The sequence below is a fragment of the Neomonachus schauinslandi genome, chromosome 5 (assembly GCF_002201575.2).
Source record: "Neomonachus schauinslandi chromosome 5, ASM220157v2, whole genome shotgun sequence".
Taxonomy (NCBI): Eukaryota; Metazoa; Chordata; class Mammalia; order Carnivora; family Phocidae; genus Neomonachus; species Neomonachus schauinslandi.
The window spans coordinates 169,086,960-169,153,711 of record NC_058407.1 but is presented as its reverse complement, the minus strand read 5'-3'; the positions used below and the strand labels follow the sequence as shown (position 1 = coordinate 169,153,711).

Genomic DNA, 66,752 nt, shown 5'->3' with positions numbered 1-66,752 from the left:
CCTGACAGGATATGAGGCCAAGCCCCCCCCTCCATGCCAGCATCCCCCCACCCACTGGATGTGGCCCTTCCCTTACCATTGTGTCCTTGACAGGAATGGGGGCAGGGGCCTTGGCTCTAGGAGGGAATATAAGGACTATTCGTGGCTGGGGGCTAGACTACCAGGGTCCAGAAAGGACCAGAAGACCCCGGGGGGCTGGTCCATGGGGTTTAGCAGAAAAAGCTTTGTGCCTCCGGAGGAGCAGGAAGCCAGACCTGGGTGGGGCCAGCACAGAGGGTAGCAGGTCGGGCCAGGGGGAGGTAGGCTGGGCCCCAGAGGAGATGACGCAGGGCTTCAGGCTTTTCCCAGCCCCCACCATTCCAGCCTGTGGGCCTGAGAGCTCACCTGAACTCCAGTGTCACCCCCCCCACCCCACCCCCTCCATTCCCAAAAGTTGACATCAACCCCACCAGGGCAGTCGGGATCTGGCAGAGCCCAGCAAACTCATATGTCCTGCCTGGGCCCTCCACATCCACTTCGCTGGAATCCCTCCCTCCGCGGGATCCAAGAGTCTGGCCTCCCACTCTGGTCCTCCAGGAATCCTGGAATTTCATCCCTCCCCTCCGCTCCCTCCTGGACCATTTTGCTCCATCAGCTGTTCCTGCAGGAAGGGCGCCCAGCTCAGCCTCGCCTCTCTTCCCGAGCCTTTTGTTTGCTGGGTCTGCAGGAAATTGCAGGGGCGGTGGCCAAGGCTCATCTGCCCCTGGGGCCTGGGGGAGGGGGTCCGGATTCACCAGACTTAATACCGGGGAGCTCACGGCGGGGGTGGGGAGGGTGGGTCGCCCGGGAATTCCCATTTGGGGCCTGAAATCGGAGTGGGGCACCTGCGGGCTGGATTGGACGTCCTTGTCCCCAAGGGGCGGTTCGGGTGTGTTCGGAGGTGCCCAGAACTGGAGGCTGGACTGACACTCTGATGTCACTTAATAGGTTGATCCAGGAGGCAGTACCAGGGGAGAAAAACCCATATATTGAATCCCAGAATCTCGTCCAACACGCCTCGGATGCCGGGGATCCCATGCGGCGGGCAAGCAGCAGGCAGCTCACACCAAGCGTCTCAGAGAAGGAGCTAACTCCTTTCTCCTTAAAAAATGGTGGGGAGGAGGACCAGCACGTAGCCCCAGAATTCGCGCCTTCCCAGGACGCAACCGCAGACCTAGGCGAGGCGTGGACGCTCTAGCGGGCAGGCGCCCTCTCGTTGGTTGCCCTCTCTGTCTGAGGCCACCCCGGGCGCAGCCATCTTCCCTTCCCAGCAGGCTGGTCGGGGGCCGCTGCAGTCACGTGAGGAGCACCCCCAACCACCCCGCGCCCCCCGCCCGAGCCCGGGTCTGTTAGAAGCAGCGGAGCTAAGGCTGCAGAGCTATAGCAGAAGTTCCTGTTTCGTGGAGCTTAACTTTCTATTGGGACTAGGCAGTTAGGGAACGAGATAAACAAGTGCGTGACATAGATGGTGTTAGTGCTATAGAGAAAAAAGAATAGGAAAGGGGCATGGGGTGGAGGCTGTGGTCCAATTTAAATGGGCTTGGTGGAGGAGATTTCACTATGAAGTCAGTATCTGCGTCCAGAACACAAAGGGAGCTCATGCTTTCTGGGCCACAGCGCGTTTTTGGAGGCTGGGGCAAGGAAATGAGAGGTGAGGGTGGGTTGCCTATTGGGTAGGGCTTGTGTGTTGGGGGGAGGGTAGAGTGGCCATGTAATGTATAGACCACTCTGGGTCACTTCTGAGCAAAGGGATTTGTTAACAGTTGAACTCAGGCAACAGGCGTAAGCTGTCTACTGTAGTGGGACCGTAGTTGAGGAATCATGAGGTAAGTGTGGTTATCCTAATTATTAAGGCGTTTCGGCTTTTACATTGAGGAAAATGGGAAACTATTGGAGAGTTTTGAAAAGAGAAGCATCATGAACTGATTCTTGCTTTAATAGCATCATTTAAAAAAAAGATTTTATTTTGTTATTTTTTAGAGAGGGAGAGGTGGGGAGGGCTAGAGAGAGAATCCCAAGCAGGCTCCATACCCACTGCGGAGTCCCAATGCGGGGCTCGATCCCACAATCCTGAGATCATGACCTGAGCTGAAATCAAGAGTCTGATGCTTAACCGACTGAGCCACCCAGGTGCCCCAAGGTTTTATTTTTAAGTAATGTCACACCTAAGTTGGGGCTCAAACTTACAACCCTGAGATCGAGTCACATGCTTTACTGACTGAGCCAGCCAGGCGCCCCTTAATAGCATCCTTCTAACTGCCCTGTTGAGAAGAGACTGCAGGGGCAAGAGCAGAAGCAGGAAACCAGTTAGGGGGTTGTTGCCATATTGCAGGTAAGAGCTGATGGTGGCTTGGACTAAGGTGATAAGATGTGGTTGGATACTGGTTATATTTTAAAAGGAGGGGCAAAAGGAATTGCTAATGGGTGGATGTGGGCTGTGAGAGAGGGTATTTCAAGCATAACTCCAAGGTTTTTTTTACCTAAGGAAATGGAAAGGTGGGAAGACCACAAAAGGAGTAGGTTGTGGGAGTAAGTTTAGGCGATTGATTTTGGACATACCAAGCTTGAGCTGCCTGTTTGAAGTCCAAGCAGAGGTGTTAATATGTTGTTGGACATACAGTGTGGAGCTCAGATCTGGGCTGGAGATACACCCTTGGGGCGCCATCACAGAGATGGTGTTTAAGACTATGAGATTGGGGCGCCTGGGTGGCTCAGTTGGTTAAGTGACTGCCTTCGGCTCAGGTCATGATCTTGGAGTCCCTGGGTCAAGTCCCGCATCGGGCTCCCTGCTCGGCAGGGAGCCTGCTTCCGCCTCTGACCCTTCCCCCTCTCATGTGCTCTCTCTCTCTCATTCTCTCTGTCTCAAAAAAAAAAAAAAAAATCTTTAAAAAAAAGACTATGAGATTGGGAGAGATCACCGAGGGAGTGGGTGTAAATGGTGAAAAGAAGTCTGAGGACTGAGCTCTCAGTCTTCCGTGGAGCCTCCAGTCCACAGTGGCATCTTGGCTGTTTCTCTGACACCTAGGAGTGTTTCAGAGTTAAGATGAGGAAGCAAAAGAGAATGAGCAGGAGGAAATCCAGGAGTGTGGTCTAGAAGACAAGTGAGGAAAGTGGTGGAGGAGAAGGTAGGAATCAAGCGCAGGCATACCTCAGAGATATTACAGGTTTGGTTCCAGATCACTGCAATAAAGTGAATATTGCAATAAAGCCTTTCAAATGAATTTTTTGGTTCCCAGTGCACATAAAAGTCATGTGTATGCTGCACTGTAGTCTATTGTATACGATACCATTATGTCTAAAGCCATGTACATACTTTCATCAAAAAATACTTTATGGGCGCCTGGGTGGCTCAGTCGTTGGGCGTCTGCCTTCGGCTCGGGTCGTGGTCCCGGGGTCCTGGGATCGAGTCCTGCATCGGGCTCCCTGCTCGGCAGGAAGCCTGCTTCTCCCTCTCCCACTCCCCCTGCTTGTGTTCCTTCTCTCTCTGTCAATAAATGGCTGTTGCAGATAACCTGCAGTCAAAGACCAGTGGCAAAAAAAAAAAAACTTTATTGGGCGCCTGGCTGGCTCGGTTGGTTAAGCGACTGCCTTCGGCTCAGGTCATGATCCTGGAGTCCCTGGATCAAGTCCTGCATCGGGCTCCCTGCTTGGCAGGGAGTCTGCTTTGCCCTCTGACCCTCCCCCGTCTCATGTGCTCTCTCTCTCTCATTCTCTCTCTCTTAAATAAATTTAAAAAAATACTTTATTGTTTAGGGGTGCCTGGGTGGCTCAGTCGTTAAGCGTCTGCCTTCAGCTCAGGTCATGATCCCAGGGTCCTGGGATCGAGCCCCGCATCAGGCTCCCTGCTCCGTGGGAAGCCTGCTTCTCCCTCTCCCACTCCCCCTGCTCTCGCTATCTCTCTGTCTGTCAAATAAATAAATAAGATCTTAAAAAATATATATTGTTTAAAAATGCTAATCATCTGGGGCGCCTGGGTGGCTCAGTTGGTTAGGCATCTGACTTCAGCTCAGGTCGTGATTTCAGGGTCCTGGGATGGAGCCCCGCTCAGCTGGGAGTCTGTTCTCCCTCTGCTCCCCCCGCCCCCCGCTCGTGCTCTCTCTCACTCACTCTCTCTCTCAAATAAATAAATGAAATCTTAAAAAAAAAAAAAGTTTTGCTATAAAGAACCACAAAGAGGGGCACCTGGGTGGCTCAGTTGGTTAAGCATCCAACTCTTGAATTCAGCTCAGGTTATGATCTCAGGGTTGTGAGATCGAGCCCGGCAGCTCCACATGGAGCCCACGCAAGATTCTTTCTCTCTCCCTCCCTCTCTCCCTCTGCCCGGCCCTTACTTATGCACGCGCACGTGCTGTCTCTCTCAAAAACAAAGAAGTGAAGCAATAATGGGAGGAGTATAGTGTATTCAAAAGATCTTTTTTTTCCCTTTTTAAGACAAGAAGGGGAAAAAGCATATTTATATACTAATGGTAGTGATCCAACCAAAAAGAAAACAAGATGATGAAATGGGAAGTAGTGGCAGGTTGACCTTAGCTGGGAGCATGGTTAGTTCAGCTCTAATAAAAAGAGGAAGGCACAGCAAAGTGTGGCGGGAAGATAGGAGCTTTTAGTCTCTTCTGATGGCTTCTCTTTTCTCACTGAATTGGGAAGCACAATTCTCACTGAATTGGGAGATGCTGAGCTGAGAGTGAGAGCAGTATAGGAAGCACAGAGGGTTGAACAGAGGGGTGAGGATTTAGGTCATCTAGAAGTGCAGAAGAGTGAACAGACTAGAGAAATCTTGTCGGAATGCTGGGCAGCGTTAGGGCCCACGTGAGGTTCATGGTCATGAATTTGAGAGGAGCTCCCATAGTTGGGTATTTTCTTCAGCCATATTCAGCTGCTTTGGGCAGGCTTGTGGTAGACGGGGAGTTGCATCTAGCAGGGCTGTGATTTTGCCAGGAGGTTAATAAAGTGAGAGAGGGACAAGGGAGTGCTTTTCACTGACCATGAACTTTAAGCTGGGTAAGATGGGAAGTGAGTGGGGGACAGCGGAACGAGGGCAGGATAAATGGATTGGACTCCAGTGAGGTGGAGGGTTGTTGGGGTCAGGGCACCTTTCCTTGACCAAACTTCAGTCAGCCTTCTCTGAGCCCTCTTTGGACTTGGCCTCTACCTTGGCCCGCATCTTTGCTGGGCCTGCCTAGCCCAGTTTAGGGAGCATCTTCCCCACCCTTGATATCTGATCACCCTGGCCTGCCTTCAGCAAGAATCCTAAGTTAGAATCCCCCTAGTCTTGGTGTTTCCTCTTGGTAATCACTTATCACTGACTCCCTCATTCTACTGTTGGCTATAAATCTCCAGCTGCATTTGCTGTATTTGGAGAAGAGCCCCATCTCTCTCCCCTATTGTGATAGTTTGGACACCTATTACAAGAGTCCTGAATAAAGTCTTCCTTACCATTTTAACCAGTGTCAGATTAATTTTTTCCTTGGCAGGCATACCAGAAAAGGGAAACAGAAAGGAGGAGGGGCTGCAGTTATTTTGGCAAGGACAAAGTCTGGGCATAACCATTGGGGATTGTGGAGGGTGAGATCTGTGCTGATCTATGGAGTTCAAGCAACTGCCACACCAGGGTGTTGAAAGTCTCATCAGTATGGATATTGAAATCATCAAAAACCATGACAGGATGGTGTGGGAAAGATCCATGAACCAAACTCCGTCGTGGGCAGCACAGATGACCACTGAAAATGCCACAGTTCACCTGTTCATGAGACCTCTCCCCGGCAAAGCCACATTTGGGCTGCTTTGAGCCCGTTCCTCTCTTAGGGCAATGTTGCAGATAATCTACAGCCAAAGACCAGTGGCAGTAACAGCAGGGTTACTGAGGCTCAAGTGATAGTGTAGCCACAAAGGACTTTATCAAGATTAGAAACTGATTAAGGAAGCCCTCCTAGCTTCAGTTTCCTAATGAAGCATCTACCTCACAGAGTGCTTATGCATATATAGTGTATGCAAATGACTTACTGTACGTTTAGGCAGTGTTTTCAAGCGCGCGTTAGTTCATGGAACCCTCTCGTAGCAACCTTATGCAGGGTTCTAGTTAATCCCCATTTTACAGATGAGGAAACCGTGCCAGGTGGTGTTCATGTTGATGGTACCTGTAAAGAGTGAGGAGGGGGGAAATCCCATCTTCCGGAAGCTCACAAGTCCTGTCATCTCTGCTCGAGGGGACAACACCGCGCAGGGAGGCATGAAAGCCGCAGGAGGACGTTGCGGACTGACGGTGGCCTGTGCAGCCGGGGCTCGCCGGGGATCAGCGGCCGATGGCTCCCTCCGATGGCGGACGCGGAGAGCGCAGCCGGTGGGAAGAACCGGCCGTGAGGGGCGGACCTCCGCGGGGGTGAGGGCTGAGGCCGGTACCCTAGAGACATTCCCGGGATTCGTGAGGCTGGAGGAAGAGGACCCCGGAAGGCGCCGAGCGACGCGGCCCTGCGTTCTCGACGACGCACCTGGGCCAGGTGTCACGGCCCCGCCCACCTGCAGTGGCCTTCCGCAGTCACCGCACGCCCCTTTCAGTGGTGGCTCCTCCGGGCGCCTCCGCGAGCTCGGATTGGGGCCCACCCGCACAGCTGGCGCTTGTTTGCATCGGGGTGATGGGCGCCTTAGGAGCCGTGGCCTACACCGTGGCCTCAGGGGCGACCTACGGAAGCACCCCGGGCGCACGTGGAGTGGGAGCCGGAGCCTCGCCGGCCCCCAGAGCCCGAAGGGGGCGGGGCTTCATGGGCGCGCCCACGGGGCGGGGCTGGGCCCGGGGACCAATGGGGCGCGTGGGCTGGGGGGGGGCGGGCTCCGGGCCTGGCATCCCGGTAGCTGCAGCTGGCTTTTCCGGCACCCGCGCCCCCTCGACCCGTAGCGGACCCCCTCCGGCTCTCGGGGATCGCCCCCGGGCGGCTGCGTCCTCCGGGTGGGTGAGTGAGCGCCCTGCCGCACCCGGGCTGTGGGGATGCGCCTGGCCGGAGAGAAGCGGATCTCGGCCCCCTCCAACCCTCCCGGGGAGAAAGTGGGCAGGAACCGGGGTTGGGGGGAGGAGGACCCACCTTATGTTGCTGGCCTGAGTCTTTGTTTTGGTAGTCGAGGGGTTGGTCGAGATTGCAGGGCGCCTCGTGTGGAATCTGGTGAGGCTGGGGGAAGAGGAGCTGGTTTGAAATGGGTTGAGAGAGAGGATTGATGGAGGGCGGGGCTTTGGAAGATTTGGAAATTTCTCGTTGCCATGGGTGAGGTGATTGCTTGGGGGAGTTGGGAGGGGGACAGCTCAGGACACCGGAGGAGGGGGTGAGGAGGGCCTCCTGCCCAGAACTCACTTCCCTTTTTAGGGGATTTGTTTCCTCTTGCACTGCTAGTTGAAAAGGGAGAGTAGCTTAGACTCTTCTCAGAGCCATTGCCATCTTTAGTCTCAGGGATATGGGGGGGTGGTGGTCCCCAGGAGCTGGGAGGGGACTTGGTACCCAAATGCTAAGGGTGTGGAGTCTGCCATTGTCCTGGGAAGTGGCAAGGACCAGTGTGCCCCTCACGAACTTTCTGAGTTGCTGGTGAGTTCTTGCAGCTCTCCCTTTTGGGGAAGTTTCCAGGTGTTTGGTTAGAGATGTTTTTGAGGGCCTCCATGGAGCTGCTTTCCATTAAGCAAACTGTCTTTTGCAGGCCTCATAACCCACCGGTGGCTTCTGCCTGCTCTCTGCCATGGCCAGTGAGAACTCTCCTCTGCTGGCCTACCGGCTCCTGGGGGATGAGGGGGTTGCCTTCTCTGCCAGTGGGGCCGGGGGTCCTGGAGGGGCATCTGCCCGGAAGCTCTCCACTTTCCTGGGTGTGGTGGTGCCCACGGTCCTGTCCATGTTCAGTATAGTTGTCTTTTTGAGAATTGGTGAGTGGCGTGTGGGGCTTCCTCAGGGGTGCAGTGGGGTGAGGGAGGGGTGGGACTGGGATGAGGTGGGGGAAGGATCCTGGGAGAAGTGGGTAGATGAAGAGCTCGGGGAGAGGGCTCCCCATGACCTTGTGTTTAGCTCTGCCCTGCAGGTAACTGATGCTGATGACCAGTTTGGTGGTGGGATGCATGAGCCACCCTCTGACCTGCTTTGCCACTCCTGTCCCAGGGTTCGTGGTGGGCCATGCTGGGCTGCTACAGGCTTTGGCCATGCTCCTGGTCGCCTACTTCATCCTGGCGCTCACCGTCCTCTCTGTCTGTGCCATCGCCACCAACGGAGCTGTGCGGGGGGGTGGCGCCTACTGTATCCTCCAACATTGATGGACTGGGGTCTGGGCTTTTCTGTCTTGTAGGGAGGAGATGGGGCCGGGGCAGGGCAAGAGGGAGGCAAGTTCTAATGAATGTTCAGCAGGCAGGCCGATATGGGGAAGGTGACCAACATGGCCTTACATGTATATTAGTGCTAGTCTCCTTTCCACCAGGTGCTTCCCAGCTGTCACTGTGGTTCTCCCAACAGTCTTGTCAATTCGGTCGTTCATTTTACAGATGAGGAACTTGGAGCTCAAGAGTATTAGTGGCTTGCGTAAAGCCACGTGGCTTGGGAGTGGCTGCGCTGGGCCAACTTGACACTGGGGACGGTCCTGGTGTGTGCAAGGAGACAGGGCTGCAGAGTGCTTTGTGCCCAGACCCTTCTTCCTGCTCCATTTCGCTCTCTTTTCCCTTAACGCTCACCCCCTCCTTCCACTTTTAGTTATGATCAGCCGGACGCTGGGGCCTGAGGTTGGGGGCAGCATTGGCCTCATGTTCTACCTGGCTAACGTCTGTGGCTGTGCCGTCTCCCTCCTGGGGCTGGTGGAGGCCGTGCTCGATGTCTTCGGGGCCGGTCTGTGCTCCAGGCGCCTCTCCGGGTTTGCGGGGTCTGGGATTCTGGGGTCACGAGGGAGAGAGCCCTCTCTAGAAGAAGGGCTGCGTGGTCCATTAGCTTGGCTTTCTGGAGCGCCTCCTGTGTTTCCCGCCTCATGGGGACATCTGAAAGATAGTCCTGGCCCATAGGCAGCTTACCCTCTGGTTGGGGAAGCCCAGGCTAGCACCCCTAAAATCAACAGAGCAAGATTGGTGCTATCCAGCAGGGAGGGGTAGGATGCTGGAGGACAGCTGAGTAGGGGAGTGGGTAAGATAGCCTTTGAGGACAGTGGGGCCAAAGAGGGGGTTTGTTCCTGCTTTGATTCATGGTTGGGATCCCTCCTGGGGGTCTGGTCTTCTAACTCTCTTCCTTCCTCTTTCTAGACTCCACTCGGTCCAGTGGGCTTCAGGTCCTGCCCCAGGGCTATGGCTGGAGCCTGCTCTACGGCTCCCTGCTGCTGGGCCTTGTGGGTGGGGTCTGCACACTGGGTGCTGGCCTCTATGCCCGCGCCTCCTTCCTCACATTCCTGCTGGTCTCTGGATCCCTGGCCTCGGTGCTGGTCAGCTTTGTGGCTGTGGGGCCCAGGAGCATCACCTTGGCCCCTCGGCCCGGCCCCAATGGCTCCTCCCTGCCGCCCCAGGTCGGCCACTTCACTGGCTTCAACAGCAGCACTCTGAAGGCCAACTTGGGTGGTGAGCTGGGCACAGGGGTGACAGGGTTCTCAGGGCAAGGGGCAAGCCCGTGAGGGAGCCAGGCCCTTGGAATCCCTGGATAAGAACAGACGTCAGAGAGAATTAGGGTCAGGAGGTCAGATCTCTGAACAGTGCAGGTCATTTAGGATCTGGCCAGTGTGTCTGGCCCAGTGGGGCATCAGCATGACCACGAGACCGATCCTGCCTTAGAGGAATTTTTTTAGTCACAGAGATAAAAAGGGCATTCAGAAAACAATTAAATCGCACAATAAGACCAAGAATGATTCAAGTGGATGAGAGTCAGGCCAGGGGTTGTCTGGGGATGGTCCTGGTGTGTGTAGGGAGACAGGGAGGAGGGAGGCCTGAGTGTGGGCTGGGGGCGGGGGGAGCAGGTAGAGCTGGAGGTGGCCTGAGGTGGGTTGGGGATTTCAGGTAGGAGCCAGCGGGAAGGTGTCTCAGGAAGGAGCAAGGACGAAGGCCTGGAGGGAGGAATGAGGAGAATGGGGGCGGGGGTAGGGAGAAGGAGGGGATGAGGCCAGCTGAGCCAGGGGCCTGTGGCCGGTCAGGGCTGGGGTCTTGGGGAGGGTAGTGGGGGAGGCGTGGGAGTTTGGGGCATGTGATGAGAGGGTGACAGGGCCAAGATGCCTGGATCCCTGTGAGGGATACCGATGCCCTCTCCTCCCTGGGAACCATCCCTCAGCTGGCTACGCCAAGGACTACACCACGGGGGCCATGATGACCTTTGCCAGCGTCTTTGCCGTCCTTTTTAACGGCTGCACGGGCATCATGGCGGGGGCCAACATGTCAGGTGAGAGCCTCTGCCCGCCGCCCCCTGGGGTGTGGGACGGCCACCCTGTGCCCCTGTGGGAGTGCTGAGGGCTCTGGGATGTAGGGGATGGTGGAGGGCTGACCTCTGCCCTTCTGCTCCTCTCCCTCCAGGGGAGCTGAAGGACCCCAGCCGGGCCATTCCTCTGGGCACCATTGTCGCTGTCACCTACACCTTCTTCATCTACACCCTGCTTTTCTTCCTCTCCAGCTTCACCTGTGACAGGTGCCGGGGGCGGGGGGGGGGGGCGGGCAGCCTGGCCCTTGAGGGGGTGGAGCAGGGTCATGGAACAAGGCTGCCACACCTGATCACCCAGTGCGTTCAGGCTGGCGGGGCAGGTACCCCTGTTGTCGGGGTGCAGGGAACACGAAGACTGTTTATCCCACTGGGAGAGAGAAGGAAGTGCCGCCGTCACCAGTGGGGATAGCTGGCTAAATGCCGGTCGCCAGCCTGTAGCCAGTATTTGCTGTGTTCCTGGGACTGTTGTAGCGCTTGGTTTGGGGGTGGTGGGGGATGGCTTTCTAATCAATTTGTATTTCTGTAAATATTTGGATTCTTGTGCAGATACTGTTAGGAATGTCTACCATGTGATTAAACCCAAAGCAGCCCGTTGAGAACCAGCGAATACCATGTCTTACCCCTCCGGGCACACATGATGTATTACAATGGGCTTTGAGATCAGGGCTGGGTCGGTTGAGAATACCCAGGACTACCCAGCTCCTCACCCTCACGTAGAGTCAGAGCACTTTTCTCACGGCGGCCCTGGGAAGGATGCACGTGTGTTATCTGCGTCCTCCTCTCCCTCCCCCCAGGACCCTGCTGCAGGAGGACTACGGGTTCTTTCGTGCCATCAGCCTGTGGCCCCCACTGGTGCTGATTGGTATCTACGCCACGGCGCTCTCAGCCTCCATGAGCTCACTCATCGGGGCCTCCCGCATCCTCCATGCTCTGGCTCAGGATGACCTCTTTGGTGCGCCATCCCCTGCTCCTTGCCCGGTTCTGAGCACACACCTTCCCTGCTCCCCCATGTCTGTCTCGGTCTCCACTTGGCCCAGGCTGATGTGTCCGTCGCGTTTCTGTTTGCACAGGAATGATCTTGGCGCCGGCCAAGGTTGTGTCCCGAACAGGGAACCCCTGGGGAGCTGTGCTCTATTCTTGGGGCCTAGTGCAGGTAAGCCTTCCTTTCAAGCTGTCCTTCCCCTTCCCCTAAGCCCCGCCTGGTTCTCCTCCCAGGACCAGGAGGGGCTTGAGCTTGGGCTGGGTGAATGAACCACAAAGGCAGGATGTGTTGGCATTTAGCGGGGGATGCATGAACACCCAGCCTCTGGGTCCTTGTCTAGCTGGTGCTCTTGGCTGGGAAGCTGAATACATTGGCCGCTGTGGTCACTGTCTTCTACTTGGTGGCCTATGCTGCAGTGGACCTGTCCTGCCTGAGCCTGGAGTGGGCCTCGGCCCCCAACTTCCGGTGAGAGAAGATGCCTGTGTCCCCAGAGACAAAGAGGGAGGAGTCGGAATGACTCAGTCTGGGGGGCTGAGGCTGGAGACGGAGTGGAGTGGCTGGCCCTGAGTGCCCTTCCTTCTCTCCCTACCCCAGCCCCACCTTCAGCCTGTTCTCCTGGCATACCTGCTTGCTGGGGGTGGCCTCCTGCCTGCTCATGATGTTCCTCATCAGCCCCGGGGCCGCCGGCGGCTCCCTGCTTCTCATGGGCCTGCTTTCCGCCCTGCTCACGGCTCGAGGAGGCCCCAGCAGCTGGGGCTACGTCAGCCAGGCCTTGCTTTTCCACCAGGTTGGGGGGCTCGGAGGAGGGGGGGCGGGGGGGAGGCAGTCTGGGAACCCCCGCCCCCCACCAAATAGGCCTCCTTGTGCCATGGCTGGAGTCGGGGTTCTTGTTTGAGAGGTGGTGAGTGGGGGCTGCCCGCTTGAGCCCTTCCTCTCCACACCTTACCCCTGGTCCCAGGTGCGAAAGTACCTGCTCCGGCTGGATGTCCGGAAGGATCACGTGAAGTTCTGGCGGCCCCAGCTGCTGCTCCTGGTGGGGAACCCCCGGGGAGCCCTGCCTCTGCTGCGGCTGGCCAACCAGCTCAAGAAGGGGGGCCTCTATGTACTGGGCCACGTCACCCTGGGAGACCTTGGTGAGTCGCCCCCGCCATATCCCCCCTGCCCCCCACCCCCCCTCGTTCCCTCCCCAGCTTCCTTCTCCCTCTCGCCTCAGATGCTCTTTGTGTTCTTTGGGTCCAGAGGCCTCATGCATCTTCCCCGATGACGCTTCCAACCAGCCAGAACCCTGCCCAGACCTTTTTCTTTGGCCCACTGGGGATTTGGATTCTAGGAGAAAAGTACATGGGTTTGGCCCACATCTGCTGCCTCCCTCCTCTGCAGACTGCCTGCCCTCTGACCCTGTGCAGCCCCAGTATGGGGCATGGCTGAGCCTGGTGGACAGAGCCCAAGTGAAGGCCTTTGTGGACCTTACCCTCTCGCCCTCTGTGCGCCAGGGGGCTCAGCATCTGCTGCGGATCTCTGGCCTTGGTAAGCTACTCCTCCCTGGGTCCCCTCAGCCCCCTCTGTGGCCCCTTTCAATCTCTGCTACCGTCCCCCAGCGAGTAAACCACAAACTGCAAACTCCGAAAGGAACTCAGGGTCCAGTTCAGATAAGATGCAGCGCTCAGGTTCAAAGATAACAGATGGTGTGAAAGTCCTGAGGAGATGTTTAAGGACTGGAGATGGGTGCCACTGACACTGTTTTTTTTTTCCTGACCCCAAAATTAGGGCACAGGTTCTGAAGACCATGTTGTGTGTCTGGGGACAACGGGAGAATTATTTGAGGCTGGGGGGCTGCTCCATCAAATCTAGGGCAGATGGTTTCCAGCCATCCAACTTCAAGACCACTATGCACTGATGTGGCCGGTGACAAGATGGTATCTCAGCTGGGGCTTGGAAGGGGCAGAGAAGGAAGGGGTGGTGTGACATTGGCCTCCAGAGACCGCAGAGGATGCAGAGGGTGTGTGGGGTGATGCTTTCTGAGCGAGTGTTTGATTCCCTGCTTTGTTACCCTGCCTTAGTGCCGTGGCCTCCAGCCTTGCACCCCAGCTTCCTGCAAACCCATCCTGAGCTGCCACCTTCTTTCTCAATCCCAGGCGGGTGTCAGCCCCCTCCCTGAGTGCATACTCCCTTCTCCACTTAGCTCTGGCTAAGGTTCAAGTGTTGGACAATATCCTGTTCGGTGTAAATCAGAACTCTGGACAATGCTCAGGAAGGGGTGACTAGTTTCATTTGCAAGATCGGCTGGAGTTCACAGCCGCACAGGTGTTTTGGGCTGTTGTCCAGCGTTGTTGGAGAGCCTGGTGTCTCCTCAGCCCCACCCTCTGTGGGGGAAACCATGCCGGGAGACCACTATTTTCTGCCACATTTGTCCTGGGAAAAATGATTCAAATGAAGGGAAAGGATTTCCTCTAAATAGTAAGTCCCCCTGGAGTGTAGAACTTGATTTACTGCTGGATTTTGAGCAACCCGTCTGTTTCAGGAGAAATAAGCCTTAGACATGATCTCAGAGTCTTTCTGTAAATTCAGCCTTGTTAAAGTGGGTGTTGGTGGGGGGGCTATCCAATTTCACATTGGTTGTTCAAAAATTTAAAAACCAGGAACTGTCAGCAGGGACCTGGGGCATTGTGTTTGCTACACACACGCGCGCACACACAGGGGTCAGAGGCTCAGAGAATAGGCTCTGGTGCTGGGTACCTTGTGTTTACCTGCGGACCCCAGTATCTTCTGGCCGTGAGCCTTGGGGCAAGTGACTTCACTGCTCTGTGCCTCAGGTTGCTTATCTGTGAAAGGGATGAGTAAAGAGTCCCTACCTCATAGGGTTGCTCCAAGAATCAGATGAGTTAAAACACAAAGTGTTTTCAATAGGACCTCGCCCTTGGTTAGTATGTGCAGATGGTAGCTGTTTCTTCCCCGGGGACCAGGCTTTGGAGGCCCTGCGGTGGTAGGAACAGATCAGGCCAGTTCTCATCCTCCCTCAGCAGAGGCTGGAGTGCTCTTTCCCTGGGGATTGAGGCCATGAGCTTGACTGTTGTCTACTCAGGGGGTCTGGTCTGCCAGTGGAGTCAGACCCTCATCTCCATCACCAAAAAGGTGTGCAGCTAGGAGCTTGGAGCAGAGGCATCCTACTGCCGTGGACCGGAAATGCTCGTTAGTTAAGAAGAATTGCTCCTGAGGCGAACTTTCGCCTTGTATTTAAGTGGGGGAGATTAGTCATGCAGATGCAACAAATAAATGCATGCAAAAGCATTTGGGAAAACTAAAAGTCATTATGCAAACGTGCGAAACGTTGCTGGGAGAGCCCAAGCATGGTGCGAAGGCCATACCTGATGGCTGACGTGTGTCGCTGTCAGCGTGTCCAAGTGGGTGCATATTAGCGTGGGGTAAACTTGGCCTGCAAGTCTGATTCCTGTCGGTTCCTTCCCACCTCCCCCTCTCTGCCCCCAGGTGGCATGAAGCCCAACACGTTGGTCCTGGGTTTCTACGATGATTCTGCACCCCAGGACCACTTCCTGACAGACCCGGCTTTCTCCGAGGCTGCTGATGGCATCCAGGAGGGTGGGTCCCCAGCCCTGAGCTCCCTGTTTCCTCCACCCCGGGCTCCTGGGAGCCCCCGGGCTCTGAGTCCCCAGGACTATGTGGCCACAGTGGCAGATGCCCTCAAGATGAACAAGAATGTGGTCCTCGCCCGGGCCTGTGGGGCGTTGCCCCCTGAGCGGCTGAGCCGGGGGTCGGGGGGCACCTCTCCGCCACATCACGTGGACGTGTGGCCCCTCAACCTGCTGCGGCCCCGGGGTGGGCCCGGCTACGTGGACGTGTGTGGCCTTTTCCTGCTGCAGATGGCAACCATCTTGGGCATGGTGCCTGCTTGGCATAGCGCCCGGCTCCGGATCTTCTTGTGCCTGGGGCCTCGAGAGGCCCCCGGGGCGGCTGAGGGGCGGCTCCGGGCATTGCTGAGCCAGCTGAGGATCAGGGCCGAAGTGCAGGAGGTGGTGTGGGGCGAGGGGGCTGGGTCTGGGGAGCCCGAGGAGGAGGAGGAGGAAGGGGACTTTGTGAATGGCAGGCGGGGAGACGCCGAGGCAGAGGCCCTGGCGAGCAGTGCCAATGCCCTGGTTCGGGCCCAGCAGGGGCGCAGCCGAGGAGAAGGGCCCGGGGGGCCTGAGGGTGGGGATGGCGAGGGTGGGCCTGCCACGGCCCTCACTTTCCTGTATCTGCCTCGGCCGCCGGCCGATGCTGCCCGCTATACTCGCTACCTGGCGCTGCTGGAGACTCTGACCCGTGATCTGGGCCCCACGCTGCTCATTCATGGCGTCACCCCCGTCACTTGCACTGATCTCTGATGCCCGGGGCCTGAAGGAGAGGGTGCTCGGGTCTAGGGACCCACCTTGATTAGTGGATGTGGAAGGGAAGGGCAGCCTCCCGCCTGCGCCGCATGTGGGGTGTGGAGCCCGGTGGAAGGACTAGAGGATCCTGGGCTGGGCATCCATCTGTCCCTGGGAGAGGGGCTTCAGGGCACTCACGCAGGGCAGCGGTCCCGTCCCCACCACGCTGGGGGAGGAAGCCAGCAGCCCTCCCCACTGGCCTCCCTCCCTTCACCGGTGCCTTGATGGAGGCTGGGTCTCTGCTTTGACTGTCAGCTACCTCAGTCTCCCCTCGCCCAACAGATTCGCAGACCCCTGAGGTTGTGCTGTTTTTGTTGTTTTATTTTTCTAACCGCTGAACGTGAATAAAAGACCGAAACACTACGGGCTGGCTGAGCACTGCTGGGGGGGGGAGGGGTAGGTGGGGCAGGAAGAGGGAGAGATCTTGTATGGGGGAGTGTGGGAAGGAGCGGTGCTGGAGCGTCCCAGCGGCGAGGTGGCCATGTGCAGGACTTGGGGCGCCAGTCTGGGGGGGCGGATAGAAACAGAGGCGGCTGTGGAAAGCCCTCCCTGCTCGGCAGGAGGGGGCTGACTGGGGGAGGGACGGCAGTTTAGGGCCTAGGGGGCCACGTGACCCTCCCCCAGGAATGCGGTGACGTCACCGGGGGCGTGGCTGTCCCCAAAATTGGGGAGGAAGGGGAAAAAAAAAGCCAGAAAAAGTTTCTTTCCCGGAGTTCCAAACGAGGTGTGGGACGGGAGAAAGGGTCAAGACTACAGGCTTGGGGCTACACGGGGCCTGACCGCTGTCTGGAGTCCCCTGTTCCAGGCCATGTCGGGGCCCACCTGGCTCCCCCCAAGGCAGTTGGAGCCTGCAAGAGCCCCTCAGGGGAGAGCACTCCCTCGAGGCGCCCCGGGGCCGCCGCCAGCCCATGGAGCAGGTAAGGCAGCCCCAATGCCGCCAAGGAGGCCACTGGCCATTCCGCGCTCACCTCTGCCTTCTGGCTCCTGCCTCCCGCCTGTCCCTGCCACCCCTTCCCTGAAGCCCTTCTGGCTTCCTGCCCCTCCTGCTCTGTTCTCGGACCCCAGGTGCGTGGGGGGGGGGAGAAGAGGGACCCAAGAGGGCAGCCTCCACATGTGCCACCCTCCTCTCCTTCCCCATCCCCACCTTGGCTCTCTCTTCCCTCACCTCAGCACTTCAGCCCCACCCCAGGGTCAATTTTTGCCCCCTCCCATCTGAGCAGTGTTACCAGGCCCCCGGGGGACCGGATGATCGGGGGCTCGCCTGGGTGGGGTGCCATGGCGCACCCCAGCGCTCACAGGTGAGAACTGGAATTGGGGGGGTGGGAGGTGGGGGCACCCGGGGCAAGTGATTTGAATTCTCCCTGTTTTTGCTTCATCCCCAGGGGCTCCCCCCAGATAGGGGGGCCTTGCGTCCAGGGAGCCTGGATGCCGAGATAGACTCGCTGACCAGCATGCTGGCTGAGCTGGATGGAGGTCGTGGGCATGCCCCACGGCGGTCAGACCGGCAGGTGACCCCCCCGTCCCGCTGCTGCTCCTTGTCTCCTGCTCTCCTCCCTACTCCCCAGCCTGGTCCCTTCTCTAGATTCTCAAACTAGCCCCCCCACCCTCACCCCCAGTGTGAGTGATACACACAGGAGCATGGAAGGAGCTGGGCCACCAGAGCTTACTAGGTTGTCAGCCTCTTGAGTGTGAGCCCTTGTCAAAGACCAGCGCTTACCTTGGGGTCACACACACGGGGGGTTCCCCCAGGTGTGTGTCCTGGAATGGGCCTGCTCACTCCTGGTCTGTGTTTCTCCCCAGGCTTATGAGCCCCCTCAGCCCCATGCCTACCGCACGGGCTCAGGCTCCCTGAAGCCGAATGGAGGGGGTCTTCCTATTCCTCCCCAACAGCTCTCAGCATCCCCCTATGGGGGCCCCACTCCGGCCTCCTATGCTACAGCCAGCACCCCTGCTGGCCCTGCCTTCCCTGTGCAAGTGAAGGTGGCACAACCAGTGAGAGGCTGCGGCCCTCCCAGGCGGGGGGCCTCTCAGGCCTCCGGGGCCCTCCCGGGCGCCCACTTCCCTCTGCCAGGCCGAGGTGACGTCTGGGGGGCTGGCTATAGGAGCCACCGTGAGCCAGGGCCAGGGGGTAAAGAGGAGGCTGCAGGAGGAGGAAGAGGACGCGGGTACGGGCCCCAGGTAAGCCTGGGTACTGGGATTTGGGGGTCCTCACAGACACTGATTGGTGGGGCAGGGGTGGTGTTCAGTGTCCTGGTTGTCAGAGGCCTGGGGTGTTGGAGCTCTGGATCCCCTAGGGATGTGTCAGGAGATACAAGAGGGAGGTGCTGGAGCTGTATGTCGGCTCCTGGGGGTGCGCCCCTGGGCCCTGGGCTGAGACCTCCTCAAGTGAACTTTCCGGGTGGAACTGCCTGGTCCCCTTCAGGAAGTTTGACAGCATAGGGAGCTAGAGGTAGGACCGACCCCCTGAATCCCCCCTCACAGGTCCCCCTGAGCCAGCCTCCTGAGGAGGAGCTTGAGAGGCTGACCAAGAAGCTGGTGCATGACATGAACCACCCTCCCACCGGGGAGTACTTCGGTGAGCTGACCTGAGGTGGGAAGAGGTGGCGGGGACAGGGGACTGGAGAGTCAGTGGGACCGTGAATCCACCTTCCTGATCTGCGCAGATTGACCCTGTCCCTCCCTGTCCCCAGGGCGCTGTGGGGGCTGCGGAGAAGACGTGGTTGGGGACGGGGCTGGCGTTGTGGCCCTGGACCGCGTCTTTCACGTTGGCTGCTTTGTGTGCTCTACGTGCCGGGCCCAGCTTCGGGGCCAGCATTTCTACGCCGTGGAGAGGAGAGCGTACTGTGAGAGCTGTTACGTGGTGAGCGGACGTGCTGGGGGGGGGGGGGAGCTGGAGTCAGCAGCCGGAGGCAGGGGGCTTCCAGCTGAGGTGGGGACTAGATGTCCAAGCCGAAGAGAGGAACAGAGCTCAAAGCCGGGGGACTAAACTGATAGGAAAGAAGGGAGGAAAGTAGCTAAATGACTGGCTGCGGGAGGGAAAGGACAATAGTCCCTTACAAACGTGAGATGTTTATTTCAGAGTTAAGGGGATATATGTTAAATTCCCACACCGCCACCCCTGTGAAGCAGCTATTCCTACTGAAGGAAACCGAAGCTCAGACACTAAATCACTTCCCTAGGAAGCTGCGGTGCTGGGACTCGTACTCAGATCTGTTCAAGGCCACTTTTCACTGAATCCCTTGCAGGGAGCTACAAAAACAGACAGGTGGGCCGGCAGGGTGCCTGCCTGGCCTGGGCCGCCTCAGCCCCGGACTTCCCACCCTCCTTCCTAATAGGCCACCCTGGAGAAGTGCTCCACATGCTCCCAACCCATCCTGGACCGGATCCTGCGGGCCATGGGGAAGGCCTACCATCCTAGCTGCTTCACCTGTGTGGTGTGTCACCGTGGCCTCGATGGTATCCCTTTCACAGTGGATGCCACCAGCCAGATCCACTGCATCGAGGACTTCCACAGGTCGGGCCGAGTCTCCCATCTTTGTCTCAGGGTGTCTGACCCTCCCCATTTTCCTCATTTCTCCTTCATGCCCCAGTACCAACCTCTCCAGTTTCCCACCCCTGGCTTTGTCTTTTTGTTACCCATCACTCTCCCTTCTAAGATCCAAGACCATACCTCTGGCCTCTCCCGTTCCCTCGGATATCCCACCTTCTCTGGGCTCCATTGTTAGTTTCCTCCAACTCAGGGGTTTGACAACCTCCTTGGTTCCCTCCCCCGCCCCCCCCCAGGAAGTTTGCCCCACGATGCTCAGTGTGTGGTGGGGCCATCATGCCTGAGCCAGGTCAGGAGGAGACTGTACGAATCGTTGCTCTGGATCGCAGTTTTCACATTGGCTGTTATAAGTGCGAGGTCAGGGGGCCTGGGCAAGGGGAAGGGGAGGTTCTTGGGGTCTGGGGTGCTGGGTATGGTAGAACCCAGGGCTCCGGGCCTGATAGAAAGCTGTTGCTTCCGTCTTAACAGGAGTGTGGGCTGCTGCTGTCCTCTGAGGGCGAGTGTCAGGGCTGCTACCCGTTGGATGGGCACATCTTGTGCAAGGCGTGCAGTGCCTGGCGCATCCAGGAGCTCTCAGCCACCGTCACCACCGACTGCTGAGTCTTCCCAGAAGCACCTGTTACATTCCCCCTTCCCATCAGCTACCCTCCCTGACAGCCACCTTTACAACTTTGTCACCAAATGCTGTCTCCTCTTCCTCCAATCATGAAATAATAACCCCTCAGGAGTTTACAAAAACACTTTCAAGTGTATTGTCTCATCTGATTCTCACAGCAGCCTCACGCAAGCACAACTGTTGCGCCCGTCTGCGTTTTTGTAGAAGTGATCTCCTCAGATTGCATGCTTCCCAAACGGCAGTACCAAGATCAGAACCTGGCTGGGTCTTCTGAGACCTAGTTTTTTGCAACTCCACGATATACTCCTGCAAACGCAGTTTAGTGTAAAGACACCCCTCCTCTCCGTGCTTGGAGTAAGGCTGCAGCATGCTCCAAGGAGGCAGCGTTTCCTATTAAGCCTTCACACCCCACTCCCTGAACAAGGACTTGGGTGTTATCTCCGGGGTGGTGGTGCATTTAATCCGGCACAAGCCAGACTCCGCCTGTTGATCAAGACCTCAACCTGTAACTTAGCCCGACCAAGTACTGGTTGGGGATAAGACAGATTCGCCGGTTTCGCCTACAAGACGGGGCGCCTCTGTTGAAGAACAGCAGTAACGGGTTTGCAGGTGGTGGTAAATACTGAGGCGGCAATAAAGCCTCTCTGGTGCAGCACAAAATGGTGGGAGATGCTTTAAAATGGTTGCTCTATCCTGCTAAAGGCCTGCACTCCCCAACTCCGTGCCCTGCGCCAGCAGGGGAAAACAGCCCTGGATGAGGGCAGGAGGCTCCCCGAGCAGGGTGGTGGGGGTCAACAACTGGACACGAACTGGTTCAGGCCCCGGACACATCCGAGGGACCGCGACCTTCGACCTCAGCCAGAAGAAGCTCTCCTTCAAGCCCAGAAGGCCCGACCGCCCTCCTGTGGCCTGGCTTGGTCCACCTCGGCTCCCGTAATTCCTCTCGTCCGCTCAGTTCTCGTCCCGGAAAGCGCGCGAGACTTCCGGGTCCCCGCCCCTTCCCATCATCCCCGGGGGCTCCCAGCCTCTCGCTCTGTGCTTTTAAGTTCCAGTTCAGGCCGCGGGGGAGTACTTTGCGGTCGGGGCCCCGTTCCGTCGGTGACGCAGGCGCAGCGCGAGTGGCGCGCGCCGACCGCCCATCCCCGGCTGTTCCACTTTCTCTTCGTTTCCTTAGCCCCCTCGCTGAGAGCCCTGAGTCTCCCTCTCATCGTCCGCGCCGTCCTCGTCGCGCGCCCGAAGCAAGAGGCGGGCCCAGGTCTCCCGGAAAACTAGCCCGCCGGAGCGCGAGGCTAACGGCCGCGACCGCTCCCAGGTGGGGGAGGGGCGGGGCCTGGAGAGCCGGGGCCGCGGCGGGCGGGAGCGGGTTCGGACGGCCGGTGGGCGTGGGCAGGGAGACCCGCGGGGGCCCGTAGAGTGTCGGAGCCGGCCACCTGCGCGGGGAGCGGGCTTAGGATGGCGGGGACGGCGGAAGGCTGGCCTTTGCGGCGGGAGGCGGGCGTGCTGCTCCGAAGCAGCTCTGGAGCCTTTCCTCTCCTCGTCATTGTTCTGCACCCTGACCACCCCTGTCCGGGCTCCAGGCTCCCTCAGACCGCGCCATGGGTGACAGCGATGACGAGTATGACCGAAGGCGCAGGGACAAGTTCAGAAGGGAGCGCAGCGACTATGACCGTTCCCGGGAAAGAGATGAAAGGCGTCGAGGGGACGATTGGAATGACCGGTAAGACTTCTTTTCCTCAGTTTTGTCCCCCTGCCTCATTCTGTGGCACTCCGCCCTCATTGCATTGCCTTTATTAGTTTTATAGGGTGAACCACAGGAAGTCGCTTATACTTGACCGTTTTTGGTCGGGCAACCTATTCGCTGTTGGCCAGAGATTTTTTCGCTATGGCTCGATTTTTGAAATGTCTACATCGTCAAAGCAATAGACCTAAGAGTTTTGAGTAGGAAGAAGCAATATTTATGCATGTACTTTAAGATGCATGAATTTTATTATTTGTAAGTTATTTCTGAAAAAGGTTGATTCAAAGAAAGTAATGTTTTAGAATTGACTCGACTGGAGAGCTTGTCAGACCAGACCTGTTCTCTGGGAGAATATGGTTAAATTTCTTGTAGTTGTCTTCCCTAAAATCAGAAAGAGTTCTTTGGACAGCGAGGGTTAGGTTAATTGATTAGGTTTGACTCAGCTAGTCATTAGCTTTTTGGGATGTCCTTGAGTTAAATACCATTAAGGTGTTTCCATTCAGAGAAATATGATGTCGTTTCCAATAAACTAATCAAGAGAAACGATTTTTTTAAATCTAAAAGACATCACAAAACATTACGGGGGGGAGTTTGAGGTGACTTACTGTAATAGTATTTATTCATTCACTGTTATTTTGAAAAATGAGCTTAGTAAAGCCTTCAGTCTGTAGTCTGTGTATTTCTTCAGTGGGGAGACCATATGGTGCTTTTTTCCCCAAGTGTTTTGTAAGAAAGAAGAAAATCAAAGGTGTTCTGAATTCTGGAAATGGGTAAGAAGTAGTTACTGTGATTAAGTAATTTATAGTCTGGGGCTTGGAGTGGAGGGCAAAATGGCCTTGGGTGTGCTGCAGTTGAGTATATATGAGAATCATCATAAAGATGGTGAAGTGTTGAAGGAGCTGATCTAAGGTAGGGTAGTAGTGGTGGAGGTGATAATGTTGGAGAAGAGCACAGGAAAGTGACACATAGCAGGACTTGGAAAGATGAATGGGAATTCCTGACGCACAGATGGAGTCAACAGTTTGGACTTGGGGACATAAAATTGTGTGCAGAAAAGAGCCCATATTCTAGTTGTTGTTTTGTTTTGTTTTGTTTTTAAGTGGTGGTTCTCAGGGTGCCTCAGTGGCTCAGTTGGTTAAGCGTCAGACTATTGATTTCGGCTCAGGTCACGATCTCACGGTGTCGAGATCTGTCCTGCGCTGGGCTCCTTGCTGGACATGGAGCCTGCTTAAGATTCTCTCTCCCTCCCCCGCTGCCCCTCCCCTCCTCTAAAAGAACAATAATAAAGTAGCGGTTCTCAAAATGGGGTCCACATACCCTAGGGATCTAGGGATCTGTGGTGTTAGTATTTTTATAGCAACTTTAAGGTAGGATTGTCCTTTTCACTGTATTGATGTTTGCATTGTTGGTGCTATAGCGTTGGTGGGAAAACTGCTGGTGTCTTAGTGCAAATCAAGGCAGTGGCACCAAGTAGTTTAAAAAAAAAAAAAGCCAATTTCATTTAACGTCCTTAATGAAGCAGCAAAATTTTTTAAATTTTATTAAGTTGGATTCTTGTCTATACATCTTTGTAATACGCATGATGAGTGGGAAGTATGCATAAAGCACTTAACATTGCATATAGGAGTACAGTGGTTATCTTAAAGAAGAGTGTGGGATTGAGTTTTGAGTTGAGCTAACAGGTTTTTTTTTTTTTTTTTTGGTGGGATGCCATTATTACCTGAATGAAAGATTGTCAAACCGTAGTTAATCCTCCTTGGGTATTTGATATTTTCTTGAAAACAGACTAAGACTCTATTACAAGGAAAGTTGTTAGCTTTGTTGGTAGTGAGGAAGTGGAACTTTCCAGTAAAAACTAAAATTTTGGAAAACTTGTACTACTAGTGTGAGTTTGACAGTTTCCCATCTAAGACTTCTCTGACGAGATAGGTAGTGATGCTAATGAATGTGATATTTTGATATTGTATAATGAGATATGTCAAGATCCACTCAAACAGCAAGGTAGAACAATGGATTTAAATGTAGCAGAGTATAAAATGTTTATTGATATGGTTTCAGATTCAATGCTGCAACTTGCCTTTAAGAAACTCTCTCTCGTCGAGTTTTGGGTAGTATCAAAGAATATCCCCAGTTACCTGAAAAGACTATTTATTAAAGTATTTCCTTTTCCAGCTACGTATCTGTGAGGCTAGATTTTCTTCATATTTTTCAACCAAACAACATACACAACAGATTGAATGTAGCAGTAAATATGAGGCCGTGCCTGGGTGGCTCAGTCAGTTAAGTGTCTGTCTTCATCTCAGGTCATGATCCCAGGGTGCTGGGATCTGGCCCTGCCAGGCTCCCTGCTCAGTTGGGAGTCTGCTTCTCCCTCTTCCTCTGCTCGTCCCCCCTTCCTCGCCCCACCCCTGCCTCGCGTGTGCTTTCTCTTTCTCAAAAAAATAATAAATAAATAATAAAATAAATAAATAAATATATATATATATAAATATGAGACTCTAGCTGTCTGGATTAGCCTGGCCTTGAAAAGATTTGTTAGGGGCACCTGGGTGGCTCAGTCATTAAGCGTCTGCCTTCAGCTCGGGTCATGATCCCAGGCTCCTGGGATCAAGACCCACATCGGGCTCCCTGCTCAGCGGAAAGCCTGCTTCTCCCTTCCCACTCCCCTTGCTTGTGTTCCCTCTCTCGCTGTGTCTCTCTCTGTCAAATAAATAAAAAAAATCTTAAAAAAAAAAAAGAAAGATCTGTTACATGCAAAAACAAAGGCACTTTTGTTTTTTTTTAAGATTTTATTTATTTATTTGTCAGAGAGAGAGCATGCGCACAAGCAGGGGGAATGGCAAGCAGAGGGAGAAGCAGGTTTCCCTGCTAAGCAGGGAGCCTGATGTGGGGCTTGATCCCAGGACCCTGAGATCACGACCTGAACCGAAAGCAGACACTTAACTGACTGAGCCACCCAGGCACCCCAATGGCACTTTTCTCATTAAAAAAGATTTTTTTTGAAAATAGCTATTTTTTTTAAAAGATTTTATTTATTTATTTGAGAGAGAGAATGAGAGGGGGGAGGGTCAGAGGGAGAAGCAGACTCCTGGCTGAGCAGGGAGCCTGATGCGGGGACTCGATCTTGGGACTCCAGGATCATGACCTGAGCCAAAGGCAGTCGCTGAGCCAACTGAGCCACCCAGGTGCCCAAAAATAGCTGTTTTTCATAAAAATGCAATTTATGTTGATGTATAACTTCAAAATTAATAGATAATTGTTTCTGTTTTGAGTATAGTATGTATGTCATCCACATAAGCAAAAAGTCTTTAATCTGCCATAATTTTATTTATTTTTAAAAAAATTCACTTATTTAATTTAATTAATTTATTTATTTACTTTTTTTTTTTAAGATTTTATTTATTTATTTGACAGAGAGATAGCGAGAACAGGAACACAAGCAGGGGTAGTGGGAGAGGGAGAAGCAGTCTTCCTGCCAAGCAGGGAGCCCGATGCGGGGCTCGATCCCAGCACTCTGGGATCATGACCTGAGCCGAAGGCAGACGCTTAACGACTGAGCCACCCAGGCGCCCAAAAAAATTCACTTATTTTAAAGATTTTATTTATTTGAGAGAGAGAGGGTACACACTTGCGTGTTTCGAATGAGCAGGGCGGGGGGGTGGGACACAGAGGGAGAAGCAGACTCCCCACTGAACAGGGAGCCAGATCCCAGCTCCCAGGGATCATGACCTGAGCTGAAGGCAGATGCTTAACTGACTGAGCCACCCAGGCGCCCTGCAGTAATTTTAGATTGTGAGGTGGGGGTGGCGGTTCCAAGACCAAAAGTTTGAAAACCACTGGGCTAGAGCAAAGGATGTTGTTACTTGGTTAAGGTTGGGTTGGAGGTGGCTGGTAACTGGTGGAGAGACTGGAATGACAGCAGGAACCAAGGTTTTGAACAGTGTTGTGTACTGGCATTTAGTAAGGAGGGGCATGGCATGATCGCATTTGTGTTTGAGAAAGATCACTTTGGGCGCCTGGGTGGCTCAGTTGGTTAAGCGACTGCCTTCGGCTCAGGTCATGATCCTGGAGTCCCGGGATCGAGTCCCGCATCGGGCTCCCTGCTCGGCAGGGAGTCTGCTTCTCCCTCTGACCCTCCTCCCTCTCATGCTCTCTGTCTGTCATTCTCTCTGTCTCAAATAAATAAATAAAATCTTTAAAAAAAAAAAAAGAGAAAGATCACTTTGACAGGAGAGAAGTGGGAGGGACCAGAGATCGGTACACCGGATGCTGCAGTTACAGGGGAAATGATCAGGGTCAGGGCACACGGACAGGGGCAAGGAAGAGGACAGCTTTGATAGGCTCTGAGGCAGAGGATTAGCAAGCCAGTAGCTTGAGTGAGCAGTGAGGGTGACACTTGATAAGTTGGATATCTGGTGATGGTTGATATCCCTGCTCTCAGGGAAACAGGAGGAGGGAAGCAAGCATGGCCTTGAAGTGGTAGAAATAACAGCTTAGTTCTGACACGTCAAATTTGAGGTGGCCATGGCCATCTAGTCGGGGATTGTTAATGCTGGCCTGGAGGAACAGTTGGAGAGCCATCTGCTTGAGGGTGATGGCTGAAGTGATGGCAGTAGGCAAAGTCTTTTTCTGTTTAGAGAATAATTTTATAATTGTGGGCTTTTAGTCTGCTGTCTCAGGATAGGAAGGGCCTGTCTAGGAGCATGCCCGGCTGTGTCCCATTACTGTTACTCATTCTTATCGCCAGAGAGTGGGACCGGGGCCGGGAGCGCCGCAGTCGGGGTGAATATCGGGACTATGACCGGAATCGGCGAGAGCGCTTCTCTCCTCCCAGGCACGAGCTCAGCCCCCCACAGAAGCGCATGAGGCGAGACTGGTGAGGTGGCAACAGTTTCTCTGGCTTCTCTCCTTAGCCTCAATTCCACCTGGCCTCGGCTGTGTTCTTCGTTTTCGCTGAGGACTTTGTCATTTCCTTTTCTCAGACTTGTTACAAACCCATCTTTTTTTATCCTCTTAAACCCTTGGGTGAGAGACCACATTCCATATGCCCCTTCCTCTGTCCCATCCTCCTTTGTGCTCTGGAGACATGATTCCCTTCTCTGTCTGACTTTTGTGTCCCCCACCCTCAGGGATGAGCACAGCTCTGACCCATACCACAGTGGCTATGAGATGCCCTATGCTGGGGGGGGTGGGGGCCCTACTTATGGCCCCCCTCAGCCCTGGGGCCACCCAGACGTCCACATCATGCAGCACCATGTTCTGCCTATCCAGGCCAGGTAAAGACCTGGGGTTCTGGGGTTCTTGGGAAAAGGGAGATGTTAGGTTTGGGGGATGGATTGGGATTGCCAAAGACCGTGGCTGGAGTCAGGAAGTGGGTTAGGTACAGAGAGGAGTGCCTGTGGGGGTGGTAGCCGTTGGTGCCTGGGGCGGTGTCCATGGTGGGCAAAGGAAGGGGGCAGCTGGCTACCTTGGCCCCCCCATCCCCCCCACCCTCTTCCCCCCACAACCAAGACTTCCTGACCGGGCCCCCCCCCAGGCTGGGCAGCATCGCAGAGATTGACTTGGGTGTGCCACCACCGGTGATGAAAACCTTCAAGGAGTTTCTCCTGTCATTGGATGACTCTGTGGATGAGACAGAGGCTGTAAAGCGCTATAATGACTATAAGCTGGATTTTCGAAGGCAGCAGATGCAAGATTTCTTTTTGGCTCATAAAGATGAGGAGTGGTGAGTGCCCCTGTTTTCCTGCTCTCTGTTCCCTAGCATGTTTCCCCTGGCCCTGCCAGTGGAGCCTGCAGCCCTGTCCTCTTCCCATTTTCCCCAATCCGGAACTTCCTGGGGGTGGGGGATGGGAAACACAACAGCATTGGCTGATGGGTTCTCCTCCTCACTTCAGCATCTGCCACAGCCTCCCACCCCACCTCGCTTCCCCTCTGTCCTCAGTGAGTGGGACACCTCCAGGCAGCTGGCCAGAGCCACCTGTTCCCTTGGGGCAGCAGACAGACTGCTTCCCACTTGCTGGTATTGGGTCATTGTCATCCCTGATCGCCGGGACCCTGTGTGGCTGTGGTGTTCTCCCAAAAGCAACGAGTGAATCCAGACAAGAAAAAGCAAAGATCTCAGGGTCGTTTGACAGAAAAAGAATTTTAATTTTTTTCCTTTTGTGGATGTTTTAATTTTAATCAACCATCTTTTCCCCCCTTCCTGCTCCTCCTCCTCCTCATCCTCTTTCTGCTCCTCCTCCTTGAAAAGAGCCAGAACTGGGAACTACACCCGCTCATCGACGGAGCTCGGAGCAAACCCACCTCCACCCCCACCATACCCAGCCCATACATGAGCCCCCTGGGCTGAGCTGCGCTGCCCCGGCCAGGCAGACAGGCAGGGCACTGCTGTGCACAATGCAGCGGTTTAGCTGAATGTGATTGCTCAGGCAGCTAGTCAGTCAGGGCCCCCACCGCGGAGTCCCGCGGGGGTGGGGCATCTGGGCCGGGACGCCCCAGCCAGGAGCCAGCCGGTGGCCCACCTGCCAGCATGGGCCCTGGGCGCGGCTAGTTAAATCTTGAGCTCTGTTTGACCAAGCGGCCAAGGTAAAGATCCTGGAGGTGATGCCTGCGGCTTTCCTTTCCTCTCACGCTCAACTTGTGGTTCTGTTTTGTCTGTCGCTGTCCCCTCCTTCTTTATCCGTGTCTTGGTCTCATTCTCTCATGTACTTTTCATTCTTTCTCGGTCCCTGTCCTTGCTCCTTGCCTAACCACTTGTTTCCTGTGGTTTTTTTCAGTTTCTCTGGTCTTTAGTTTTTCCCTTTGTTTTCGATTTCTGGGACTTTCTCACTTTCCCTTTCTGCTTTTTCTCATACTCCTCATTTCTTCTGTTCTGCACCCCCTCCTCCCAAGGTCCTATTTTAAATGTTTCCTTTCCATGTTCCACCCCACCCTAATCCTCCACCCCCTCTCCTCTCTCTCTTTTTCCCTGTGGGCAGTACCTGAGGTTATAAGGGCACTTCAGTTTCTCCCTTTGGTCTTTCCCTGTCCCTCCACCATCTGCTTTTCTTCCCAAGGGGGGAGAAAGCTTTTCTGCCTTTTTTGGCTTTTCCTATCTGGTGCATTTCAGGTTTCCCTCTGTCTTCCACCTAGGGATGGAGGGAGTTGGTGGGAACAGTCCTTTTAATGACTCTAGTCTGGGGTTGGCAAGGAGAGGGAGGTTCTTTGGGGCCTACTATTTCCTTAGCCTTCCTCTTGGAAGCTTTGGGAAACTACACTTTTTTAAGTTAGTGTTTCCCAGAGACTCAGGGCCATCATTCTGCCTCTCTAACCCTGGCCTCCCCCTGTAGTCATTGCTTTTCCCAAATCCAGAGCTCTTAGTTCCTGGCTCTCCCCCAAATCTTCTCAGAGCATAACCTCTGGTTCCTTTTGGGGGTATTGGGTGGTTCTGGTGCACCCCTCTCCCCAGTCTTTCTGCTTTCGTGGTTTATTGTGGGTGTGAGAGGACTTGCCTGGGCCCCTCCCCATGTCCCGGTCCTGGCGCCCAGTGACTATTTTGTCTCTTCCCTTTCCCACTTCCTTCCCAGGTTTCGGTCTAAGTACCACCCAGATGAGGTGGGGAAGCGGCGGCAGGAGGCCCGGGGGGCCCTGCAAAACCGACTGAGGGTATTCCTGTCCCTCATGGAGAGTGGCTGGTTTGATAATCTTCTCCTGGACATAGACAAAGCTGATGCCATTGTCAAGATGCTGGATGCAGGTGTGTGGATTGGGAGGGGAAGAGGGTGTCTGGTGACCAAGGTCTTGATTGGGAAATAGATATCAGTTGATCATCCAGAGGCTGAAGGCCAGGGCCATAGTGACCTCTGCCCTGTCTGTTGGTAGCTGTGATTAAGATGGAAGGAGGGACAGAGAACGATCTGCGCATCCTGGAGCAGGAGGAGGAGGAGGAGCAGGCCGGAAAGCCTGGGGAGCCCAGCAAGAAAGACGAGGGCCGGGCTGGACCAGGCCTGGGGGATGGAGAGCGCAAGGCCAATGATAAGGACGACAAGAAAGAAGATGGCAAACAGGTCAGAGTGCTGGGCTCGCTGGGTGCTGCCCGCTGGCTGCTGCCCATGAGCCCCTGGGGAGGAGGATGGAGCAGCTTCAGTGGTCGGGGTGGGGCTGGAGGGTTGTGTGTTGGGTCTAGGAGAGGTGGAGGGCTAGGGAGGGCCAGGCCCTCTGATAAAGGTTGAAGGGGAGATGGATGTGCTGGGGATTATCTCTGCCTGCAGGCTGAAAACGACAGTTCTAACGATGACAAAACTAAGAAGTCTGAGGGTGATGGGGACAAGGAAGAGAAGAAAGACGACTCTGAGAAAGATGCCAAAAAGGTAGGGTATCTCTTGCCAGGGGATCAGTGTCCGGTCCAGTGGCCTGGTTAGCTGACTCCCTTCCTCTTGCTGTGGCTCTCACAGAGTAGCAAGAAGCGGAATAGAAAGCACAGTGGCGACGACAGCTTTGACGAAGGCAGTGTGTCCGAGTCGGAGTCGGAGTCGGAGAGTGGCCAAGCTGAGGAAGAGAAGGAGGAGGCTGGTAGGTTTTATTTTCTGCTTCTAGTCCATTCTCTTCCTACTGAATAGGGGTAGGGGAGGTGGGAGTGGGTGAAATTGTTAAGGGTGGGCCTTTTGGGAGATGAGGGTGGGGAGGTGGGAGTGTGACTGCTTCTCTGTCTTCCCTTCCAAAATCAACAATAAAAAATCACCGACTCCCACCACTTTCTGCATAGAAGAGGCACTCAAGGAAAAGGAGAAGCCCAAAGAAGAAGAAAGGGAGAAGCCTAAGGACACTCCTGGGTTGGAATGTAAACCTCGGCCCCTTCATAAGACTTGCTCCCTCTTCATGCGCAACATCGCACCCAACATCTCGCGGGCAGAGATCATTTCTGTGAGTGGGGAAAAGTATTGGGGGCAGGAATGGCACCCAGGCTCCATCTTTGGTGGCAGGGAGGGGGAGCTGGTGAGGCGGGGAGAGGATAATGTGACTCTGCTTCTAACATATACCACTCTTTCTCTAACAGGGAGACCCCTTCCCATGGGCCCATGCCTTTTGTGGGCTGGCTCCAATCGCACCATTTGCTTTTAAGTGCTCTTATTCTTAAGCCCTTTATTGGTTTTTCCTTATTTGAGTAAAGATTCAAAGGCAATTCCTACGGTTCTGAGGACATGGGGATTGGAGGAAGAAGTGAAACGTTGAATCGCTCAATGGGGTTTCTGTTCCTGTTTTTCCAGCTTTGTAAAAGATACCCAGGCTTCATGCGTGTGGCACTGTCAGAGCCCCAGCCTGAAAGGAGGTGAGGAATGGAGAGAAGAGTGACCCTGGAAACCCTGGAGATAGGGTACAGGGGGAGGCAAATGGCCGGTATCCGTTCCACCCCAGGGTTATGCTCTTTTCTTCTGTAGGTTTTTCCGTCGAGGCTGGGTGACCTTTGACCGCAGCGTTAACATCAAAGAGATCTGTTGGAACCTGCAGAATATCCGGGTAAATGCTGGGAGTGGGCTCTCCGTGCTGCACACAACCTCTGATTCCTTGTTCTTTTGATTCACTCATTCTGCCCCCCCATCCATCCATTCAGTCTGCTCACATTAAGTATATACTGGTGTCCATGAATAAGACCCTCCTGGTCCCTGTTCTCGGGGAGCTCACGGTCCAATTGCTGGTCCTGTCAGTAGGGCCAGTCCCTGGAGCTGCTGCTTCTTGGGCGAGTGTTGGTGAGCTTTGTGTTCATTCCCTCTAGCTCCGGGAGTGTGAGCTGAGCCCTGGTGTGAACAGAGACCTGACCCGCCGAGTCCGCAACATCAATGGCATTACCCAGCACAAGCAGATAGTGCGCAACGACATCAAGTTGGCCGCCAAGCTGATCCATACGCTGGATGACAGGACCCAGCTCTGGGCCTCTGAGCCTGGGACACCTCCTCTGCCAACAGTCAGTGACTCCCCGTGGAACTTTTCCAAAAGCAGCCGATACCATGTCGGCTGCTGTGGGCACCTCCGGTCTTGTCTGTAGCATTGACCCCTTGTTCCTATTCTCTCTATTTGGGCAGCACTCCAGCTTTTCCAGTAGAATAGACTGGCATTAGTGATGATGTATTGGCTAGGATAGAATAAGAAAAAGACAAATAGTGAAGCAGTGGTAACAGGCCAAGTGAACCCTGGATTCCTTCTGCTTCATATGAGGAGCTTCCGGGACTACCTACCTCAGGGTTTTCTCTTGTCATCTCACTTGCCCTTCTTTTTCCTGCCTACCAGAGTCTGCCCTCCCAGAACCCAATCTTGAAGAATATCACTGACTATCTGATTGAGGAAGTGAGTGCGGAGGAGGAGGAGCTGCTGGGGAGCAGTGGGGGCGCTCCCCCTGAGGAGCCCCCTAAGGAAGGGAACCCTGCAGAGATCAACGTGGAGCGGGATGAAAAACTGATAAAGGTGCCAGCAAGGGCAGGCGGCCAAGGTCCTGGCTTGGGGCAGCAAAGGGGCAAGAAGAGTATGGTGAACTCACACGTTTTCATTTCTCGCAGGTTTTGGACAAACTTCTTCTCTATTTGCGCATTGTACATTCCCTGGATTATTATAACACTTGCGAGTACCCCAATGAGGACGAAATGCCCAACCGTTGTGGCATCATCCATGTTCGGGGGCCCATGCCACCCAACCGCATCAGTCATGGAGAAGGTGGGCTCCCAGCTCCCCCACTCCCGATTCCCCTTTGGTTTCCCTTTCTCCTCAGATGCCTCTGGTGGTAGATCTGTTCTGGTAGCAGTGCCTTCCCGCCCTCTCCTGTTATCCTCTCCTTTTTCTTTTTTTCTTTAAATATTTTATTTTTAAATAATCTTTATGCCCAACGTAGGGCTCAGAATCAGGACCCTGAGATCAAGAGTCACATGCTCTGACTGAGCCAGCCAGGTGCCCTTATCCCTTCCTTTTTATTCCTTGCTTCTGGCTCCCTTCTTCAGCCCGCTGTCTGTTCCCAAACCACAGTGCTAGAGTGGCAGAAGACATTTGAGGAGAAGCTGACTCCGCTGCTGAGTGTACGGGAATCTCTTTCCGAGGAAGAGGCTCAGAAGATGGGTCGCAAAGACCCTGAGCAGGAAGTGGAAAAGTTTGTCACCTCTAACACCCAGGAACTGGGCAAGGATAAGTGGCTATGCCCTCTCAGTGGCAAGAAATTCAAGGTCTGGGATGTTAGAGAGTTGTGTGTTAGAACTGTGGGCCGAGGGGGTTGAGCCAGGAAGCCGCCTCCGGCCTGGGGAGGAATTGGCTCTGGAATTGGTGGGCGGGGAGGTTGATTATCCTTCCACATTGCTTGCTCTGGTCTGACCCTCTCTTTCTTTCCCCAGGGCCCTGAGTTTGTACGCAAACATATCTTCAACAAGCATGCAGAGAAGATTGAGGAAGTGAAGAAGGAGGTGGCATTTTTTAACAACTTTCTCACTGATGCCAAGCGCCCAGCTCTGCCGGAGATCAAGCCAGCTCAGCCACCTGGCCCTGCCCAGAGTAAGATACGATCCGTGAGAGTCTGCCACATTCCCTCTCCCTTGACTATTCAAGAATTCCTGGTTCTCTTATCCCGTCATCCTCTGAAAACTTTCTATTCCACTCTCAGGCAGTATTCCTAAAAGCCAGTTGTCACTCCCCATCCCGTCCTCCTCCCCTCCCCGTGCCCCCCCCCCCCGCAGTAATTCATGTTCCTGTCCATGTTGTACTCCCCCCAGGCCTGACCCCGGGACTCCCCTACCCACACCAGACTCCCCAGGGCCTGATGCCCTATGGTCAGCCCCGGCCCCCCATCTTGGGCTATGGAGGTGAGTACAGGGGGAGCTTGAAAGGGTTTAGTGACTGTGAGGGCTGGGAGAAAGGAAGCTTAACCAAAGTATAGTTGAGGTCACAGGTTTTCAGCTCAACACCGATCTCTTGTGTAGCTGGTGCTGTCCGCCCTGCAGTCCCCACGGGAGGGCCTCCATACCCTCATGCCCCCTATGGTGCTGGCCGAGGGAACTATGATGCCTTCCGAGGCCAAGGAGGTTATCCTGGGAAGCCTCGGAACAGGTGAGAATGAGCTAAGACGTCCCAAGCTTTCTTGCCCTCTTCAAGCTCCCTTTCAGGGATTCTCAACTGTCTTCCCATCTTACCTCTTCCATATCTCACAGGATGGTCCGAGGAGACCCACGGGCCATTGTGGAATACCGTGACCTGGATGCTCCAGATGATGTGGACTTCTTTTGAGCCATCTACTTTTCCTCACTCCTGGTATCGTCTATAATTGTGACTGCCTAGTCCCATCCAGCTGAGAATTTTTTTTTGTACGTTCAACCCTACTGCCAATAAAAGCACTTCCATAGTGATTATCATGTACCTCCCCACATTCTCCCAAAGATTGGCTGGGGCCATAATTAGCTGAGCCTCACCACTTTATTGACTCCAAAGGCCCAGGCAGCTTTTGCCTTGGAGTAAAGGGTTTAGGTGTTTGGGGCCAGAGACAGTCTCCATTCTGGGCCCCGAGCCTCAGTCCAGGGCATGTTGCTGCTTTTGGGAGTTGCAGCTGGTCAAGCACAGGTTGTAGAAGGAGTTGCGGTCAAAGGCTGTGCCTACCTCTCTCCATCCTACCCACCCAGCTGCCTGTAGTTCACTGGGATTTTTCGGAGCACCCCAGAAGTGAGGGTCCAATACCAGAACATAGGCCTCTGTGCCTGGACCCAGGCAGACTCCCAGCAAGGCCTTGGACTGGGCATCTGCATCCCCCCCAACCATTACAGGCCCCCCGCCCCCTGCGAAGTGGGAGTAAAGCCTCTCCAGTTCCCCCTGGAGCCCTGCTCCACGGGGTACGTGACACAGGCGCCCCTGGGGCCCTCCGAAGTGGTCGAGGCACAGACTGGCTTCTACACAACCGATCCAGCTCCGGGAGCCCCGGAACCCCGGGGGCTTGTCACCCATGTCCTCCAGGGCCGCCTGCACGGCGGCTAGCCCGGGCACGCCCGCGGGCCGGCCCTCTGGCCACGAGCACAGCGTCTGCAGAGTGCGGTAGCCGCAGCCCCAGCCCCGGTCGTCCAGGCCGTCGCAGCCGTAGTGATAGTAAAGGTAGTGGCCCGATAGGAGGGCCAGGCGAGCGGGGCCGCGGCCGGGCGGGGCCAGGCCCAGGTGCACGTCCTTCAGCAGTTCCAGGGCGGGCGGCGGGGGGCCGGGCACACGCGTTCTGGCGGCGCGGACGGAACTCCGGCTCCAGCGTTTCCTCTCGGCCCCGGGTCTTGAGCTAGCCGCAGGCAGAACCGACGGGCGGGCTCTGGGGAACCTTCTCTCGCTGGTCTCCGGCAGCCGCGGAGGACGAGCTGCAGCCGCGGGGAAGGCGCCACCCGCGAAGCTCCCACAATGCACTGCCGGACTGCCGTCGCTACTGCGCAGGCGCGAGTCCCGCCTCGTAAGGTGGGGCGGGGCGGCGGGGCGGGCACAGGCACGCTCCGCCCCGCTACTGAGATCCGCAAGTTGGGAGGGCTCTCGCACCAGCCCCTCTGTCTACTCAGCCCCGGTGTTTGAGGCCCGCTCCCTAGTCGCGCACACTGCTGTGGCTGTAACAGTTTATTGGCAGCCCAGAGGGGCGAAGGCACCGCGGGGGAGGGGCTCGGCCCGAGACATGCAGAGGGCGGGGAGCCTCCGGGGATAGTCGGGGGGGAGGTGGGTGGGCACAGTCTAGGGCTCCTCCGTGTTATATCCCAGCCCTTAGATAAGTATATACAGCTAGGGGGCCGGGCGGGGCGAGCAGGGCGGGGAGACGTGGGGGTCCCGTCTGGGTCACAGGTCTGAGCAGCGATCCTGCTTGCTGTAATGGTCAAACTGGTTCTTCCAGTGCACCATGTAGGAGCTCCAGCGGTGGAACTCGGCCTTCCACTGGCGCTCCGCCTCGTCCAGCGTGTCTGCGGCCAGGGTGCCCGGCAAGTGGGTTGGAGGAGGACAAGGGGAAGGTCAGGGAACGTACATGGTGGGGAGCGTGAGTGCAGGAGGATACAAGAATGCAGGAGGGCACGCAGGACGGTGGAAAGAGGATCAGAAAAATATGCGGAAGACGGAAGACCAGAGGAAAGATGAGAGTGGAGGCGGGGCCGGAGAAGGATGGCGGGAAGGAAGGGGTGGGGGGAGGAGAAAATGACCGTTAGACAGGGGGACAGAAAGGATCAGAAGAGGGAGGACCCGTGGGTTGGTGGGGAAAAGAGAAGAGACAGAAATGTTGACTGTTACAGCCCCACTAGGGGGTGCTGTCTAGCTCCCGGCCTTCCCTCTCCCCCCAACACCAGGCTCCGGCTCCAAATAATTTTATAAAAAAAGAAAATTGGCTTTTTCATTTCCATTTAAACAACAAAGGCGTGTGGGTCCCTGAGACGGGTCATAGGTCACCACCCCCTCCCATCCCTGGCCAGTTTGAGTCTCTCAGTTTGAGGAGGGAGGGTGCGCTGGGTCGGAGATCCCTGAGTGGGGCCCTTGCCCACTGTCCGACCACTCATTAGAGGAGGGGGGCCCCCTGAGGCCGGAGGGGTAAGTGGCCGTGGTCACAGCCGCAGGAGCCGGGCGAGGTGGAGGAAGAGGAGAAGGAAGGGCAGGGGAAGGCCGGGCCTTGGCCTCGGGGCGGCCTCCCCGTGGGCGGGGCCCGAGCAGGTGCTGGGAGCCTTCGAGGCTGGGGGGGGGGCGGTGGAGAAGAGAGGGGTTACACCCGGCCGGCTCCCACTCCCCTCTCTCTCTTCGCGCCCCTTTTCTGCCCTCCTCCGCCCAGCCCCTGCCCGCTGGCCAGCCCCTGCATACCGGTGGCGCTGAGCAATTTGGGTAGGAAGCGGTTCCAGAAGGCGCAGGCCTGGGCGCGCAGCCCCCGCCGCACCTCCAGCGGCCGCAGGTTCAGGCTCACGTACTGCTGCGCTCCCGCCGTGTACGGTGGCCACTGCGGGACTTTGGGGTTCCGGGGGTCATTGGGGTCCCTTCGGAAGGAAAGGGAAGGCTCAGCCTCAGGCAAGCCTGCCCCGCCCGCCCTTGGGACTGTGGACCGGAGATGGAGAGCAGGAGGAAGGCTGCTTCCGACCCGTGCGCTCTTCGGCTCCCTGGAGAACACATTCCCTCCTTCCCACCACCTCTTTAACCCCTCTTTCTGGTCTCTCGGATCCCCCATCATCTGGAGCCATCCCCTTCCTCCTGACCTCCCTCTTTCTGCCTTTCCCTCGGCTTTACTGCTCCACCTTTGTCTTTGTTTCTCCCATTTAAAACATCCCTACGATTTATGAGCCCTCACTATGCAAGCAGGCTGTCCTAGCTCTACAAACATCTTGTGTTTTTGCTTTTGACAACACCCAAGTGATGTCGGATTTATGGTCCCCTTCTTCGGACAGGTAAACTGGTGTGTGAGTACATATGCATGTGTGCATGTCACAGCTAATAAAATCACCACTGGCCCAATAGAATCCAGCTCTCTCCAGTTCAAGCTCCTAAGTACTATGGTAATTCCTTTGTCTCCCTGTCTCTCTCCTCTTCGCTTCCCTCCCCCTCGGTCCTTGATTCTTCAGGACCTGCCATCCTGTTTTCCTCTCCAGTCTCCTTTGTCATTCTGTCTCCGTCTTTGTCTCCTTCCTTTTGTGAACTTTTCCCTCCCTCTCCGGCCCTTTCTGTCTGTCTCTGTTTGTCTTCCTCTCTCTGTCCCCTGCTCTTGCTTCTCTGGTTCCTGGAGGCCCTCCTCCCCTCAGTACTGCTGACCCTGTGCGGGCGAAGTTGGCCCAGTATCTCATCAGTCGCTGGGCAAAGGTTCTCTCCTCGGCGGTATAGTTTAGCGAGGGTTCCAGAGGGAGCCCAAAGATGAACTCGATCTCGTAGCCATGGGGCACCCCCATCCAGAGGGGCCAGGAGAGCGTAGACGCGCGGTGTTCAAAGATGTAGGCATAGACCCGAGCACCCTGGGCAGCCAGTCGCCCAGCCAGCTGGGCCACGGGGCACACGACGTTGTGGTCGCCCACGACATCACTCATGGCCTCTCTCAGGCGTGCCGGGTCCTCAGGGTGCAGCCAGTCTGTGTAATGCAGGACCACAGCCTCGGCAGCTAGGTCACTCGCCTGGGGGACCCCGACCCGCACCCCGGCCAGGAACTGGGCCCGGCTGATGAGAGATTCGTTGTCTTTGCTGAAGCCTGGGGCCCCGTAAACCAGAAAATAGGAGCCCTCATCCTTCACCACACCCACCAGCACCTGGGGGGACAGGATGGAGGGATGGGGGGGGGTACAGACAGACAGGCAGACAGAAACAGATGGACAAAGAGCCAGAGAGATCAATAGTTACAGACCCCAGAACCATGGAGGAAGAGAGTATGAGGTTCGGGAAGGGACAGAGAGAAAGTGAAAATGTACCCATGTTTCCTTTTCTCTCTGCCCCACTGACCACCCTGGGATCTGAGCTCTCAGGGAGGAGGGGGCGGCCCTGGGGCCAGAAGCCCAGGCCTTTGGGAGTTGGATCTTGAGGAGCCTTCATGCCTGGGTCCCCGGGGGTGGGGGGTGGGGGCGGGCGGGAGAACAGGCCTAGAGGAACCAGGTCCACCCCTTCTAGCCACTAGTCACCTGCAGACCATGGAAGTCTCCGGCATTGATGAGGGCCTCGGGTGTGTCACTGAGGAAGTCTCCATCCACCACAGGGACGAAAGAGAAGCGGAAGACACTTTCTTGAGGCAGCACGTGCCACTCGTGGTCCACCAGGTCCTGAGCTGGCCGTGTCCTCAGGCAGGCGACCAGCTCTGTGTCATTGCCCCCAGCACCCCCCGGGGGACAGCCTACGAGGCGGGCCAGCAGTGTGGCCCTGCGGCGGGCCTCTCCCACACCCACTGTGGCCCAGGGGCCGTTGGGTGCACCGCTCTGCAGCACAGCCCTGTGGAACAGGCCCCGGCTGGGAGGGGACAGCAGGTGCATGCCCACTGAGGCAGCTCCGGCACTTTCCCCAAACAGAGTCACTGACATTGGGTCGCCCCCGAAGGTTGCCACATTCTCCTGCACCCACTGTAGGGCCAGCCTCTGATCCAGTAGACCCACGTTGCCTGGGGCCTCACGGCTCCCTGGCAGGGCCAAGAAGCCAAAGGCTCCTACCCGGTAGTTCATGGACACCAGCACGGTCCCCTCAGCCTGGGCCAGGAAGCGGCCGTCATACACGTCCAGGGAGGAGGCCCCACTGTAGAAGCCACCCCCGTAGATCCAGACGAGGACAGGGGTGGGGGACACAGGCCGGGGGTATGGTGTCCACACATTGAGGTAGAGGCAGTCCTCACTCAGCTCTCGGTTCGGGTTCCACATCTCGGTGCCCTCAAAGCCGGGGTACAAGGTGTCCACATATTGGTAGCAGACACTTTGGAAGGCTGTGGCGTCCAGCACCCCTGGCCAGGGCCGCTTGGGCTCCGGTGGCCGAAAGCGACGGGGGCCCACAGGTGGCTCTGCGAAGGGGATGCCCAGGAAAGCGGAGACAGGGCCCCCAGGGGCCATTAGGCGGATGCCCCGCAGCCGGCCCCCACGCACCGTCACCAGCAGCTCTGGGTCCTCAGCCTCTGCTCCTCCTCCCAGGAGGAAGAGGAGGAGGAGAAGGATTGGGGAAGCCAGGGAGGGCGTGTGCAGGGGACACCAGGGGGGCCTCATGGCTGCCAGGGCAGGCAGGCGTCTGCTGGGAGAAAGAAAGGCAGAGGGTGAAGGCCTGAGGCTGCCAGGAGGGAGGAGATTAGGTAACACTCTTGCCCAGGGGTTATCACTGAGCTGCAGAGGAGGTGGGGCAGGTTGGTAGAGAGGAGAGAAACGGAGGGAGGGAGACAGGCACAGACAAGGACACAGGCAGACAGGGAGAAGCAAGAGGGGACAGAGATCAGGCACACTACACAACACCCAGACAGACGGACGGAGGGAACAGAGATGAGGCCTTCCAGGCAATCCCTTCCCCTGCCCCACAGAGCGCCCACCACCCTCACCTCCTTCCCCTAGCTGGGTGGACTGGGTTGGGCCCAGCCAGAGCAGTGCGGGCACCCGCACTAGAGGCCGCAATCCACACACAGGCCACCCGACAGGGGCGGGGCCCTCACTGACGGGAGGCGACGCTGGGGAAGCTTGGGGTGGTGTGAAGGCGCAGCCTGTCCTGAGTTGGCCAGGGTCGGGGGCCCTGGGGGGGGTGGGTTGGGCATTCAAGGGTGTGGGAGCTACAGGTCCCGGGGTACCCCAAATCCTGCTTACTCCACACCCTGCCCCACCCTGCTCCTCCTCGTCCACTATCTGGCACGGGGCGCTGGTACCCGTGGGTGCCGGTCAGCTGCGCATTCACCTCGCCTAGCCTCAGAGATCAGACTCGCCAGCCCGGGTCCCCCAGGACTCGAGTCCCCCATCAGTCCGATGCTGCGGGGCACGCTGCCGCCAGTGGGGGGCAGTAGAGACCGAGAAAAGGACGGCGCTCCCCGCCCCGAGTCCGGGAGCCGGGAACTTGGGGCGGGGGTCTGAAGGCTCGCGGGCATTGCGGAGGGGTCTGAAGGGCGAACCGGAACGCCTGTGTTCTCGGAGCTCCGGAGATCCCCGGCTGCAGGGGCGAGGGCGCTATTTTGGGGCAGCACCTGCTGTGGTTCCGGCATCTCCAGCCAAGGGATCAAAATTCCCCGGGTCGGAACTCCCCCCTCCCGCGGCGGTCACCTCTCACCCGGCCAACCCCCACCGCCCTGAGGTTGGGGTGGTGGTGGTGGTGCTGGGGATTAACTAGGAAACCCGAGTGGCGCTAATTATAACTCGGGGCTTCCGCTGAGCCTCCCCTTTCCCCAAAATAGAGACGGAGTCCCCGTGGGAGGGGGACGCCTGGGCCTCGGAGGGGGCTTCGGCTGGCCGCTGCGCAGGGGCGCCGGGATTGCGGGATCTGGGCGGGGGGGGGGAGTCAGCCCGGCGCCAGCAACCTGCGCAGCTCGGGTTCCGCCCCAAGCAGGGGTCGTCTTCCAGTGGCCCCACACTTGGGGGCGGGCGGGGGAAGGGGCGTTCGGGGGTCCCCACAGGAATTCGAGAGCAGAGGCGGCGGCCGGCCCTGCGGGGTGCCGGCTCCCGCGCGGACGACCGTAAGTATGCCGCGGCGGGGGAAGAGTTAAGGATGAGTGTGGGGCGGCGGGGGGCGTCGCTGGGCAGCCCCGGGGGCGCGGTGGGCGTCCCGTTTGGGGGCCCGGATCCCTCCGGGAGCGCACATTTTCCCGGACGCGGAATGGGCCGCGGGTCGGGGGAGGGTCCCGGCCGGGGCGGGAGACTCACCTGAGGCGGCCGAGCCGGGCCGGGCCGGGCCGCGCCGGGAGCTGGAGGCGGCCGATGTTCCCCGGCGCAGGCTGAGCCGACTCTGACAGCCGCCGCCTCCGGCCCCCCGCACACACCCCCTCCGGGCCGCACGGCGCCCCCGCCCGCCCCCGCCCCCGCCCACTGTCTCCGCCCCCGCCCCTCCCCGCCTCCCCGGGCTGCCACCTCCCCTCCCTCTCCCTCCCTCGGAGCCGAGACCCAGAGACCCCCGGGGCCCGGACGGACTCCAGTGACAGACGCCGACAGACGGACAGACACATGGTAACGCGACCGAAAGATCCGCAGCGGCGGAGCAGACATCCACAGTGACAGACGGACAGAAGCCGCGGACAGACGGACAGAAGCCGCGGAGACAGACACGCAGACAGTCGCAGGCAGTGACAGCTCCAGACAAACGGTGACCGACATTCACAGACGGACGGACACACACTCGGACACACTGACGGCCTCAGTCAGGACTGGGGGCCGAATAAATTGAACATCCTTGGCCAGGACACAGCAGGGGTGGCATGGGAGGACTGGCACGTGAAAGTGTGGCTGAGGACCCCCTTAGGGGTCCGGGTGGTACTGGCGAAGAAAAGGTGACGTGGGACACTCCTGGGGGATGAGGGCACACCTGTGGGAATGAAGGTGAGAACATGAGATCACGAGTGGAAATGAAGGGGGGCCCCACGGAAGAAGACCCCCGGAGCAAGGGAGAGGTGACTCGGGGACACCCCAGAAGGCAAAACGTGGTGGCACGCGCAAGGCTGCGGGGCGAGGCCGCACTCTGCTGCCGCAGTGGAAACTTCCGGAACCCCCGCGGGTGGGTTTGCACTGGTTCCCTGACGGGTGACCTGGGACTTTCGTCACCAGGGTCCGGTCGGGGCATGACATCACCAGACCAAGCTTTCATTGGCCGCCGCGGCCGGCAGGTGGGAGCGGCCTGGCCCGGCAGCCCCCAGGCTGCTCGGAGGGGCCTGGGCCGCACGGACCCCCATGACCCCCCCCTCCAGGGGATCACCCATGGGAACAGTGCGGCCGCGGCGGCGTCCCCACGCCCGAGGTGAGGGTGGAAAAAGCGTGCAGCGGTGTGCCTGCAGGGGTGCGCCCCTCGGAAAGGCCTTCCACTCCCGAACAGTGGGCTCGGGCGCCCACGGCCCGCTCGCTGCGTGGGAGACCGGCCGGCGCGGGGAAGCGTTGGGGCGTGCGTGCGCGCACGCGGCGGTGCGGGATGCTGCGTGGGGCGCGCGGGTGCGCGCACGTTGACTCGGGCGCCCAGCGCCCCGCAGCGCCCCGGCCTGCGGCCGCGGGTCTGCTACGGCTAGGGGCTGGCGTCCCCGGGTCTTCTCGGGGCCTGGCGGGGTTCATGAGGTCCGTGCGAATCCAGAGACGTTCCCCGCCCCGGGCCGCGCGGTCCCGGCTCTCCAAGCTGGGCGCCCCCCAGCCCATCCGCCCCGCGGGAACCGGCCCCCGCAGGCCCGGGGACCCGCGCTGCGTCCACTATCCGCTCGCGCGCGACGACCGCCAGATGGCGCCAAAGGGAGCCGCTTCGGGCCTCGGAGACTGGTATGGGGTTTGGGCGTGCTGAGATTAACCTCACAGTCTGTTCTCACCATTTCCGCTTTCCGCCCTTCGCTCTTCAGGCACCCCAAATTACCCCGCGTGAACACCGAGGTTTCCTGCATCCTCCTTTCAATGTCCTGGCCCCACTGGTTGAGAGCTCCCCACTGATCAGACCACTTCCCCAGTACCACTCCCTCAAGAGCAGGCATAAGGCTTGTGGGTTTGGGTAGGGGACAGAATAATGGACAGTCGGTGTTACTGCGGGAGAGAAGGACTTGAGGCAGGTTTCTGAGCGTGGTCATTATGAATTATTAGAATGATGAAAACAAACTGTGAGTGAATGAGCAGAGGCCTGCTCCGGGCCTGAAGCGGTAGGGATTTGGGGCCCGTAAAAGGCCCTGGTAGTGATGGGGCCTTGTCTCCTTGTCACTTTCCCGAATGGGCTGTACCACGCAGGTGCCTCACCTGACTTTTTAAATCATGAGCTCCTAGGGAGGATAGAGATAGCTTATAGCCCAGGTAGTTATGAACTAGTGATACCTTACATGGCTTAGAAGGTGAAAGGACAAGGCATGTTGTAGGAGCTGGCCCAGCAGAGACCTCCTTGGAGAGGTCAATGCTGACCTCAGACTGGACCTGCCTTTGAGTCAAGGACAGGGCATCCAGGATGGCCTGGAATCTCCCAGGGAAAAAGACCCTATATTCAGCTGGGTGGGAATAAATGGATTTCGCCAAGGGAAAAGGTGCTCAGATGTGTGTGCAGGGGCTGGAGTTGAGAGCAAGGACAAAGGTAGTTCCCGCCTACTTGGGCGTGGCATCAGTGGGGGCCATACCTGTGGGGTATCCATGGGAGGTAAGGGCAAAACAGGTCGTGCAGTGTTCTGAAGTCAGTCAGAGCTTTATTCCTTCCAGGGGCGGGGGTGGGCTATGGAAGTTCAGCCAGCAGGAGAGGGAGGGGGAAGAGGCATCCAAGGATGCTTGAGAATCTGGGGCAGGAAGAGATGCAGCCATTTATGAAAACACCATCCTTCCCATCCCCCAGGCACGGGGAGGGCAGGGCAGGGCTGCACGGGGAAATGGGAGGAAGGGCAGCAGGTCTGGTAGGGCATAGGTTGGGATTCCAGGAGGGTGTCCTGCTTTTGGAGAGCCCCTGATGTGCTTCCCCAGGCCCTGGCTCAGGGAGGGGTCAGTTGAATGTCCAGACAGATGAATCTGCAAGTCTGCGTGGAGTCCGAGGGCAGGCAGGTCCTGTTCCTGCTTAGTAGATGCGGCCAGGGCTCTGCAGCTGCAAGCAAATCTGAGAGATGTGCTGAGGGGCCACAGGTGTATCCTCAGCCTGCAATTTGTCCCAGGATTGTGAGGATGGAGGAGACCGTGCAGATCGTGTCCCATCTCAGACAGTCTTTAAATTAGCAAGGGACCACCTGAGAGAGCCAGAACAGAGGATTCACATGGCATTGGAGTAAACCCTGGACTGGAGGACCTGATTACTGGGTTCTTGCCTAGACCTCTGCTGTCAGACTTCTGGAGATTTCCACTCCTTTCCTGGGCCTCAGTTTCCCCACAAGTAAAATGGTGGATTGGACTTGAGTGTCTGTCAGAATCATGGGGACCACTGGAGGGACTGATCCATCTGGTGTTGGGTGGAGTCCTTAAAGTCTGCAGTTTTAGCAAGTCGTTAGGGTAGTCTCATGAGGGTGGTCTGAGGATCACATGAGGAGCCATGCTGGACTAGGTGTCCCCACAGTCAGTCCAAACTGACCTCCTGAGACTGTGTGGATCAGAAGAAGGTGCTGGGGGCAGTCAGCAGGCACAAGAACTAAAAGGGACCCCCTCTGGTTACAAAGGGAGATGGTCAAGGATTTGAGCCTCTTCTTAAAAATGGATAGAAATTTCAGGAACAGTCCTCTTTTTACCTTGAGCTTCTCCTAAACCTTTGTTAATACAAGGGACCACTACTTCTGTTACATCCTTGCCCCACTTCTGCCAGCAAAGAGGATTTTTATCTCCTCTGTTTATTGGTTAGGATTCAGTTCAGTTATGTGAGACAGAAAACCAAACGATAATGGCATGAATGAAATATAATGGAAATCCATTTCTCTCTTATGTAAAAGAGATCCAAGGGGCGCCTGGGTGGCTCAGTCATTAAGCGTCTGCCTTCGGCTCAGGTCATGATCTCAGGGTCCTAGGATCGAGCCCCGCATTGGGCTCCCTGTTTGGCGGGGAGCCTGCTTCTCTCTCTCCCTCTACTGTTCTCCCTGCTTCTGCTCTGTCGCTCTCTCTGTCAAATAAATAAATAAAATCTTAAAAAAAAAAAAAAAAAGAGATCCAGAAGTAGACCACACAGGATGGGCAGAGCACCCTTAACGTCAGGGACCAGTTTACTTTGCATAGAATTGTGTTACTTAACCATCCTCAGCGTGTAGCTTCCACTGCGTGGTGTAATGTGGCTGCTGGTTCCTTGGATCATCACATCTGCATTCCAGCCAGCCAGCAGGAGGAAGGACTGACAAAGATCATCACTTCTCCCTTTAAGGACATTTCTTGGAAATCAATCATACACACAGCACTTCGGTTTATATTGCTTTGGCCAGAACTTAATCCCAAGGTCACAACTGGCTATGCCCGAGGTTCAGAGATGTAGCTTTTGTTCTGGAAGACTGTGTACTCACCTAAAATTTGGCTGTTCTAATACTAAGGGAGGAAAGGGAGAAGGTACTGGGGAACAGCCATCCTCTGCCAAATGCCTTCCTTTGCCTCTTTTAGTGCAGGACTGAAACACACTTCTAAAGTGTCTCAACTCGGGGACGACGCCCCCCACGCGCTCTCTCTCTTGAACACCACCACGTCCTGAGATTTTAGTGACCTGTGACCCCCCTCCCCCCCACCCCGCTCTAACTGCTTCTCCACGGAAACGCAGTTCCTCGGGCCATCCGCTGGAGGGCGCTGCGCGGAGGCCTGGCGGGGCCGCGGCTCCGGCTGGTGCTCCTGCAGGTGGTGGCGCTGAGCGTCTTCGTCATGAGCTGCCAGAGGAGGGGCGGCCAAGGCGGCAACCGGTGAGCGTGCTGGGGTGGGGGTGAGGGCGGCGCAACGCCCCAACCCGGGTCCTCCCACCGCCCCCGCGTGCAGAACAAGGTAGGGACGTTGGTTCTGGATGTCCTCAGGGGATTCCCTCCCTACTTAAGGCTGGAGGGCTCCTGGTGAAGCCACTGTCCCTATCCCCATCAGGCAGGGTCGTCGACTTAAAGAGTTGGGAGCATGAGCCATGCAAGAGACTCTCCTCCCCTTTCTCCACCCCATCCTCTGACCCCTCCTGCAGGTTGGGCTAAAATTTGCACTCGATCCAAGTTAAGTATTTATGCATGATTCCTGCTCGGAATCACCCATCCATCCTATTTGTACTTTTTTCCCCTTTTTTGCTAGTTTTGAGCATTTCACCCAACTTTTAGCCTGTCTCTGGATAGACTTTTTTTTTTTTTTTAAGATTTTATTTATTTATTTGACCGAGAGAGACACAGCGAGAGAGGGGAGACACAGCGAGAGAGGGAACACAAGCAGGGGGAGTGGGAGAAGCAGGCTTCCCGCTGAGCAGGGAGCCTGATGTGGGGCTCGATCCCAGGGTCCTGGGATCATGACCTGAGCCGAAGGCAGACACTTAACGCCTGAGCCACCAGGCGCCCCCCCCCTTTTTAAAGATTTTATTATATTTATTTATTTGTCAGAGAGAGAGCACAAGCAGGGGTAATGGCAGGCATAGGGAGAAGCAGACTCCCCACTGAACAGGGAGCCCCATGTGGGACTCAATCCCAGGACCCTGGGATCATGACCTGAGCCAAGAGCAAATGCTTAACTGACTGAGCCACCCAGGCGTCCCTGGATAGACTCATTTTATTTTCACAATTCTGTTAAATACGTAACCAGTTTACAGTATTCCCCATGCTGTTCATCAAACATCCTTTAGTTTATCCTCACACCATCTCTGGCTGGGGAGAGGGTCGAGTGGGGGTATCATATCCTTGTGCCTCAGATTGATTAATGACAGACATCAGTGCGATTCTCGGGTTGATCTCTGCCCAGGAGCTGTAATGGTCCCAAAAGAGTGAAATGTATGCTATAATTCACCGGGAGTGCGTTTAGCCCCATGTTTACCATTTATCTGCCCTGGGTCAGAACCTCAAAGGAACTCAGGATCCTGGAGGAGAGCTCAGCGCCCACCTGACAGGCTCTCTGGTGTGCTGACCCGCAGTCTGCTCTGATCCTGTTTCCACACAGGCACCAGCCTACCCTGATGCTGGCTTTGGTTGAAATGTTAGCAGTGCACCCTGGATGACTTCTTGGAAGCAGCTGGTGAGGTCGCACTAGGTTCTCTCTATGTTTGACACCCAGGGAGCTCCTGAAAACATTGCCAGTCGCTCCCGGCTGCCCTGTAGGTATCAGCCAGCCAGGGAGAGCCATCCCAAAGCAGACGTTCCCCTCGGATGAACCTGGCCGTGGTTGCAGCGAGAGGAAGCATCCGACACACACGTGGTGCAGAGGTGGGGAGGGTGTGTCTGGGATCCCCCAGCTTGCCTGGGGACAGTGTAGGCTGGCTGCAAGATTGGCTGTTTGGCCAGCGGTCCTGTGGACAGGTGGAGCCCCGAGGTGAATATCCACACCATTGGGGACACCAGAGTGCAGTTGGCGAGGAGCCCAGACCCAGTGTCAGGTCCACAGTAGCGTTACTGGGCGCTTGTAGTTTAGCAGCTGCTGGCCTGAAATCTTTGCTAAGTGTCATCCTATTGAATTCTGGCTCCAGCCTTGCAGTGGGATGGGTGCACCTGTTCTTTCATCCTTATGACGTAACAGTCAGGAAACCGAAACTGACTCACGGAGAAGTTAAGTTTTTGCTTACTTCCTCCTCAGTGGCTAAGTGGTGGCCCTGCATGAGAACTCTGACCTGTGATAGTGTTGATAAGCTTTGGAGTCACTCACCTTTTTTTCTGTGCCTTCCAGAAAATTAACCCCTAGAGTCCGAGACAAGAAAAAGTGTGGGGCAGGTCTCCTGTGCTTCCTGGACAGCTTTGTCCCTGCCTCCCGTTCTCCCCTACTGCCCTTCTGTCCCTCCACCCTCTCGGGCCTCACTCAGGTCTGGGCCAGAGGTGCTGGGCATTGCCCCAGCATTTTGAATGAAGAGAGCAGGTGCAGAACACTCAGCTCTGGGGGAGAAGAAGGATGTGTGACAGTCTCCGCAGTCTTCAGGGGACCGTCCTCCTCCCCATTTGGGACCTCATACCTCCACCGGACTCCCATAGCCAGAGACCTCCCCCGACGGTGAGATACGGCCCTCCTGAGCCAGGCCAGGGCCCGAGGGCGTGGAATGCTCAGCCTCCACTGTGGCCAGAGGAGCTTAGTGCCTCCTGAGGCTCCCCATTCTGTCCTGGACCCGCAGCTCGGTACAGGGGCCTCTCAGTCCCAGGCCCCCTCTCCCTGACTCTTCCCTGACCACCTCCCATCTCCGGGGCCACTTCTGGAAACTCTTCCTTCCACCCAGACCACTCCATTTCCTGGGGCTTCATGATCTTCATGATCAAGACTCAAGGGGAAGGGCACCCTGTCCCCTAAGTCCTTCTCTGTAGGTTGGAGGGCTGGCGGGGGTGGGGAGCATGAAATCCACAGGGACCTTGGGGTTGGAGGAAAGTGGAACATGTTTGTTGTGAGATGGCAACACTCTAGTTCCTTCCATGCCCCCATTTATCTAGCCCTCCTCTCCTTCCTTGCCTCCCTTATGTGGTACTTTGTCATTTCTATCACCCCACCTGTCCTCTCCCGCCCTGGCCTGAGGCAAAAGACCCTGATTCACAGGCACGGGTGCACTTCTTTTTTTTTTCTTAAATTAATTAATTAATTAATTAATTAATTTTTATTAAGATTTTATTTATTTGACAGAGAGATATACAGCAAGAGGGCAACACAAGCAGGGGGAGTGGGAGAGGGAGAAGCAGGCTTCCCGCCAAGCAGGGAGCCCGATGTGGGGCTCGATCCCAGGACCCTGGGATCAGGACCTGAGCCGAAGGACTGAGCCACCCAGGCCCCCCCCCCCCCTTGCTTTTTTTTAAAGTAAGCTCTACATCCAAGTCCAGAGACTCCAGGATCATGACCTGAGCCGAAGGCAGTCGCTTAACCAACTGAGCCACCCAGGCGCCCCTTTAAGCACCCTTTCTGCTGCATCCCACAACTTTTGATAAGTTGTGTTTTATTTCCATTAGTTAAGCATATTTTAAAGTTTCTCTTGAGGTTTCTTATTTGATTCGTGTGTTGTTTAGAAGTATGTTGTTAGATCTCCACATATGTTGGGATTTTTCCAGTTATCTTTCTGTTACTGATTTCTAGTTTAATTGCATTTTGGTCTGAGAACAGACATTTATGATTTCTATTTAAATTTGTTAACGTGTGTTTTATGGCCCACCATGTGGTCTATCTTGGTGAATGGTCCATGTGAGCTGGAGAAAAAAGAATTTGCTGTAATAGTCCGATCAACAATGTTTTATTTAAAACCCACTGGGCTAAATTCCCTGTAGTATAAAGTATAAGAATAGTACTGGACCTGGTAATATTTTTTAAAAATATGCATTCATTCACATCATCAAAGTAGAACTACATTATAAAAGCAGTTTCTAGGAAAGAAAAATGTTACATAAATGTTACCCAGAACAGTTAGTGATCCAACATTGTGCCCCACAAACTAAGTTTTCTAGGTCTCTATGTGTATAGTATATATTTTATCTTAGATTTTACTTCAGAATAAAATACACAGTTAAACAAATTCACTAAGACCACATACTATAGATACTTAAGATTGCAGTTAAAGAATAGTAGTTAATAGTATTTTTTTAACTTACAGAAAGAGTATCATGCTTTTTTTTTTTTTTAAGATTTTATTTATTTATTTGACAGAGAGACACAGCGAGAGAGGGAACACAAGCAGGGGGAGTGGAAGAGGGAGAAGCAGGCTCCCCGCAGAGCAGGGAACCCGATGTGAGACTCAATCCCAGGACCCTGGGATCATGACCTGAGCCGAAGGCAGTCGCTTAACTGACTGAGCCACCTAGGCGCCCACTTAATAGTATTTTAATTAAGTTTTATTTTAATAAATAAAACTGCTAAGCATACTTTTTAAGATCACCAACAAGGAAAAACCAGTTTTGCTTTCTAAAACATTCCAGAGATTTGGGTGCAAAAGCATTTACCAACATGGTTCGAGTTGGAGGTTGATCTAGATATCAGGATCAAAAAAACCCCCAAGAAAACCAAACCTCAAACTCAGCAAGAATTGAGGTCCTCCAAAGGCAAAAGGTGAATTGTGCATTAATTTCTTCTTCTTTTTTTTAAGATCTTATTTTTAAGGGGGGCCCGAGTGGCTCAGTCAGTTAAGCGTCTGCCTTCGGCTCAGGTTATGATCCCAGGGTCCTGGGATCGAGTCTTGTGTCAGGCTCCCTGCTTAGTGGGGAGCCTGCTTCTCCCTCTGCCTCTGCCTGTGCTCTCTCTCTGCCAAAGAAATAAACAAAATCTTAAAAAAAGAAGAAAAAAGATTTTTTTTTTTTAGATTTTGTTTATTTATTTATTCATGAGAGACAGAGAGAGAAGCAGAGGGAGAAGCAGGCTCCCCGCTGAGCCGGGAGCCCGATGCGGGACTCGATCCCAGGACTCTGGGATCATGACCTGAGCTGAAGGCAGACGCTTAACCGTCTGAGCCACCCAGGCGCCCAAAAAGATCTTATTTTTAAGTAATATCTACACCCAGCGTGGGGCTCGGACCCACAACCCCGTGATCAAGAGTCGCATGCTCTACCGACTGAGCCAGCCAGGTACCCCACAAACAATGCTAGGAGAAAACATGTGAATTACCGAAGTAACCTTTTCAACCAGAAACCAAACCAAACCAAACCAGAGCCGACTTTAGAAGCAGCAAGACTGTAACTCTTAGGAAGTAAAACCTGAGTGGCTGCTTATGGTCTCTGCTACTCAGCAAATGGTTCAGTGTCATTAGTTTGGTTCAGAGCTTCCATCATGATTTAGGGGAGTGTTTACCATTCAGTATTCTGTTAACACTAATGGTACCCTCTGTATTTACAGAAAACAACAGTTGTTCCTGGGCTGACCGTGTTGGGTCGGTTTGTTAACAGAATTTCCTGATACACCAGACTCTAGGGAGAAAACTGGATCAGAGAGAAATAAATGTCAGGGAAAGGTAAGTCTCAATTTCCCTGATTTGATATCACTTTGTTGAATCATCAAAAGAATCCTCAAGCTGATGTGGATTTATACTCAACCTTTAGAAATCAATTATCCTGTGAGAAATGTTTGCACAAGCTTTCTGTGAGTTCTTTTCTTTTTTTTTTTTTTAAACCCCATCAATCCATAACTGGTGGCATTCATTTCTCTAACTTAATGTGAGCATTTCTCCTAACGGGATAAATCCCATGCTTAAGTTTATTAGGATCTCTGTCCTCTTTAGGATCAGAAACAATAGCATATTAAGTCATATTGTGAGTAGAAACTGGCTCTAGCTCTCTCCCTCCCTCCCCCTGCTTCCTGTTCTCAAGCCGGAGTGTTTGCATTAAATCATAAAGCCTGTGATGAATTTGTAGAAACTATATTAAAGCAGCGGTGATAAAATGAAATAGCCAATAAGAAAGTTAAAAACAGAACAGGAATGCCACTCTGTGATCTTAGGTTCCGAGTAGTGTGAGCTAAACACTTGGTTTTATTCTAGGACTCACTCTGCTGCATAAAACAAACAAGGAAGGAGAGAGAGAGACAGAGAGAGAGCGTGATTCATGGGAAAAATTTCACAAGGAATAAACTTCACATGGAAAAAGAAGTTTCAAAAAATATATTGAAAAACATTTTTCCCATGACATTCCTATATCATAGACATACTACAGACATACATTTGACCGCCAAGGACATGAAAACATGCTCAACATCACTCATCGTCAGGGATATGCAAATCAAAACCACAATGAGATCTCACCTCACACCTGTTAGAATGGCGATCCTCAAAAAGACAAGAAATAACAAGTGTTGACGAGGATGTAGAGAAAAAGGAACCCTTGTGCACTGTCAGTGGGAATGCAAACTGGTACAGTCACTATGGAAACAGTATGGAGGTTCCTCAAAAAATAAAAATTAGAACTGACATATGGGGGCGCCTGGGTGGCTCAGTCGTTAAGTGTCTGCCTTCGGCTCAGGTCATGATCTCAGGGTCCTGGGATCGAGCCCTGCATCGGGCTCCCTGCTCAGCGGGAAGCCTGCTTCTCCCTCTCCCACTCCCCCTGCTTGTGTTCCCTCTCTCGCTGTGTCTCTCTCTCTCTGTCAAATAAATAAATAAAAATCTTTAAAAAAAAAAAAAAAAAGAACTGACATATGATCCAGCAATCCCACTTCTGGGGATTTATCAAAGGAAACAATAAACATTATCTTGAAAAGGTATCTGTACCCCGTGTTCACTGCAGCAGTATTTACAGTAGCCAAGAAATGGAAACAACCTGTGTCCATTAATGGATGAATGGATAAGGAAAATGTCACCCCCCCCCCCACACACACACCCCGTTCAGCCATAGAAAGGAAGGAAATCCTGCCATTTGCAATAACTCGCCTGAACCTTCTGGCCATTATGCTAAGTGAAATAACTCAGACAGAGAAAGACAGATACCATATGATCTCACTTATATGTGGCATCTAAAAAAACCATCAAAACAAAGCTGATCTCACTGATACAGAGAACAGATTGGTGGTTGCCAGAGGTGGGGGCTGGTGCTGGGTGAAATGAGTAAAGTGGGTTAAAAGGTACAAACTTCCGGTTACAAAATAAGTAAGTCCTGGAGATGTGACTATGGTTAACAATGCTGTACTTCATATTTGAAAGTGGCTAAGAGAGTAGACCTTAAGAGTTCTCATCACAAGAACGAAATTTGTTCAGCTAGGTGTAGGGATGGACTTTAACTACACTTATTGTGGTAATCATTTCACGATCTATATCCATATATCTATTTTGTGGGAGAAGCAGCCAATGCAATGGCTAGTCTTTACTGGAAATAAGAAACTTAAAACAGCACGTTTTGAGTAAGTTAGTGCCAAGGTTCAGTGGGGCAACTGGTGGGGCCCCAGCTTGTCATGGGTTCCATAGCTAGGGCATCGCTGGGTCTCACTTTTGTGCAGCCAGAAGTGGATGATGGCAGTGTCGTCCTCCTCATGGATGCAGCCTACTCTTCACTTGTTGGTGAGAGATGGGGACTGAGTTAGGGTCTTCCTTGGTGCCCGAAGCTGCCTTTGGGGCTAGCATCTTGTATGGGTCCAGTCCCTTCTGTGTAGCCATCAAAACCTCTCCTTCTCCAGCCCAGTCGCCTGCCCGTCATCAGTATATACATAGACCAAATCATTATGTTGAACACTTGAAACTAATATAATGTTGTATGTCAATTATGTCTTAATTACAAAACGCAACAAAACAAACATACTACAGAACAGTTAAATAACCAACAAAAGCATACTGTTAAGATACTGAAAGCATCTTTGGAGACATTAAATATATAGTGCCTATGAGGATAGGGTTGAATAATTTGTGTGTTTTTCTAAAAAGATTAATTTATTTGAGAGAGAGAGCAGGAGGGAAGGTGGGGGGGGGGGGAGAGGGAGAGAGAGAATCATGAAGCAGACTCCCCAGTGAGCATGGAGGCCAGCAGAGGGCTCCATCCCAGGACCTTGAGATCATGACCTGAGCTGAAATCAAGAGTCCGCCGCTTAACTGATCAAGCCACCCAGGTGCCCCCGATTTGTGTTTTTTATAAGATTTTATTTATTTATTTGGGGTCACAGAGGGAGAGTGAGAGGGAGAAGCAGACTCCCAGCTGAGCAGGGAGCCCGACGTGGGGCTCGATCCCAGGACCCTGAGATCATGCCCCAAGGTGTAGGCAGACGCTTAACCGACTGAGCCACCCAGGTGTCCCCCGATTTGTGTTTTTTAAATATAAATTTGTAAATGCCTTTTGTATATTACAGATACTAACCTCTTATCTGTCATCCACATTGCAAAAATTTCCCCCAATCTATTCTTTGTCTACTTTGTATTGTTTTGATGTGTTACTTTTTTTATGTAGTAGAAACGTGGAATTTTACTTTTGTACTTTTTGGGTTTCTCATTTTGACAGGCGGGGATACTCACCACTATACTAATGAGGAAGGAGCTAGGTTTCTCATTTTGATTAAAATAATTTCCTCAGCTCTCAAGTTATATGAAGAGCCTCCTAGATTTTTCTCTAGAGAGTTTTTTTCTTATGTTTTTGATTGAGTTTGCCTTAAAATTTAATGTTGTAAGATAAAGATCGAACTATTTTCTGCTATGTGGATATTCAGTTGCATTATTAAATAAACCACCTTTAAAAAATTTATTTTTATATTTATTTTTTTAAAGATTTTTTTTTTTAAGATTTTATTTATTTGACAGAGAGAGACAGTGAGAGAGGGAACACAAGCAGGGGGAGTGGGAGAGGGAGAAGCAGGCTTCCCACTGAGCAGGGAGCCCAATGCGAGGTTCGATCCTAGGACCCTGGGATCATGACCTGAGCCGAAGGCAGATGCTTAACGACTGAGCCATCCAGGCGTCCCTAAATAAACCATCTTTTCATCTGAATTAAATTCCACCTTTGTTGTATGTGAAAATGGTTGGATTTATTTCAGGCTTTTCCATTCTGTTTCATGCATGGGTCTATTGCTCATTCTTATCATAACATCATACTGTTTGGATTACAGTCATTTTATGGTATGCTTTTAAAAACTTAAAAAACGTGGTTTGGGGTTTTGTTTTAATTTTCTGTTTTTGTTTTTTTGTTGTAGTAAATTTTAATATATGACAAGGTAAGCCTCCTCACAATTATTTTTCATAATTTTCCAGTATATCCTTAGACATTTATTCACCTACATGGACTTTAAAGTAATTGTGTCCATGAAGAAAATTCAACCCTGTTGGGATCTTCATTAAAATTGCATTAAATGGGGTGCCTGGGTGGCTCAGTCTGTTAAGCATCTGCTTTCGGCTCAGGTCATGATCCCAGGTTCATGGGATGGAGTTGGGCATGGGCTCCTTGCTCAGTGGGGAGTGTGCTTCTCCCTCTCCATCTGCCCCTCCCCCCTGCTCATGCTCTCTCTCTTAAATAAATAAATAAAATCTTTTAAAAAATAAAATAAAATTGCATTAAAGGTATACATTAATTTTGGGTGACTTGACATATTTTTGTTGTAAGTATCTTTTATTTATTTTATTTTTAACTAATCTCTACACCCGACATGAGGCTCGAACCTACAACCTTGAGATCAAGAGTTGCGTGTTCTACTGACTGAGCCAGCCAGGTACCCCATAAAAATCTTAATACCCACGATCTTGGTACTTCCTTTCCATTTGTTTAGATCTTGCCTTATGCCTTTGAATAAAATCTTACATGAGTTCTTCATTGTTAAATCTGTTCCTAAATAGTTTTCCGTTTTGAGTTTCTATTGTGAATGGAAACATGTCTTCCAATTTCCATGTCTAGCTGATTATTTATAGAATGGAGAAAATTATTTATTTTGTGTTATAATCAGAAACCTTATCAAGGTCCCTTATCTTTTTTTTTTAAGATTTTATTTTATTTACTTGACAGAGAGAGAGAACGCAGGGGAAGTGGGAGAGGGAGAAGCAGGCTCCCCACCAAGCAGGGAGCCTGACGCGGGGCTCGATCCCAGGACCCTGGGATCATGACCTGAGCCGAAGGCAGACGCTTAACAACTGAGCCACCCAGACGCCCCAAGGTCTCTCATCTTTTTTAAAGATTTTATTTTGAAATAATCTCTGTGCTCAATGTGGGGCTCAAACTCACAACTCCAAGACCAAGAGTCACACACTTTACTGACTGAGCCAGCCAGGTGCCCCGAGGTCTCTCGTTAATACAGTATTCCCCACCCCCCACTAGCATTTTTGGATTTTGAAATTACATAACAATTTCATTAGCCGAGATTGGGTCATTTAGCTTTTTTTTATTGTTTATGCCCAGTATTTCTTTTTATTTTGTTTTTTGTCTCATTACATTAGCTAAAACTCTCAAAACAATGTTGGGATAATAATGGCAATAGTGAGCATCTCTGTCTTGTTTTTGCTTTCAGTAATAATAGCTTGATTATTTGATTATTTTGAATGTGTTATGTTACTGTCTATCCCTAAGTTATTTTTGATTGAGTAATATATTATTCATATGAATGTGTGGAAAACACACACACAATTAAAGAGCAATAATAAAAGAACATCCATGTACCCACTATCCAGCCTAGGAAATTGAACATCACATCCCTTAAGAACTCCCTAGATGATTCTCACTGATTGCATACACCTCTTTCCTCCACGATAACGCTCCTGAATTTTATATTAATAATTACTTTAATTTTCTTCAGAGCATTGCTCTACATGTGTGGAATCCTAATCAAAATATTGTTTAGATTAGCCTTTTGGAGTCAAACTGTATATATTCTTCTGTGAATTGATTTTTTTTATCACCCCACTTTGATATCACCCCACTTTAAGACGTGAAAGATCAATGTTCTACGAGTTCTCACCAGTACTAAAATTCTTTCCATTGCTGTCTTATCTCTTCTACGAAATGCCCAGAAACGTCACCAGGTGCTACCATCTCTGCTTCTCACACCATTTCCTGTGTTGGCACAGGACCCAGTATTGAAAGTAACTCCTTCCCATTGATAGTATTCGCTTCCTGTGCTTCCATGAGCACTTTGTCAAATCTCCTCGGTTCTGGGAGGACCCTCCCTCTCCCCACTTTTCAAACATAACTGCAGTGTTTAGTTTCTCTATTATAGGACTTTCCTCTCCACTCAGCAGGAGCCTACTTCTACCTCTCCCTCTTACCCTCCCCCTACTCGTACTCTCTCTCTCTCATTCTCTCGTGCTGGTTCTCTCTCTCTCGAATAAATAACATTTTACCAAAAAAAAAAAAAAAAAGAAAGGGAAAGACCCGCCAGGGGTTTGATCCTGTCTGCCAATGTCACTGATGGCTCTTTAAAAAAAAAAATTTTTTTTTAAGAGAAGGACAGAGGTGGGGGGAGGGGCCTAGGGAGAGGGAGAGAGAGAATCTTAAGCAGGCTCCACGCCCAGTGCAGGGCCCAACCCAGGGCTCAGTCTCATGGCCCTGAGATCACGACCCGAGCCGAAATCAAGAGTGGGCTGCTTAACCGACTGAGCCACCCAGGCGCCTCGCTGATGGGTCTTGATTAGCATAAACCATAGCTACTGCCAGGATCCCAGCTGTGGTAGGTTGTGTTATTGTTCAATATGTTTGCTTTCCCTCCCTGGGGTGGATTAGACCTCCCCGCGCCACCGATAGCAGGCCTGGCGTCAGATGTGCCTGTCCCCGAGGAAGGATTTTACATTCTTGTCCGTCAGACTCAGGGCAACCCTGCGATTTGCTTTAGCCAACAGAATATGGGCGGAAGGTATGCGACGTCATGTCTGGAAAGAGGCTTTAGGAGGCAGCTCATGGTTTTGCCATCTGTCATTTCCCACCGCTGGGAGCCTGGCAGTGTCCCAGATAGGGGCTGCTCCATCAGCCTGGGTCCCTGAATGAACAGCACAGATGTTGGGATGGGCAAGTAGCATGAGTGAGAAAGAAACGTCTGCTGTTGCCAGCCACTGAGTCTTTAGGACTGTTTATCTCAGCATTGCCTGATCTCTCCTGACTAATATGTCAACCATCACTGGCTCCCACTTGTTGTAAAGCCAAGTATCAGCTTTTCATCTGCCATCATGCAAATCGATGCCCCTCCCCCACCTATCAAGACTTCAGAGACAACTGTGGTCAGCACCCTGACTCCTATCACCTGACACCATCCATGATAACTGCTACCACAATTCAGATTATGACACAGTGGAGGGGACGGTGAGCACACTTGTCCTAACCTTTCCTGCAAGCTTGACTCACTCGTGAGGAGAAGAGGAGTGGCCTGCCCCTGACCTTATCTTTACACTTTGTCTTTAAACCTTGGCTTTTGAAGGATGGTCCCAGCCTGTATTTTCCTGGGTTTGCGTTTCCCCCCAGCAGTTTTAGATTGACCATCTCCTCTGTTAGTCAGGTGGGGCTCTGTTAGCTCTGGGGGGGAAGTGGCCACTGCCCCAGCTCAGGGCACACAAGGTGTCACCTTCCCCTCCCCCTTCCGGGCAGGCATTCAGATGACTAATACCTGCCACTAAATGATAATTAAGTGCCACGGGAGAGATGTCAGCAGTAAGCACCATTACATTTCAAGAGTGGGAGAGGTCAGGGGCGCCTGGGTGGCTCAGTCGTTGAGCGTCTGCCTTCGGCTCAGGTCATGATCCCAGGGTCCTGGGATCGAGCCCCGCATCGGGCTCCCTGCTCCGCGGGAAGCCTGCTTCTCCCTCTCCCACTCCCCCTGCTTGTGTTCCCTTTTTCGCTGTGTCTCTCCCTGTCAAATAAATAAATAAAATCTTTAAAAACAAACAAAAAAAAGAGTGGGAGAGATCAGCTTCCTGATCACACATGGCTTCCTGGTGGAGGAGAGAAAGAAGCAAAGCCCTAAAAAATGGGTAGGATTTTCACAGGCCCAGAGAAAGAGAAAGGGAGGTAGACAGGGCAGTCCTGTGTGGGAAACAGTTCAGGCACAGGCCGGAAGGTAGGAGAACCTGAGACAAAGAAGCCTACTGGCTGGAATAGAAAGAAGTTTGTGTAGGAGAGGGAGGAGAAATTGAAAGGGTGGATGGGGAGGAATCAGGGAACCTGATGTTGGATTGAGATCCATCTCCCCAGGAGCCTGGTGACCCCTTGCAACGGGGGTCCATTCACATCTGTGTCCTTGGCACAGTAACTGGCATCTTGTGCCTTGTTTCCAGCATCTTGGCCAACACTGGTGCTTGACCACATAGCTCCAGTCCCAACGAGACTCTTCTGAAAAACAAGAACAAACCTTTCTGAAAACAAACACTTTAATATTGTGCAACTGGTCGAAGGTGTTAAGAAATCAAAGTGGAGGATCCCAAGAATGGCCCAGCTCCCTGTGGACTCCTTCTCCTGAGCTTCCTCTGTAGGGCTGCTGTCAGCTCTGGGTGCCACCTCATCTTGCTGATTTATCTTTTCATTCCTTTGCTCACTTCCCCAGCTTGACCACACACCTTCTGAGGCCAGAGCAATATAAGGTGTCCCCTAAATTTCGGTGAGTCCAGGTGCATGTGGAGTATTGGGGAGTATTCACAATGCCTCTTGTTTGCAATTCCTTCAGCGACTCTGGATAAAAATGTGTTGACTCACGAGATGTGAGAGGCACAGAGCCTCAAGGAGCTCCCAGAGGGTCTGGCATAGGTGAGTTTGCCAACTGCCTTTCCACTTTGCAACCCCCCTGAGACCTCCTGAGTCTTGGGCCTCCCAGGAAGAGGAGGATTTATGGGGTTCCCCTCTGCAAAAACTCCAAGGCCTTAGGCATTGCTATATCTAAGTTTATATTCATAACTTTTATTCTTTTCTATAAAGAGAAACCCCCAATTGTGATGAGTGGCACTTTGACCTCTGCCTTCAAATATTCCCCCCTGGACTCTAGTCCTTCCCACACTTATCTCTGCCTCCTCCGAGCTTTCTGGGCCTCCTGCACTCTTCAGTTCACCTGGAACAGAAGCACCACATAACTGTGTCACCCTGTGCTGGCGCTGATGTCACCTTCTGGCCTGAATTCATATGTGACATCCATTTCTTGACTGAATGGGGCTTCCGTGGTTGACTCCACTTTCCTGGGCAGCAGCCTGCATTACCCTATGTGTATGTTCACATTACTGGGCAACCATCACCACCATCCATCTCTGTAACTCTTTTCATCTTGTAAAATTGAAATTCTGTGGTCACTCAGTAACAGTTCTCCATTTCCTCCCCAAGCCTTTGGCAACCACTTCCAACCTGTTTGCGTCTTTGTAGTTCAAGTTTCTTGCAGACATATGCAGTTGGACCATGAGTTTTTATCCATTCTGCTAATCTCTGTCTCTTGATTGGAGAGTTTAATCCATTTACATCTAAAGTAATTACTGATAAGAAGGGACTGTTGTCATTTTGCTCTTTGTTTTCTATATGCCTTATAGCTTTTTTTGATCCTTCATTTTCTGCATTACTTTCTTATGTTTAGTGGGGTTTTTTTTTGGTAGTGAAATATTTAAATTCCTTTCTCATTTCCTTTTGTATATTTTCTATAGCTTGTGTATAGTCTGTAACTTGTGGTTACCACAGGGATTGCATTTAATGTCCTAAGGTTATAACACTCTAATTTGAATTTATACCAGCTTAACTACAATAACACACAAAACTCTGTTCCTTTATAGCTATGTTACCACCCCTTTCGGTTGTTGATATCACAAAATTACATCTTTATACATTGTGTGCCCCAAAACACAAACTAATAATTCTTTTAAATGCATTAGTTTCTTAAATTATGTAGAAAACAAGTTTTGGAGTTTTAAACGAAAGTTACGCTAATATTAGCTCTTACACTAATAATTGTTTTTTCTAATTTAAATATATTGGTCTCTCTTTTTAAAAAATTTCATTTATTCGAGAGAGAGAGAGAGAGAGAGAGAGTGAGACGGAGTGAAAGAGAGAGAGCACAAACAGGGGGAAGAGGTAGAGGGAGCGGGAGAAGCAGACTCCCTGCCGAGTGGGGAGCCCGACGCGCAGCTCAATCCCAGGACCCTGGGATCATGACCTGAGCTGAAGGCAGATGCTTAACTGACTGAACCACCCAAGTGCCCCTAAATATATTAGTCTCTTAAATCATGTGGAAAAGTGTTAGTTACAAACCACTGTTACAAAATTGGTAGCTTTTATAATTGCCCAATTTTTTACCTTTATTGAGATCTTTATCACTCCATACAGATTTGAGTTAATGTTTAATGTCCTTTAACTTCACTTTGGAGTACTCCTTTGAGCATTCCTTGAAGGACAAGTCAGTGGTCATGAACTCCCTCAGCTTTTGTTTATCTGAGAATGTCTTGATTGGCACTTTTGAAGGACTGGTTTACTGGATATAGGATTCTTGGCTGACAGATTTTTTCTTTTAGCACCTTGAATATACCAACGCATTGTCTTCCGGCCTCCAAAGTTTCTTTCTTCCTTTTTTTAAGATTATTTATTTGTTTATTTATTTATTTATTTAAAGATTTTATTTATTTATTTGACAGAGAGAGACACAGTGAGAAAGGGAACACAAGCAGGGGGAGTGGGAGAGGGAGAAACAGGCTTCCTGCCAAGCAGGGAGCCCGATGTGGGGCTCAATCCCAGGACCCTGAGATCATGACCCAAGCCGAAGGCAGATGCTTAACGACTGAGCCACCCAGGCGCCCCCTGGCCTCCAAAGTTTCTGATGAGAAATCTGCTGATAAACTTACTGAGGATCTCTTGTACTTGACAATTTGCTTCCCTCTTGCTGCTTTCAAGATTCTCTCTTTGTTGGGGTGCCTGGGTGGCTCAGTTGTTAAGTGTCTGCCTTCAGCTCAGGTCATGATCCCAGGGTCTTGGGATCGAGCCCCACATTGGGCTCCCTGCTCTGCAGAGAGCCTGCTTCTCTCTCTCCCACTCCCCCTGCTTGTATTCCCTCTCTCGCTGTGTCTCTCTCTCTGTCAAAATAAAATAAAATAAAATCTTAAAAAAAAAAAAGATTCTCTGTCTTTTGAAGGTTAAATTATAATGTGTATTAGTTTGGGTATCTTTGAGTTCATCCTACTTGAGGTTTACTGAGCATCTTGGGTGGTTATATTTATGTCTTTCATCAAATTCGAGAAGTTTTCAGCCAGTAATCTTTCAGATATCTCTCTGCCCCTTTCTCTCTCTTATCCTTCTGGGACTCCCAGAATGCATATGTTGTTCCATTTGATGATGTCCCACAGGTTCATTAGGCTCCATCCACTTTTCTTCACTCTTTTTTCTTCCCATTTCACCGATTTAATAATCCATGGTCCTATCTTCAAGTTTGTTGATTCTTTCTTCTGCCTGCTCAAATATGCCTTTGAATCCCTCTAATGAATTTTTCACTTCAGTTGTGCTTTACAGCTCTTTCTTTTTGATTTCTTTTTAGATTCTGTCTCTTTATTGATTTTTCCATTTTGTTCATGCATCACTTTTTTTACTCTCTCCGTATCTTCCTTTAGTTCTTTGAACATCCTCAAGACAGTTGTTTTAAAGTCTTTGCCTAGTATATCTTCTATTAGGTCTTCTTCAGGTATAGTTTCTATTTGATTCTTTTTTCTTTGAATGGACCATACTTTCCTGTTTCTTTGTATGCTTGGTGATTTTTTTTTTTTATTGGACACAGAACATTTAAGTCTAATAGTGTTGTAACTCTGGAACTCAGATTCTCCTCCTTCCCCAGAGTTTTTGCTTATTGTTTTTGTTGGTTACTGTAGGGTGTCTCTGTGCTGAAGATGGGCATTAGGTATAACTAAGGTCTTCTGAGGTTTGTTCTGATTCTTTCCCTGAGCATGCTTGGTCACTTTCTAATTTTTTCCACATATACAGTTGTTTTTGGATGTCCTAGTCTTTAACGTGCAACTCCCAAAGGGGGAAAAAGCAAAAACTGAAGGGGAGGAAAAAGGAGGTCAGTCTTTTAAATCCCCTGGAATTCATTTCAAATGGAGGGGGAAGGGCTTGTAAGAATGGCTGCCTCTTTGTCCGAACCTTTGTGATCAGAAGCTATAATCAGCGACCAAAGTATGTTACATCAGACAGATTTTGCTAGTGCAATTGCAATTGTCGTCTAGGTGGGGAGATGGATTCCTGGTTCCTGCTCCACCATCTCTCCAAAATCTTCCTCTTCCACCTCCTCCACTTTTCCTCCTCCTCTTCCTTCTTCTTCCTCTTCTTCTTCTCCTCCTCCTCCTAAAAGATTTATTTGTTTGAGAGAGAGAGAGAGTGCACACAAGTGGGAGGGAGAGGCAGAGAATCTCAAGCAGACTCCCCACTGAGTAGGGAACCAGATACGGAACCCCACTGAGTAGGGAACCAGTAGGGAACTTGATCCTGTGACCACAAGATCATGACCAGAGCTGAAATCGAGTTGGACACTTAACCAAATGAGCCACCCAGGTGCTCCCAGAATCCTCTTCTAAATTCTTTTACATTACCTTCAAAAGCATAACATCATCTTCAAGTTGTCGAGGATAAACAAAGCCAGACCCTAGTTAAAGTGTTAAGGACAGATTTTAATCAGTAACATACTGTTACAATAGGAAAGAGTCCAGCAGGAGCTGAACTCTCGTTTGCACAGAGGTCAAGGGAGAGTGAGGGGGGGGTGGGAGGGAGTGGGGCTCAGGGGACTGGGGGAGTGAATAGTTACAGGAAGTGTAGGGGATGTGGTCCGTATGAGACCCATCTGGGTTTGCTAACTGGTGCTTATTAAAGTTAGGCTCCTACCCTTCCCCAGAGGCTGGGAGACAGAGGCCTTATATTCGGGTGTTTGCTGGGACAAATAGTAAATTCTTTTGGAAGCCTTGAGTTTTCTCAGGCAGGCACTTTAAGGGAGGTTGGGGTCAGCCTAGGGATGTGGCCTTGAGCTCTTAGAACTGTGTTGGTGATTGTTCAAGCCTTTATAGGCCAGGGTTGAAGATTAGTTGGGAACAGGGCTCAGGGGAGGCTTGTCAGAGTTTGGTCAAGGAGAGAAATCTTTGTCAAAGTAAAAAGTAGAAACTACAGATAGAGCTAATGTTCCCTGACTATCATTCTGAACCCTAGTTCCTTCTCGCTTCTCTGAATTAATCTTACCCTTGTTATTGGGGTAGGTGAGCTTTTTTTTTTTCTTTCAAATTTTGAATGCATTTACCTGTGTGTCTGTGTCTGTGTGTGCATTCATAGGAAATACATATGTGTGTGTTTTAACAAAACTGTGTCTCTTGGTTTCACTGAACAAGCCATTCTGAGAGTCTTTCCATTATGGTACTCTTCTTTTTGATTCAAGCATGGTAGTCTATAGTGTGATGATTCCATAGTCATTCTAGATTCCTATTGAGGGAGATTTGGGTTGTTTCCCATTTCTGTTGGAATCACAATAAGCTGGATGGCAATAAACATCCTTGTGAATACCTTTGTGAAGTGCTTCTTGAACACGGAGACGCAGTGGTCGAATTACTGGGTCCTTGAGCATGCATTTAAAATTTTAATAGATGTCACCAAATGGGCTTTTCAGAGCAGCCCAACACACTTACACTCCCACCAGCTGGGTAAGAGTGTGTGTTCTTCACACCTTTCCCGACACTGAAGGGACTCAAACTTCCTAATAGTTGCTAATCTGCTGTGTCAAAACATCCTTTTGTTTGATCATTTCCACTGGCCATCTGTATCTTCTTTTCTGGGACCTGGCCCAGATCCTCAGATATTAAAATGACTTCTGATTGAATGCCGCATTGCTCCCATGGCTTTGGTTATGGGGTCTCAGCCCAAGTCATGCTAAGGGCAGGATGGAGAGAGGGAAGAGCAAGGGGGAGAGGGAGTGAGGAGAACAAGTTTTCCCCTCCCTGTCCTGAAGCTGGGACTGAAACTAAGGAGAGGCTGTGAGAGTCAACCCCAGACTCCAGAGTCCAAGGTCTTGACCAAGTGTATTCTTCATCCAGTTTTGCTGGTTCTTGGTGGGGGGCAGGGGAGGGGAAAGGCAGGGTTCTAGGAACTCCTCTGAGTGGGCCACCAGCAGCACTCCCTGTTTGGCACCTCCTGGGCTAGTCCTACCTCCTTGGTGTCCTTCCAACAGCAATGAAGTCAGATACCTGGAGAAGGGGGGAAGAGGATTGAGGTAGGCGGTGCAACGGGGAGCCTATGCTTAGCCCCCACGTCTAGCAGGGCAGATAGCCACACCTTTCAGTCCCCGCTGGGTGCTGCTGTGTACATAGTGGCCGTCTCCTATAGCTGCCCCCAGTGCTGGCACCTGCTCTACCTGCCTCACCAGGCCCATGCGGCTGCTCAGGCTCCTCGTCTTCCTCTGGGTGCTCAGGGCCTCCACGGGGGCCAGCGGTGAGGGGGCCGGTGGGAAAAGGGCTGATGTTTTGGGGCAGGGGTGTGTGGGGAAGTGGCTCTGAGGCCTAAGTGGAGACTGAGGAGAGATTCCTCAGAACTTTGGGTGCGGGAGGCATCGAGGAGAAAGGAAGCTGGGTCCAGCTGGTGCTGCTCTCCACCCAGGACCAAGCAGGTTGCAAGGGTGGGTGCTTGCATCGGGAGAGCGGGCATAACCTCTTTCCAGAGAAGTGCTCTTCCCTTTGATTTGGTTTTCTGAGCCCTCACTTCTCTTCTGTCCCTCCCCTCACCAGCCCCAGTGCTCTGTCCATTCTGGACTCTTCCTTAACTTCCAGGGGTGCTCTCTCCATGACAGCTCCACCTCTTCCCCTGGGGTTCTCTCCTCTCTCTGGGGCATCTTTGCCTTTGGTCCCAGTCCCCTCCTCCAGCTCTGCCTCTATCTCTCCCTGCCCCCACCCAGCCCATGTTTCTGGGCACAGTTGTCATTGGCAGGGCTGGGCTGGGGAGATCCTGATTGCTCCCAAAGGGTGGGTATATACTACCCGGTGTGTGGTCCAGGGCTTTCTCTTTCCTGTCCCTTAGGAATTCCATAATTCCTCTGTATTTCCCTTCCCTCTGTCTCTTGGTGTCTGTTCCTGACCCTCAATCCTACACCTTCCCAACCTAGAGGCCCATGGACCACCCTCTCACTTACCTCTAGGGCCACCTTCTGGTTCTAAGGGCTCTAACCCAGGAATCTTCATAATCCCCCCTCCCACCTCCCTGACATACCCAGCTAGGCTGAGAAATGAAATCCCAGCTCTCAGAACAAAGATGTTCTGGGTCCAAGGTGAGGAGGAGGCTAATGCTGGGTGGGCAGGAGGTCTGGGCACTTCCTGCTTGCAAATGCTGTGGCTGCAGGAGTCTCTCTGCCACTCACCCCAGCATTATGAGATCTCTGACCCTCACTCTTTTTTTTTTTTAAGTTTTTATTTATTCATTTGAGACACAGAGATACAGAGAGAGAGAGCATGAGCAGGGAGAGAGGCAGAGGGAGAAGCAGGCTCCCCGCTGAGCCAGGAGCCCGATGTGGGGCTTGATCCCAGGACCCTGGGATCATGACCTGAGCCGAAGGCAGATGCTTAACCATCTGAGCCACCCAGGCGCCCCTCTGACCCTCACTCTTAAGTGGGGTTGATGATATCTGTAGAGTTAGGGGTTCATGTTTGTAAACTAATTAACCCAGTGGCCAAAATAGAGTGGGTGATAGAAAATACGTCTGTTTTTATTGACACTCACTGCTAAACCTTAAGGTCTTTGGAACTCATGCCTACCTTTTTTTTTTTTTTTTAAGATTTTATTTATTTATTTATTTGAGAGAGAGCCCACAAGCAGGGGGAGTCACAGAGGGAGAGAGAGAGAAGCAGGCTCTCTGTTGAGCAGGGAGCCCGATGCAGGGATCATGACCTGAGCCGAAGGCAGCCGAAGCCATGCCTACCTTCTGACTTATCACTTTCTGGAAGTTTCCTTTTCTGTCCTGTCCCTCAGCCTGTCAGTGTGGTCCTCTCTCCCTGTCCCTCAAACTCAATAGAGTCTGAGCCTCAAACTCTGGTTTTCCCTTTGCTGTTCTCTATGCAGTTTTCCCCTCTCTGACCCAATGGCTCCAGTGTCCATGATGTGTTCCCTCCACAAGCCCAGACTTGGTGGGGTTCTCTTGGAAGAGGGGAGTCAGCCCAGACAGCAGTGCGTCATAGGGAGAAGGGCAGAGGAAGCCAAAGGGCGGGGACTTTGGGCAGCAGGTGGGGAAGAGGAGGGAGCAGAGTAAGGGAAACATGTATGTGTGGAGAAAGGGGTGAGGTGGGAGGCCCCTCAGCAGAACATGCATGCTCAGCACAGCCGTCCCTAGGGCTGGAAGGTCCCCACTCAGAAGAGGGGCCAAAGGACTGAGGGCGTCCCCTTCAGAACCTGAAAGGCTCTAGCCGCAAACTGCCTCTGATGGAGGGATAAGCAATGCAACTTCCTACCTTCTGTGATACTATCTGGAAAATGGGGTAGTGACTAAGCTACGTGGGGTTTAGGGTGTCAACGCTATCTGCAAATGAATCCCTCTCTTCTGTCCTCAATGTAGGCACGTTCCCCAT

At 53.1% G+C, this 66,752-nt stretch overlaps 5 protein-coding genes across 11 annotated transcripts; 3 read left to right on the top strand and 2 right to left on the bottom strand.

Annotated features, from left to right (window-relative positions):
- The first annotated feature begins 6,897 nt into the window (after window positions 1–6,897).
- SLC12A9 (solute carrier family 12 member 9) lies at window positions 6,898–16,237 on the top strand. Of its 2 annotated transcripts, XM_021680056.1 has the most exons (14): window positions 6,898–6,965; window positions 7,696–7,915; window positions 8,145–8,279; window positions 8,727–8,858; window positions 9,263–9,571; window positions 10,272–10,379; window positions 10,511–10,622; window positions 11,210–11,367; window positions 11,486–11,568; window positions 11,738–11,862; window positions 11,992–12,184; window positions 12,356–12,530; window positions 12,778–12,924; window positions 14,884–16,237. In XM_021680056.1, exons 2-14 carry the CDS (start codon window positions 7,735–7,737, stop codon window positions 15,774–15,776), a joined length of 2,751 nt encoding a protein of 916 aa, XP_021535731.1. In that variant the 5' UTR covers window positions 6,898–6,965; window positions 7,696–7,734; the 3' UTR covers window positions 15,777–16,237. The 2 variants fall into 2 exon arrangements, with proteins under 2 accessions (XP_021535731.1, XP_044771091.1); XM_044915156.1 differs by lacking the exons at window positions 6,898–6,965; window positions 7,696–7,915; window positions 8,145–8,279 and having other exon boundaries at window positions 8,813–8,883.
- Window positions 16,238–16,481: 244 nt separating this feature from the next.
- On the top strand, window positions 16,482–20,102 carry TRIP6 (thyroid hormone receptor interactor 6). The gene is made up of 9 exons (XM_021680054.2): window positions 16,482–16,735; window positions 16,989–17,116; window positions 17,201–17,326; window positions 17,619–17,996; window positions 18,300–18,393; window positions 18,509–18,678; window positions 19,154–19,332; window positions 19,602–19,722; window positions 19,834–20,102. The coding sequence occupies exons 1-9, from the start codon at window positions 16,627–16,629 to the stop codon at window positions 19,963–19,965; spliced, it is 1,437 nt and encodes a 478-aa protein (XP_021535729.1). The 5' UTR covers window positions 16,482–16,626; the 3' UTR covers window positions 19,966–20,102.
- Window positions 20,103–21,022: 920 nt separating this feature from the next.
- SRRT (serrate, RNA effector molecule) lies at window positions 21,023–34,072 on the top strand. 4 transcript variants are annotated; one of them, XM_021680173.1, is made up of 20 exons: window positions 21,023–21,293; window positions 21,559–21,698; window positions 26,467–26,595; window positions 26,849–26,995; window positions 27,256–27,444; window positions 29,285–29,454; window positions 29,580–29,764; window positions 29,969–30,067; window positions 30,152–30,269; window positions 30,466–30,620; window positions 30,965–31,026; window positions 31,136–31,214; window positions 31,471–31,659; window positions 31,983–32,156; window positions 32,249–32,402; window positions 32,709–32,902; window positions 33,068–33,224; window positions 33,443–33,532; window positions 33,650–33,776; window positions 33,878–34,072. In XM_021680173.1, the coding sequence occupies exons 2-20, from the start codon at window positions 21,577–21,579 to the stop codon at window positions 33,951–33,953; spliced, it is 2,616 nt and encodes an 871-aa protein (XP_021535848.1). In that variant the 5' UTR covers window positions 21,023–21,293; window positions 21,559–21,576; the 3' UTR covers window positions 33,954–34,072. The 4 variants fall into 4 exon arrangements, with proteins under 4 accessions (XP_021535848.1, XP_021535847.1, XP_021535846.1 ...); XM_021680172.1 differs by having other exon boundaries at window positions 30,463–30,620; XM_021680171.2 differs by having other exon boundaries at window positions 30,463–30,620; window positions 33,431–33,532.
- A 59-nt stretch (window positions 34,073–34,131) lies between these two features.
- Window positions 34,132–35,079, bottom strand: UFSP1 (UFM1 specific peptidase 1 (inactive)). The gene has a single exon (XM_021680176.1). The coding sequence runs from the start codon at window positions 34,659–34,661 to the stop codon at window positions 34,233–34,235; it is 429 nt and encodes a 142-aa protein (XP_021535851.1). The 5' UTR covers window positions 34,662–35,079; the 3' UTR covers window positions 34,132–34,232.
- A 139-nt stretch (window positions 35,080–35,218) lies between these two features.
- On the bottom strand, window positions 35,219–39,751 carry ACHE (acetylcholinesterase (Cartwright blood group)). 3 transcript variants are annotated; one of them, XM_021680050.1, is made up of 5 exons: window positions 39,685–39,751; window positions 38,303–39,383; window positions 37,452–37,936; window positions 36,516–36,685; window positions 35,219–35,635 (listed from the first exon to the last, which is right to left on the bottom strand). In XM_021680050.1, exons 2-5 carry the CDS (start codon window positions 39,359–39,361, stop codon window positions 35,514–35,516), a joined length of 1,836 nt encoding a protein of 611 aa, XP_021535725.1. In that variant the 5' UTR covers window positions 39,362–39,383; window positions 39,685–39,751; the 3' UTR covers window positions 35,219–35,513. The 3 variants fall into 3 exon arrangements, with proteins under 3 accessions (XP_021535725.1, XP_021535726.1, XP_021535724.1); XM_021680049.1 differs by lacking the exon at window positions 35,219–35,635 and adding an exon at window positions 36,266–36,390; XM_021680051.1 differs by lacking the exon at window positions 39,685–39,751 and having other exon boundaries at window positions 35,359–35,635; window positions 37,452–37,672; window positions 38,303–39,364.
- Window positions 39,752–66,752: the final 27,001 nt, after the last annotated feature.

Bases quoted from the DNA above. Each gene is read 5' to 3' on its own strand.
- SLC12A9 (XM_021680056.1), top strand. From the start codon at position 7,735: ATGGCCAGTGAGAACTCTCCTCTGCTGGCCTACCGGCTCCTGGGGGAT. The intron at 9,572-10,271 runs GTGAGCTGGGCA...ACCATCCCTCAG, and splicing joins TCTGAAGGCCAACTTGGGTG to CTGGCTACGCCAAGGACTAC. The intron at 10,380-10,510 runs GTGAGAGCCTCT...CTCTCCCTCCAG, and splicing joins GGCGGGGGCCAACATGTCAG to GGGAGCTGAAGGACCCCAGC.
- TRIP6 (XM_021680054.2), top strand. From the start codon at position 16,627: ATGTCGGGGCCCACCTGGCTCCCCCCAAGGCAGTTGGAGCCTGCAAGA. The intron at 18,394-18,508 runs GTGAGCTGACCT...CCCTGTCCCCAG, and splicing joins TCCCACCGGGGAGTACTTCG to GGCGCTGTGGGGGCTGCGGA. The intron at 19,333-19,601 runs GTCGGGCCGAGT...GCCCCCCCCCAG, and splicing joins TGCATCGAGGACTTCCACAG to GAAGTTTGCCCCACGATGCT.
- SRRT (XM_021680171.2), top strand. From the start codon at position 21,577: ATGGGTGACAGCGATGACGAGTATGACCGAAGGCGCAGGGACAAGTTC. The intron at 29,765-29,968 runs GTCAGAGTGCTG...CTCTGCCTGCAG, and splicing joins AGAAAGAAGATGGCAAACAG to GCTGAAAACGACAGTTCTAA. The intron at 33,533-33,649 runs GTGAGTACAGGG...TCTCTTGTGTAG, and splicing joins CCCCATCTTGGGCTATGGAG to CTGGTGCTGTCCGCCCTGCA.
- UFSP1 (XM_021680176.1), bottom strand. From the start codon at position 34,661: ATGGGTGACAAGCCCCCGGGGTTCCGGGGCTCCCGGAGCTGGATCGGT.
- ACHE (XM_021680049.1), bottom strand. From the start codon at position 39,361: ATGAGGCCCCCCTGGTGTCCCCTGCACACGCCCTCCCTGGCTTCCCCA. The intron at 37,937-38,302 runs GTGACTAGTGGC...CTGTCCCCCCAG, and splicing joins GAGACTTCCATGGTCTGCAG to GTGCTGGTGGGTGTGGTGAA. The intron at 36,686-37,451 runs GTCAGCAGTACT...TTCCTTCCGAAG, and splicing joins GCCAACTTCGCCCGCACAGG to GGACCCCAATGACCCCCGGA.